Source organism: Vulpes lagopus, chromosome 5 (assembly GCF_018345385.1).
Source record: "Vulpes lagopus strain Blue_001 chromosome 5, ASM1834538v1, whole genome shotgun sequence".
NCBI classification, from domain to species: domain Eukaryota; kingdom Metazoa; phylum Chordata; class Mammalia; order Carnivora; family Canidae; genus Vulpes; species Vulpes lagopus.
The window spans coordinates 11164708-11229869 of record NC_054828.1 but is presented as its reverse complement, the minus strand read 5'-3'; the positions used below and the strand labels follow the sequence as shown (position 1 = coordinate 11229869).

The 65162-nt window shown below is 57.1% G+C and overlaps 3 protein-coding genes across 4 annotated transcripts; all 3 read right to left on the bottom strand.

The window, feature by feature from the left end:
• Positions 1–4484: 4484 nt before the first annotated feature.
• Positions 4485–22238, bottom strand: IL2RB (interleukin 2 receptor subunit beta). Of its 2 annotated transcripts, none has more exons than XM_041754211.1 (10): positions 22116–22238; positions 18936–19056; positions 18362–18479; positions 17485–17563; positions 15448–15553; positions 13850–13998; positions 12554–12719; positions 12031–12151; positions 10521–10605; positions 4485–7465 (listed from the first exon to the last, which is right to left on the bottom strand). In XM_041754211.1, the coding sequence occupies exons 2-10, from the start codon at positions 19024–19026 to the stop codon at positions 6710–6712; spliced, it is 1671 nt and encodes a 556-aa protein (XP_041610145.1). In that variant the 5' UTR covers positions 19027–19056; positions 22116–22238; the 3' UTR covers positions 4485–6709. The 2 variants fall into 2 exon arrangements, with proteins under 2 accessions (XP_041610145.1, XP_041610146.1); XM_041754212.1 differs by having other exon boundaries at positions 18362–18476.
• Positions 22239–45698: 23460 nt separating this feature from the next.
• C1QTNF6 (C1q and TNF related 6) lies at positions 45699–52327 on the bottom strand. The gene is made up of 3 exons (XM_041757245.1): positions 52177–52327; positions 49200–49464; positions 45699–46419 (listed from the first exon to the last, which is right to left on the bottom strand). Exons 2-3 carry the CDS (start codon positions 49456–49458, stop codon positions 45872–45874), a joined length of 807 nt encoding a protein of 268 aa, XP_041613179.1. The 5' UTR covers positions 49459–49464; positions 52177–52327; the 3' UTR covers positions 45699–45871.
• Positions 52328–60464: 8137 nt separating this feature from the next.
• On the bottom strand, positions 60465–63861 carry SSTR3 (somatostatin receptor 3). Its single transcript, XM_041754289.1, has one exon. It carries the CDS (start codon positions 63859–63861, stop codon positions 62584–62586), a length of 1278 nt encoding a protein of 425 aa, XP_041610223.1. The 3' UTR covers positions 60465–62583.
• Between the last annotated feature and the right edge of the window lie 1301 nt (positions 63862–65162).

The following is a 65162-nucleotide window of genomic DNA, read 5'->3' as shown; positions in this document are numbered from 1 at the left end:
AGTTTGGTCCAGCTCCAGGGGCGCACCATCCGAGGCTGAAGCACTGGAGGTTCTACAAGGAGCTGCTTTCTTGCCACCCTTCAGAGGAAGCATCCAGAGCAGCTCAGGCCCCCTGAGTAACTTGTGTCATCAGTCCCTGGTGGGGCTGTGAGAGGTCCCAGTGCCTGCAGGCTCTGTCCCTTCCGCTGGCCACATCAGTTCCAATTCACATACAAGTCCAGGTTCTTGGAACCTCTTTAGCTCTCCTGCCCTCCCCTCCCTTTCTTCTCTCCTTCCTCCCTTCACCTGTTACCAATATGCACATTCACTCAGTGAACATATCCCGTGGCAGGTGCTGGGGTGTGGGGAGGGACCACTGTGAGCATAAGGGCTTGTGAGGGCCATGCTGGAACATTCTCAAGCCATCAGGTCTCTTCAAGAGCTGCATTTATGGAGCACTTAGCACGCATCAGGCTCCATTCAAAACGCATTGTGTTATTAACTCAATTTGATCCTTATAAGAACACCACGAGGGAGAAAGGAGATACCATTCTTACCCCATTTTGCAGAAGAGAGGCACAGAGTAGTTGGGGCTTGACTCGCCCCAAGCCACACAGCTAGAACGCTGTGAAGCAAGGATTTGAACCAGCAGGACTTTGGCCTTAAAAGGGCAGGCTTTCGCTAATTTTAAAGCACAAGCATATCTAGGATCTCACACAATGTCTCAGCGACCCAGTAAAATACGAACGACCAAGATTCTGAGTTCTGTGTCACCAGTGAGGACAAGAGGACAGCGCATGTCCCAGGCCAAATGGGGAGTTCGGTGGGGGGCACGGTACCCTGGGCGCTCACCCCTGCATCCTAATAACTCAAGGCCACTGTTGTTGGGGGCTGTGAGGGAGGTGGTTGGGTTGTTGATGAAACTTAGCTCAGTCCCAGCGTCTGGGCCTGACCACTGTGACAGCCCCGGGACATCCCCTTGGCTGACTTGCTCAGAGACATTTTCCACCACCGCCGTATGACACACTTGACGCTTCTATCACAGGGCCTGGGGGGCGGGGTGGGGGGCTGGGTGGCAAAGGGCTGTGGGAAAGCAAGCCCGGAAGTGCTGAGTGGGGAGAGAGATACAGGTTCGGGGGAGAGGTACCCAGGCTACAATTCCAGGAAGCCAGGACGCAGAGGGAGGGAGGAGCTGGCGGGAGACACATCATCTTCCTCTGTGCACCTCTGTGCACCTGGCCTCATGCCACGCACTGGCCCCAGAGGGGAGGCTGGCCAGGGCCCCGTCTGCAGCATCCTCTGCCCTGGGCAGGGGAGTGACCATGGGGGACATGGACAAGTAAAGGGACAGCCAGAGCCTTTACCAGAAACACCCGGCATGGGAAGGTCCTAAAGGAATCTCCTAAACTGAGGAGGGAGAGTGACGTGCTGCACGGGGCTTTGGCCAGACAGGCTCAGCTACACTTCAGCCAGTTTGGGATACAGCTGGCCGAGGAGGTGCAAGGATCGGAGGGGCAGGTGGCGGGGGCCAGGTGGACCGAGGAGGAGGCTGAATAGGGATCTGAGCTCAACGTGATGTCGCCGGGTCAGAGGGTGGGGATGGTTTCAACTACAATTACAATCTTAGCAAGTGGGCTCCTGCGTTCATTTTTAAATTGGTTACCAGGAAGCTTAGGATGGGATTTTGCTCATTGTTTTCCAAGAATATAATTGTCTCCTGTGCAGCTCTATGTCGGTGAAGGGATAAAAGCTCCGCGGCCAATTGTACAGGAGTTTAAATCCTGGCTCTACCACCCATCAGCTGCATTTTTAAACTCCCTGAGCCTCAGTTTCCTAATCTGCGAAATGGGGAACATAATACCTGCCTTGCTGGGGCTTTTCAGGTAATAAGGATAATGTTGGTTAGTGCCTGGCACAGTGTCTAAACGTGCTTCTTGATCTTTTCTTGGAGTCATCCAGGATGCCAATAATTAAGAGGGCAGAGGTAGGCTATTCATTCTAGGATGGCCAGTTTCCACTATAACTTGCTCAGTGACTGGACGCTGGGAAGTTGCTTGGAGTGAGAGCTAGAACGTGGGGAGAGAGCAGGGACACGGGATAATGGGGGAGATGATGAAACAATACAGTCCAAACTCAAAATCGTCAAGAAATGGGCAGAAGAAAAAAATAAAAAGAAATGGGCAGAAGACATGAATAGACGTTTCTCCAAAGGAAGCCTCCACATGGCCAACAGGCACATGAAAAAATGCTCGACATCGCTCGGCATCAGGGAAATACAAATCAAAACCGCAATGAGATACCACCTCACACCAGTGAGAATGGGGAAAATGAACAAGTCAGGAAACTACAGATGTTGGTGAGGATGCGGAGAAAGGGGAACCCTCTGATGCTGCTGGTGGGAATGCAAGCTGGTGCAGCTGCTCTGGAAAACAGTGTGGAGGTTCCTCAGAAAGTTGAAAATAGAGCTACCCTATGACCCAGCAATTGCACTACGAGGTATTTACCCCAGAGATACAGGTGTAGGGATCCGAAGGGGTACCTGCACCCCAATATTTATAGCAGCAATGTCCACGATAGCCAAACTATGGAAAGAGCACAGATGTCCGTCAACAGATCAGTGGATAAAGATGTGGTATCTACACACAATGGAATACTACTCAGCCATCAGAAAGAATGACATCTTGCCATTTGCAACGACGTGGATGGAACTAGAGGGTATTGTGCTAAGCGAAACAAGTCAATCAGAGAAAGACAATTATCACATGATCTCACTCATCTGTGGAATTTAAGAAAGAAAACATGAACATAGGGGACAGGAAAGAAAAATAAAATAAGGAAAACAGAGAGGGAGACAAACCATGAGAGACTCTTAACTCTGGGAAACAAACTGAGGGTCACTGGAGGGGAGGTGGGTGGGGGGATGTGGTAAGTGGGTGACGGGCATTAAGGAGGGCACATGACACAATGATCCCTGGGTGTTATATGCAACTGATGAATCACTGGGTTCTACCTCTGAAACTAGTACACTATATGTTAATTAAGATGAATTTAAATTAAATATTTAAACGAAATTGGAGATGTGAGAGGCTGGAAGGCCTGCCCTCCTCTCCCTCCTTTTGTCTTATCCCCTGATCTGCCCCGGATGCCTCCTGCTTCCCACTCTGCACCTGACAGATCTCCTGGGGCCCTCGGCTGCCTGGTCCCCAGCTGGTACCGCTCTTCTCCCTGCAATCTGACCCAGGCAGGACTGTCTTTGCTTCACCCTTTCTGCCCCCACCAGCTGCTCCTTCCTTGGCCCCATCTCCCGAGGCATAAACTCTAATCCACCCCGGACTTGTCACGCTGTGGCTTCTGGCCCATCAGTCCACCTGGGGTAAGCAACCCCTCATTCTGCTCACCACCAGCTCAAGTCTCTCGTCTGACATGGTGGGGATGGCTGGGTTCTCTAGATATGCCTGTTCATAGGCCCCACTCAGCTTTCCAGCCTTCAACACTTCAGCCTCAGTTTACCCTGTCTGGAAAATCAGGGTCTGGGAAGAGAAGCCCCTCCACTGTGGAAGGGGGATGAGGGATGATATGGACCAGATATGTTGCCAAGAGTCAGCTATGATCAATCAGGACCTGCCTACAGGGTGTAAAGCTGTACTCAGACTGCAGGAAGGACAGCCGTGATCAGTCTGCAATGTCTGCCATGAGTGGGTTGCGATTGATTAGTGATGTCTGCCACAGGTGCAGTTTTATGAATACCAGATACTGCCATCTATGATCTGGCCCAACTATTCATTTTTTTTTTTTTATGATAGTCACAGAGAGAGAGAGAGAGAGAGGCAGACACACAGGCGGAGGGAGAAGCAGGCTCCATGCACCGGGAGCCCGACGTGGGATTCGATCCCAGGTCTCCAGGATCCCGCCCTGGGCCAAAGGCACGCGCCGAACCGCTGCGCCACCCAGGGATCCCTGGCCCAACTATTCAGAGTCAAAGGCACTGAAGAACTAAAATTTATATATATATACTCATTTTATTTATATTTATTTTATATTCTGTTTATATTATATTAATTTATATTATAGTAAATATACATATCAATTATGTTTTATATATTTTATTTGTATTTTCCCATGAGACCATGTCAGATGGTGCCTAGACACAAAATGAGATAGACCTGACTCTTACTAGTGAAAAAGATATTCCTTTTACAATCTTTTTGCTTTTTCTTTTTTCTCTTTTCTTAAAGATTTTATTTATTTATTCACAAGAGACACACAGAGAGAGGCAGATACACAGGCAGGGGGAGAAGCAGGCTCCCAGCAGGGAGTCCAATGTGGGACTGGATCCCAGGACCCGGGGGATGACAACCACTGAGCCACCCAGGCGCCCCAATCTTTTTGCTTTCTCACTGTTTGGTACTGGCATGTCATGTCTTCAACAGCCTCCCAACACTTGGTAATGCCCCCTGTAAACTAAGAGAGCGGACTTCCAGCAGACAATGAATTGTGACATTGTATTCACTTTTACAGTTTATTGTATTCACTTTTTACAGTTCTCTTTTATTCATAGTGAATATCAGCTTTTCCATTTACAGAAGTAATACAAAGAGTTTTCCTTAAATAAAAGTATTTAAACAAAAAAGTGAATGGATTTGAAGAAAAAATATTAAGTAAACAATAACAGAGATTGCATACACAGGTCATTGACAATATGTCTAACACAAATGACCGAGGCTTGAGAAATGTAACTGCCCCCAAGAACTCTTCAAAGTGGAAACTGACCCGCAGGGAGGTTTCACAGTTTCCCCGGGCACGGAGCTTGGGGTCTGATGCTCAGGCCAGGACTGAGGAGCTTGGTGGCCCAGCACACATGGCATCGAATGGCAGGAGATGGGAAGTGAGATGCCCAGGTAATTAAGCTCTGTGGTGGGAAGGATCCAAGACCCAGACAACCTCAGGAAAGGGGAGTTTATTTCAGACATAAGGAAAACAAGAATCTTGAGTGAACAGTTGGTAGCCCCAGTGGCAGGAGGAGTCTCTGTAGCAGGGCCCAATGCCCCTCTGCTAATGGGGCTGAAGGCCTCCACCCCAGGCTTCTCTGAGCACCTTCTCTTCGAGCACCTGCTCCCAGGGCCTTCCCTCCTTCCCTGAGCTCAGCCCCAAGACTGAGAGCAATCTGATTGGCCACTTCAGGCCGGGCCTCTCTGATTGGGCAGAGCTTCTGTTCTAAGCCGGCCTGTAGGCTGCTTGTCAGCTGATGGGTGGGCTTGCGTTGGTGCCCAACCAGGTAGGAGCAGGGCCTATAAGTATGGGCGCCTCTGGTGCCTGGTCTGGGAGGAGGGTGTGACAGGCCTCGCAGGGGTGATCTGTGCCAGGGACGATGGGAAGGGAAATGGAGAGGTGGTAGGGAGCACCCAGGAGGAAGGGGGCAGCTGCGTTGTCTATGTTTGTCTTGGGGGCAGGATTGCCATGTAAGGGGATGAGCCTCTTGCTGGAATGGCCATGCTGGCACCTAGTGAGCACGGGGCTCGACCTGAGTCTTGCCCTTAGAAGGGGATGCTGTCCCCTGTGTGGAGGCAGCTGTGCACAGGGAGTCCAAGCACCTATGGCTCCAGATAGTTCATTAATTCATCCAGGGAGTAGGATGGGTGCCAAGCACACTGTGTCAAGTGCAGTGAGCAGAGTTGCCCTTCTGGAGGTGGTGTGTCAGCCCCTGAGCTGCTGAAGAGATCCTCCAGTAGAGGGTGCAGAAGAGGTCCCCCCAACAGCAGTCTAGACCCCCTGTGACAGCATCAGACCTGCCACTAGGAGAGGTTTGCTTTCCAGCAGCATGCCTTATGAATCTGTGGAACCGCTATGGAAAGATCCAGAGCCAGTGTCCCACTTTCCTTCCGACATTCGCGTCCATACTTGGGCTGCAGTGGTTAAGGATGCAGTCGCTAAGTATTCTGAGGTCACAAAAGATCCCAAGGGTGAAGTGACAGGGCCTCTTTATCTAGCCATCCCGTGACCCTGAGAACTTGTCCCACCAGCACTGAATCTCGAAGTGGGGACACGTTAATGGAGGCAGTGTTTCCCTCTAAGGGAAGCAGGACACTTGAGATGTAAGGGGAGTGTCACCTAGATGAGAGAGGAGGGGGCACCGCAGGTACAAGGAGCAGCGTGTGCAAAGATTGGGTGCATGAGGGAGCTGCTGGTGGCTCAGTAGGACCATTGGGAGGGTTCCGGAGGAGAATGTCCCAACATGATGCCAGAGGGGCAAGAGCCCAGCCAAGAAGTGGTGCTGAGGGCAGTGGGGAGCCATGGCAGGGTTTTAAACAAGGGGCAGCAGAGCCATAGTTGTGGTTCAGAGAGAGCACTCTGGCTACCATGGATAGGGGTGAAAGGGGATGGGCCTGGGGCAGGAAGCCCCCAGCGAGGAGGACCCCGTGAAGATCCCTGGAGAACCCCAGAGAATGCTCCCTGAAGAGTACTTGCAGGGCTGGAGAGGAGAGATGAGGCCTCAGAGGAAAAGCCGTGGGACTCTATGACTGAAGGGGGAGGGGGAGTCACAGCACCCCCACCTGCTGCAGTTCTTGACTTGGGCCACAGGACCAGTGAGCAGCAATTATGGTTTGGAAGTGAATAGCGGAGTATGAAGGGCTAGGTGGGGGCCCCCTGGGCAGAGACGTCCGGAGTGTGAAGGGCTGGGTGGGGGCCCCCTGGGCAAAGACGTCCGGATGTGACCTGCCTGGTTGTCCCTCTATACCAAGTGAGCTGGGTCCTGATCCTGCAGCTCTTGGAGGGACAGGTAGGCATCGGGGTTCAGAGTCAGGCAGGAGGTAGGGGCCCTGAGCTGGCCCCCACTGGGAAAGGTAGCCCAGGGGAAGCCCACCCCCTCCCTGGGGCCAGGGGCTGGGACCCCCTCTCTTGCTTCTCCCAGTGCGTGCTCCAGGGGTGACTGGATATCCATGGAGTCAGGCACTCCTGGGGTGGGAGGGCTCAGGGGCTGGGGGGCCCAGTCTCTGGGAACTCCCTCCGGCAGAGAGGGGAGTAGCTTCTCTTCCCGAGCCCCAGCGCCCCCCAGGGCAGTGTCTGGGGAGCCCGGGCCACCCAGGAGCCCAGGAGAGAAGAGCAGCAGGTCATCCCCAGGGGGAAAGGTGCAGTAGGCATCGTCCTCCCCTGGCAGAGGCAGCTGGGGTGGGGGCAGAGACCCCTCGGGTGCCCCAGGCCCGCCCTCCTCGAGCTCTTCTGCACAGGGGTCATAGGTGAAGTACACCTGGCAGGCCTCAATCTCCAGAGCATCAGGGAGGTGGAAGAAGAAGTAACCCTGGTTGGTGAAGCAGCTGGTGAGCGAGTGGCCGCTGGTCTCGGTTGAGGCTGAGGGCACCTTCTCCTGCTGTAGCAGAAGCAGCTGTGTGGCCTTGGCATCCCGGTCCAGCACCTCCAGTGGGGAGATCTCGGGTGCCTGGGTGTTGGGGCTGAAGGAGGACGAGGGGAAGGGCGAGGAGAGCCACTTCTGCCGGGAGAAAGAGCAGTCGGAAGGTGAGCGGGATGCGTCCCTCAGACTCTCAGCAACAACTCCTAACTACAGTCTACTCTGGGCGGCTACCTCCAGGCAGGCCTCCCTGACCATACCCCACCCCTCCACCCACTAAGTGGCTTGGGGGACGCTCTGGGTCAGCCCCGGGAGCGTGCAGTTACTGGAGGTGCGGGGAGGTGGGGGGGCCGGGTGTTGTTTCCGGGAGTAACTGTCGGTGGAGCCCCTATTGGGAGCCCCGCACTGCTCTAGGCTCCCGGCAGAGGGGAGAGGCCGAGGGGAGAACCCTCATGCGTCTGGCGGGGGCGGGCACGAGTGTACAAATCAGCACAGAAAGGGCTCTGGGGTACGTTTTGTTCCCTCCGCAGATGCCCAAGGGGGACATGCCGGGGCACTGATCGCACAGCCAAGCTCCGGCCCAGGCTGCCGTGAACAAATCTCCGGTGGGGACCGATGGTCCTGAGAGTCTCCTCTCCCACCCCGTGCCCGTGGCCCCAACCCGCCACGTGCGCCCTTGCCCTCCGAGGAGACAAGAGAGCGCTTGCCAGTTGCTCCGGAATCTGGAGCAGGGAGAACTGGGGCTCCGGCTTTGGCCCCGGCCCTCCCTAACTGTGTGACCCCGGGCAGGCCACTGTGCCTCTCTCGACCTCAATTCCACAACCTCTTTCCTAACTTCCCTACTGTGAGCCAGCAGGAAGATGTCAAGTAAGAGAATGAAGGTGGAATGGGGTACAAATGCAGGCTGTGGGGTGAAACGCAGGCTGTAGGGTGAAACGCAGGCTGCGGGGTGAAACGTGGCTGTGGGGTGAAACGCGGCTGTGGGGTGAAGTGCAGGCTGTGGGGTAAAATGCAGGCTGTGGGGTGAAGTGCAGGCTGTGAGGTGAAATGGGTGAAATACAGGCTGTGGGGTGAAACATAGGTTGTGGGGTGAAATGCAGGCTATGGGGTAAAATGCAGGCTTCGGGTAAAATGCAGGCTGTGGGGTGAAGTGCAGGGTGTGGAGTGAGATGCAGGATATGGGGCAAAGCGCAGGCTGTGGGGTGAAATGCAGGCTACCCAAGGGACAGCAGGCCGTCAGGGTGGTGTGACGGGGGCCGCAGGGGGTGCGTCTGAGAACCCTAACAGCCCTTTGTCCTGGGAGCCCTCAGCACCTAGGCTGCGGGACCCTGAGCACAGGGACCAGGCCCGACGGCTCCTACACTCCGGTGCCCAGTGGGCTGGGAAGAGAGGGACAGGGTGCAGGTCAGGGGTGGGGGCAGCGGGCAGTCTGGCCCTAGAAGGGGCCGTGGCGGAGGGCAGGGCTGGGCAGCAGTGCTGAGACGCAGCCAGGAACAGGGGGAGGCCAGGCCCGTGACCCCCCCTGGTGTGCCAGGGCCTTGCCAGCCCCCCTCTGAGGTGTGTGCGGTCAGCCACTTCCTGGTCCTGGGCCTCTGTCCACAGTGCCCTGAAGTGGGGTGGGAGGGGGGCTCAAGAGGAAACTGACCCCCTTCCCACTCACTCACACACTGGCACGCATACGCCCACGTCCTGGGGCAGGGTGGTGGGCCTGTGGCCTGGTAGCCAGAGGCCCTGGGGTAGGAGAGAGGAGCAGGCCTCCCACTCAGATGCAGAGGAGAGGGTGGGGTCCCCCTTGCCTCCCTGACCCCCAACTGCATTGTGTACCCCCAGGGCTTCTTGGGATAGCCCCTCCCACACCCTCGGTCTGGGGCAAGCATCGAGACCATAGGAACATGGAGTGGTTTGCACCTCTCAGGAAGGAACACACTCCCCTTCAAAATGTCCTAGTCCCATAAAATCAGAAAGACTTCACCCCAGAAGAGGACTAAGGATGCATCTAATGCAGCCTCCAGCCAGGAATCCCTTCTGCTCTGCTTCTGACAGAGAGTCAGCCGAGGCTTGCTTAAATGCCTCTGTTGACAGGGAGCTCACCACCTCTAGGGCCTTAGGAAGAATCTAAGGAGATACATTCCCCCACATCAAGAGAGCTGTAGGAGAGCCATCCCCAATCTTGGGAGCTTTCCAAAGAATTCCAGAAGGAGCCCTGATCAGTCATAGTAGAAGACTCTAAAGCTTGGGCCCAAGTCTGGCTTTCCAGTCCCTCAGCACTCCGCCCGTCCTCCCTCCACCCCTACCTCATCCTCCGCCCCATCTAGAGAGCCTGGGGAGGGGAGGGTGCTAGAAGCAGCCCACCACAACCCCGTTCCCCCTCAACACTTCCTTCCTGAAGCAAGTGTGGGCTCAGGGCGGCGAGACAACTGAGGTTGAAGTGGGGTTCAGAGTGTTACTACTATCTGGGCCGGCGCTTTTCCAGTGAATCTGCTTCGATTGATGAGAAGTGGCTTGGACTTGTTACCATTGGGGAGAAGGTATGGAGCTCGTTTAGACGATTTTTGCAGCAGGACAGGAGACAGCACTGCCCGCGAAGACGGTGGGACGGGGAGAGCTGGCAAGTCCCTCTGGGTCAGCCCAGCCTGGTGACGGCGACTCCTGCTCAGGCCCCTTGAGCACTCACCGTGTGCCGGGTGGTGCACTCAGGCCCACGCCAGTAACGCTATTTCCCTCCGCATTTGACAAGTGAGGACTCAGAACAGAGAGGTTCTACAACGTGCCCAAGGCCACACAGCCAGGAGGCCCAGAGCCGGACGAGAGCCCGGGCAGCCAGGCTCAGCTGGGGGCACCATTCAGCCAGAGAGGGCTGGGGCCAGAGCTGGCAAACGGGCCCACACCCAGCCCAGGGGCCGCTCACTTCAGGATCTGTCTCCTTTTACGAAGCGCAAACCTCAGGGGCCCCTGGGTGGCTCAGGGGTGAGCGTCTGCTTTCAGCTCAGGGCGAGATCCTGGAGACCCGGGATCAAGTCCCACATCGGGCTCCCTGCAGGGACCCTGCTTCTCCCTCTGCCTGTGTCTCTGCCTCTCTCTCTGGGTCTCTCTTGAATAAATAAAACAAATCTTAAAAAAACACAGAAGTGCCAGTGGACTCCTGTGCCACCACCACCCACTCACACCTCTGCCCACCCTCCGTCCCGACTCCTACCTGGAAATCTCCTCCGTGCTCTGACTTCAGCTGGGAAAAGAACTCCGAGGGGTCTGGAATGTGGCACTTCAGAACCTTCTTAAGCCTGAACAGGGGAGGGGGGGAGGGGAGGAGGATGAGTTGGAAGGGGGCCCCGGTGTCCTGCCAGCGCCCCGCAGCCCTGAAGGTAGGGCACAGAGCCAGTCCACAGCCATCTGCTGGATCAGCATCAAGCGGATGCCCCGTAATGGGGGGTACTGGGCTGGGTCCTGGGGACACAAGGATGGCAGACAGAGAAGGTCCCTGATCTCAAGGAGCTGACATTCTAACGAGGAGACCAACATGAACCACCTGTGCAACATGACCATTCATTCTGTGGAAACAAAAAGCAGAGGGCTGTGCTAGAGAAGGATGTGGGGTGGGGGACCACAGCAGCCAGAGTGGTCAGGGGCCACACAGAGCCAGGTGTCTGGGCTAGAGAGAACCAGGAGGAGGGAGATAGGAGACAGGCCAGACTGTGGGTCTCCTAGTCCAGGCTGTCATGGATGGTGGTTCAGGCAGTGCACTGCCCAAGGGCACCTGGTTTTATGGGTGGAGTGAGTGGGGGGCTGCATTCGAGCCCATGCTCCACTTGTCAAGCTGAGTGCCTTGGTCTCTGTATGCACCTGCCTCAAAATGCGGTCCTGGCCTCAAGGCCCCAGAAAGCCTGGCTGCCCCCCTAGATGTTCAGACTCAGGTCAGCCCTCTCCTCACCCCCTTCTGGTCTCCAGCCACACCTCAGCCGCTGTCCTGCTCTTTACTCCTTCCCATGTAGGGCCTTTGCACACCCTGTTTCTTCTGTTGGGGGTGCACTCCCCGTCCCCTCCATCTGCCTGCTTAGTCCTCCAGATTTCCAGGGAATCGTCACTCCCTTGGGCATGCTTCTGCCAGCCACCCCTCAACCAAGGTTCCTCTCCCGTTGTCTGCTTCCAGTCCACTGGTACCTTCCGTTACCATCCTACTATGGTGTGTCATTGTATTTTTGTATGATTAATAGACATCCTCCTTCTCCCACGGGACCGTGAGCTCCATGAAGGTGGAACCACATGCGTGTGGCTTGCCCCCATATTCCCAGCACTCGGCGCCAGGCCTGGCACTGAGCTGGGGCTCAACAAATAAAGGAATAAACGAATGAATGCCGGGACCTAGAGAGATCCATGAGGACACACACACACACACAGCGACAGTTGACACGTGCCCACACGCATACACACACGTGCCCACACACACACATCCTCCATGCCCAAGAGTAATGCTCTGGGCAGGGCCTCCATGGGGCTCTCCTTCCCTGGCTCCCCTCAGGCTGGTTCCATGGGGTTCCATCTTTGAGGATGGGTGACAGGAAAGGCCAGACGTTAGGCAGGGAGGACTTGGGGGAAGGCCGAGGGAGCACTGTGTGTCGGAGCAGGGGGCTGGGCCCAGAGCCTGGCCTGGCAGGGGGTGCGTGCATGTCAGATGAGAGCATGAAGGGGCAGGCAGGGAGGGATCTTACCATGGCCCAATGTACTGGCAGTTGACCAACAAGTAGACCAAGATGATAAAGCCAAAGGCACCGGTGACACCCATGATGATGTGGCCGAACCAAGGAAAGTGCAGAGACTGCTTCCCTCGGGCTGCCCAGGGGTGGGAGGAGAAGCAAGGAGAAGGGTTAGGCCCTGGTGCCCAGGCACAGGCTGACCCCTGACCCAAGCAAGGCCTTCGCAGGTCCCGGCTGACCCAGCAGACCAGCCGTGTGTCAGGCTGACAAGGGGGAATTGCGTGCCTCATCACAGTCACCCTGCCAGGGAGCACAGTACCCACTTTTTACAGATGAGAAAACTGAGGCTTCCAGGTGCGAGCAGCCCCCCCCTCCTTGACCACACTGCTCCCCCTGCAGGGTCACATTGAGTGAGCTAACAATAGCAAGTGAGCCCTGTACCCCCCACCCTCAGGCCTCCCCCACCAGCTGCCCCAGGTCACACCCCAGCCACCCCCTCCCACCTGAGCTCCGTCCCACCCCTTCTGCCCACTGGTACCGGCAGGCCTCGTCCTGAAGGCCAAGGGCTGACTCCAGGGGCTCCAAGTCTTGTGGCTGCCTCTCTGGGCCCTGACCCGCACTTGAAATTCATACATGGTGTCTGGAGTGAGTGTCTCTAGGGAAATCCATTGCTGGTTCTGCCTGAGGGCCATCAGGGAGGCCTCCTGGGGCAGAGACGGGCGGGGGGAGCTGTCAGAGCAGAGGGGTCCCCGTGGCCGCCTCCCTTCCCATGGCAGGGTGACTGGGAGGTGAGCAGTAGTACCTTCCTCCCGCTCCCCTCCCAGCCACCCTCTTCCCCCAGCCAGTCTCCTCGACAATCCTACATAGGCTCCCTGACTACTCAGTGCTGGGGCCCCCAACCACAAGGGCATCCTGAGCCCCTCACTCATCCCCCAGGCACCAAACCCAGCTGCCAACCTGCTGGTTCCACCTGCGGAACCAGTTCTGGACACTTCCCCTTCTCCCCTCTGCCCTTCCCGAGGCTCAGGCTCTGGTCTCTGTGCTCCCAACTCTGCTACGCTCTAACCAGAAAGAGCATTTTCCCAGAGACCTCTCCCACCACTGGGTCACTCTTTTTGCTTTCTTCCCCTCATTCCTCAGACACACAGTGCACGTCTTGTCTCGACAGCATCTGTCTCCTCTGCTTGGGAAACCGTCCCCCAGATCTGTGCAGGGTCGGCTCCTTCTTAAGCCTCAGATCTCACAAGGCTCCCTGGGTCCCAAGCAGCCTGTCCCAGGCCCCCCCAAATGTGCAATCCCATTTCATTTCCTTTGATAGCATGTATCAATGTCCCATAGTCTCCAATCTCCGCCTCTGCAGACCGTCTCCCACTCCCCTCCATGTGGGCTTCCTGAGCACAGGAAGCTCCCAGTTTTGCCTTCCACCCACTTCCCCAGTACCCAGCGCCCAGTCAGCACCCAGCAGGTAGTAAATATTCAGTAAGTATTGAGCGAGCAAATACAGGAGAACAGTGATTGGGGAAGTGGGAGACCCTGGGGGATGTGGACCACACTGGAGAGGTGGCTTCCCAGGGCCCCTGAGATCTCTGAGGCCAATCACCTGCCTCGTGGCTATGTAAAATCCTGCCCCGGGGCCAGCCTGGCACCCCCCACCTCCAGCTAGGACCCCCAGGTTGTGGGGGGGCACATCCCAGGAGAGGAGGCTGGAGATGCCAGTACAGAGGAGTGGCTGGGGCTGCCTGGGGCTGCTGTGGCCTTGCGGAGTGAAGGATGGACAGGGTGACCAGGACAGGAGGGAGGGGCCGGGGCAGGTGGGGCCGGGTGGTGCGCTCACCTCCCAGCTGTGGCCTGGGGACCTCTTCCGAGCCTCGAACTCCAGGTATCTTTTGATGTAGTGGGAGGACTGAGGGACTTTCCAGGTTATGTTACATTTGTGAGTCCCGACGTCGGCGACTTGGAGGCCATTGGGAGCCATCAGGCGAACTGGAGGCAGGAGAGAGGAAGGGACAGCGAGCTTGGGGGACGCTGGGTCACGATGCTAAGGGGATGAAGCTCAGAAGGGCTCCCACCACTACCTTCGCACCTGCTCTTTCTCCCTCCCAGGTGCCCTACCCCCAGGGATCCTCACCTGCTTGCAGAACCCTTCTCCCACCCACCATCCACAGCTCTCTACCTGCCCCCCCAACACACACACCTATTTTATTTTCCTGCCCAGCACTTGTACCACCTGACATGTCAAACATCTATTTGGGGCTCTTTTTTTCATTTTCTGTCTCCCCCACCAGAGCGTGAGCTCGCTGAGGGCAGGGACTGTGTGTTCTTTTGTAACCTTGGTGCCTGGAACACTACCTGACACGTCCTAGATTAAGTATCTGCTGTATTAAAAAAAAAAAACAAACAAACAAAAGATAAGGCAGCTGTTCTCTGCATCCAGAATGGATCTGAGAGCTTTAACATCTCTCAGGATCATCTCATGTAATTTAATTGAATTTCAGTGATCTTATGGGATTATAAGATTTTATGATCCTGACATTAAACAGACCTAAGTTTTTAGAATTCTGGAACTCTGTAGAACTAGACGAATAACACTAAGTAAATGTCTACTGAGCGTGTGCTAAGCAGCTTCTGTGTCTGGCTCACAGACTCCTTACTACAACCCGGGTCTGCAGTTCACCAATTTTCCCCATTCTCGCTGGGCAAAAATGATCTGCTGGGCAGATCCCATTCAGTTAGGGCAGGGCTGCATTGAAAGCCCTGCCTAGGTCTTGCCCTGTCTTCCTGAGAGATGGCCTCCACGGCCTGGGGATGGAGCTGGGCACCCAGTCACTCAGAAAACCCTCCCAGAGCACAGCCCCGTGAAGGCCTGGTGCTGGCTACTTTGAGTAGAGACATAGGGATGACAGACACTCTGCCCTCAGGGATATCACAGCCCAGTAAGGGAAATGTGCTATAGCCATAATCAGGCAGTGAGAACCCTGAAAGAAGATAAATACCCTGAAGAAGGAGGTACAAGGGACTGGGAGAGTCTGGGAAGGCTTCCTGGAGGAGGAGACTCTTCCCTGAGCCTTGAAGGGTGAGTACCAACTTTCCTGGCAGGAGGAGCCTTCCCGGCTGTGGCACCGGCAAGTACAAGGGCTCAGAGGCATGGTTGGGCAAGCTGAATTCAGAGAGCCGGCCTTTGGTTGTGGCAGCAATATAGGCCACGAGAGCAGGAATGCTAGATTGGGAAGCCAGGGCCAGCTCCTGAGCCTTGAATGCCAGGGTAAGGAGCCAGGACTACATTCCGAGGGCAGCGGACAGCCAGAGGTCACACGTGGGTACAGAGAGAGACCAGGACAGGGAGGATCCCAGAGGGCAAGGCAGGGTGGGAGGCTCCCAGCCCGCTCTGGTCCCCCCCAACCCCCCCCCACCCCTGCCCAATTCCTCACTCACGGTTCTCAAAGGGCTTGAAGTCCTGGGTCATCAGTATCCTCCACCTCTCCCCATCATGGCACATCACGCTCATGCCGACAACGTCCGCTGAGGTCAGACTCTGAGCCTGCAAGGGAGGGATGAGGTAGGGATGGAGGGTGGGGAGGCCGGGGGAGGCCAAGACCGAAGCAAATGTGGAGCCCCTCGACCAGCCCCACCCGCCAAGGCGGGGTCGCCCAAGTTTTCCTGTGAGGGGGTGCAGAGAGTAAATATTTCTAGCTTTGCAGGTCAAACGGTCTCGGTCACAAGTCGTTGCCTCCTGTGAAAGCAGCCGGACACAACCCGTGGGAGACTGCGCATGGCTGATGGCCACCTGCCCCTGAGACTTCACTTGCAGAGACAGACAGCTGAATGTTCCGGGGCCTGAGGTGAAGTGAGCTGCCGTGGGAGGGAGGGAGCCCCCCAGCGCAAAGGTGTGCGAGCCAGATGAGCCCCCGAGAAAACTACCTGTGCACCAGCTTTGAGGGTGAAAGCTTCCCCTCCCCCACCACCCCAACCCTGACTTTTGGGGAAGGAAATGGTCATGTGTAGAGCATCCCCTGTGGGCAGGCACGGCTCGGGTGCCCCAGACACTTGTCTGGCTGATTCTTCGAGCCATCCGTCCTCCTACGGCAGGGGAAAAACTCAAAGTTATGCATCCGGTCAGCAGCAGAGTCCGGATTCAAACCCAGGCCTCTGCAGCCACTGCCCTACGGAGACTGCAGGCCGGGGCCGTGACGCCTGACCCAGGGCCCAGGCACAGTCTGTCTGGGCCACCCCAGGGCCCACCATGAGCACACCTTGAACCTGAGCTGGGTGTAGTTCCCATCTCCCCACTGCTGGGGGCCTGCCCCTGCCTCCCTCAGCTGCTGGGGGTGCGGGGGGCTGATGCTTCCAGATAATAATGGTAGGTCTTGCTAAGGTCATAGATCATAGAGGTGCCAGGAATGCTTTGTCCTCCATGCCAGGCACTTCTGCGTGCTGGACACATGTTGTCTCATTTAATTCCCTCAACACCCTACGAGACAGACACCCTGTCTGAGAAGACTGAAGCTCAGAGTGGCAAGGGATGTGCCTGAGGTCACACAGCTAGGAACCGGTGGGGACAGGTTCTGAAGCCAGACCCCCTGCAGACCTTGCAGGGACTGGTTCCAGAGGCTGCGCCTGAATCAGCCCCGCCATGTGAGCCCATCTCCACATCCTCCTGCCACTTACAAATGGGTATGAGCTGATGATGGCTGGAACTTGTGGTGTGGGCATCCCTGCTGCCCGCCGCTGCCAAGCAGGGCGTAACAGATGGTAATGTGCTGCCCACCCGCATGGACACGGCTGCACACCCATCTAGAGGGTTCAATCCCAGCTCTGCCCCTCACTGGCAGCACCTCTCTGGGCCTGTTTCCTCATTGGGAAGAAGAGGATAACGCTGGTGCCCACCCACAAAGTCATAGGGATCCACAGGCCATAAAGTCAAGTGCATGCTCTGTGGTGGGTGGCACGTCAGGTGCTTTAACCCACAGAACACTATGACACAGGTGCCATCGTTATTGCCATTTCGAGAAGGGAAGCCTGGGACTCAGCACTTGCCCAGTGTCACCAAGCTGCTGTGACAATGGAGCCAGGGCTGGCACCCAGGCCAGCTCCAGGATCCACGCTTTTAAGCCCACACTGCCCTGCACTTGCCAAGACCTTGGAAGAGTCGGAGGAGGGTGTTATTGGTGGGCGCTCCCCAACCTGATGAGGAGTGCAGAAGTGTCACAGGACCCAAATAGCATGGGAGAAGATGGGGGAGAAGAGGCCAAATAGCTGAGCCCCTTGCACCACAGATACCCTCCTCCACACCATCAGTCTGAACTCTGGCCTTTGGACACTGCTCTTCTTCCTCCCACCTCTCTTGCCCCCGGGGCAGCCCCCTGTGCTGCAGCCCAGAGCCAAAGCCACTGAGCTCACTGGGCCCCAGCTCTGCCCCTGGAAGGACACCCCTCTGCACCCTGAGCTCTCTTCTTGGCTCCCACTACTCACATCTGGGGATCCGAGGATCAGGTAACAGGCCCAGAATGCCGGTCGCATAGGGAGCAGCTCACAGGATTTGTTCCAAGGCCTGTCAAGGCAAAAGAAACTCCTTAGGACAAAGGGAGGGACCCCCAGAGCTGGCCCTCGGGATGGCCCCCGCAGCAGCAAGACCAGCCTGCGCCGGGCTCTATGCCAACCTCGGGAGAGGCACCCATTCCCCACCTGCTCCACTTCCCATCACCAGCGCCTCTTTCTACCCTGCCCAGCCTGGCCCCGCAGTAGCCACAGTGATCTTCTAGAAACAAGCAGTCCAGGACATGTTGGCCTCCCCATCTAAAGCCCTCCAGTCTTCCCATGAGGCTGGATGAAACCTTTGGAACCCTGTGGAATCACCACCCACCCAAGACCACAGCCAAACTGCAAGCCACCTTTGCTGTTGCCACATTTGGATCACAGCAACCCTATTCCTGAATCCCTCTCAGCCCCCAGGCTCCCAACCATGCCCCAGGCCCCTGTCCCCACAGCTGCCCTAGGAGTCTCTCAAAAAGCTTGGGGAGCCCTCTTTCTTCCCCCTGCGTGCTTCTAATGTCGAGTCTAACTATGGCCCAGGAGTCTCACAGCCCAGTGTCCCCCAAACTACCCCGGCCCCTCCACCAAAGCCTGGACCCCCACTCCTCCCTCCCACCCTGGTTCCAGGAGTCTAAACTTCTAACTCCTGTGTTTTCCAGGCTTCTGTGATACCAGAGTCCGTGGGTCCTATCAATCCAAATTCTCAAGTGCAGCATCTTGGAGTCTATTAGAAAGAATTCTAAGAGTCTAAATGTCAGTGATTAGAGCCCCCCATTGTGAGACACTGCAGCTTTGCTGGTCAACCCCCCACACTTACCGTCTATCTGGCTGAGCGTGGATCTTGCAGGATGTGGCCTGAAGGTCCCCATCCCAGCTCCAGACGCAGGAGATGTTGGCTTTTGAGTTGTAGAAGCATGTGAGCTTGGAAGTGTCTGCTGACAAGACGAGGCATGAGTTGCTGGCTGGGGGGTACCTAGGGACCCCCGGGGCCCGCCCACCACCCAGCTCCCTGCTCCCTGCTCCCTGCACCCTGTGCCTGCCAGATGAGGAGGTGGGCAGCAAAGAACTCAGTGGATCCATTTCAGAGAGGACAACACTGAGCCCAGTGCCTGCAAGGTCCCTCAGGCAGGCCGAGGCAGGGCAGGCATGAAAAGCCAGCGTCTTCCTTTGGCTGGAGGAGACACAGGGGTGCAACAGGGACAGGACAGATGGGCCAAGGGGGAAAGTGGTGCACCTGATCTCTGGTTCCATTGCCCTCGCCTCCTCCCTCCCCAGCCTCCTGCCCCAGCTGATGGGCCTCTGCCCTGAAGCAGGGGTCCTGAAAGGGATCCGACAGGGGTTTGTCCACCTGCCAAGAGAAAGCACAACTGTCCAGGTGCCGGGGTCCTCACCATTCACCACTGAGGATGCCTGAAGGATGGCCAGGGGCAGGAAGAGGACAAGGAGGGGCAGACAGGAGGACAGAGCAGGAGCTGCCATCATATCCACGGGTGGGAGCCGGGGAAGGGAGCCCTAGAGGGGGGAAGAGGGGAAGAAAGCACAAGTGAACACCTGCTCCAGGTCCCTCACTGCTCCGAGGCAGGCTGCACCCTGCCCCTCTCAGGGTGCCCCAGTCTGCTCTCCACCCAGCAGCACCAGCCAGCCTCGGCGCTTTGCACCTGCTGGCCCCTCGGGCCGATGCATACTCCCTCCCTTCGGGGATTCGGGGACCCACACTCTGTCAGACACTGTCACACACTCGCTCTCCCTGAGCGAGCCCAACCCCTTGTTCAAAAGCTGAGGAAACTGAAGCCCAGGGAAAGGAAAGATTTGCTCTAGTCTACGTGGGGAAGTCAGCGCAGAGCCAGGATTAGGGCTTGCCTCCTCTTGGCCCTGCTGCCCCCTAGTCACCCCTGAAACTGGCATCAGGAGGCTCCTAGATGCCAGGCTGTCTTAAACTCTTTAAATGAAGCAAGAAGCACATCCATTGGAGATACTCTTATTATCTGCATTTTCAGATGGGGAAACTGAGGCACAGTGCTGTAACTGGCCAAGGCCACACAGCTGGTAAGAAGCAGATGTGGGATCTGAGCCAGAGCAGACCGCCCAGAGCCCAGGCAGGGGCTCCTGTAGCTTCTCCGACTGTACCTTCCCGCCCACCGAGTCGGTTGACATGGTCAGTCCATGTGTACTGATTACCTCACGGCCATCCCCGTGGGGTGTACGGAGCACTCACACTGTGCCCAGCACTTTACACACACTACATCATCTTCTCTCCCCAGCAGCTTGGGGAGGGGTGGGTGCTTGTATTGTCCCCTTTACACAGATGAGGAAACTGAGGCTCCTAACCCGCCAAGGTCAGGTGCCCAGAAGAGGCAGGGCTAGGATTTCATCTGCTGCTCGCTCACCCCCAGGACACGTTTCCTCACGCCCTCTGGCTCTGCCCAGACCCTGTCCCAGGCACTGGCCTCAGAAGTAAGGCCCATAGCCTCCTTGTCCTGGAGTTGAGGAGTCAGGGCCCAGCAAGGGCGCAGGCCAACTGTCAGGGGTCTGGCTGGGGTTCGAGAAGGAGCCCAGGGAGGTACCTCTCGGCTCTTTGCCTGGCCCACCATCCCCACAGGAGGGTGAGCTCCCCAGCAGGAGTACAGGGTGAGGGGCTGACTGCCTCTTTCCACAGCACAGGGCACAGGGTTGGGACCCCCAAGGGACCCCCCCCCCACTCACTCAGTCATGGCCCTCTAGCATGGGCACCAACAATCTCCTGCAGGGTGTCACCTCGGGTCAGCACCAGTGAGCACCGCAACCCCATGCCCAGGGCGGGACTTGGTATCGAGCCTCAGGATGGGTAGGAGGGTCGGGGCAAAGGCATGCAAGAGCACAGGAAGGTCAAGGCGAAACCACAGCCCCCGCAGACATGAGCCGAGCCGGCTAGAGCAGAAACATGGTCTAGAATGAGTTCCCTGCCGCTCACAGCAGAAAGGGGCCGCGATGTACATCAGGATTGCAGAGGGCGCAGGGAGAGGAGAGCACGGGCTGTGCCAGAGCTGGTCGGGGCAGGGAGGGCCCCCAGCCCACACGGGGCTGCGCCCTCCACCCCAGCAGAGCAAGGAACTGAGGAGGTTCAGGGAGGTTAGGGATCCTGCTCAAGGCCACGGGCCCAGCCTCAGGGAGAAGGAGCAGGACCTCTGGGTACAAGCACGGCGGGGCCCGGGTTCTCACGTACACCCACGCAGCCTGCCCTTTCACAGCTGCAGAGCCGCGCTCACTGACTCATTAGGTCCTCACCGCAACCCTGGAAGGTGGCTGTCGTCACCCCCCTTTCATAGATGCCAAGACTGAGCTCAGCACTGCCCAGAGAGCTGGACTCAAAGCCTGTCATCTGATTTCAAGTGAGGAGATGATAATGACAATGAGGATGACGATGGTGACAGGGGTGATGACGGGGGTGGTGACTAATACTCGCCTCTCACTCTGTGCCTGAGTCCCTAGCGCTCCGCAGAGAGCAGCTCACTTAGTCCCCACAGCGGCCCTGGGAGTAGGTACCATTATGACTCCTTTTCTCAAACGAGGAGGAGCCGAGGCCGGTAAGCCTGTCGCCCAGGCCAGAGTGGGGCAGAGCGGGGGCTGAACTGGGTCAGTACTGCCTGACTTCCCGCCACTGCCGCCGCGGGGCTGATGCTGGGGGCCGTGGGGTGCCCCGGAGGGGTTCAGGGGGACCAGAGGCAGGAGGCCGGCATGCAGACTGCTGGCCTTGATGGGCACCATCTCCCCTCGTCCTCCTGGTCACCCCACACACAGGGGTGGGGGGCTTGTTGTTTACCTCCAGGAGCATCTCCCCAGCTGTGGGGTAAGGAAGGGGACCCCAGGGGGTGGCTCTGCCCCTCAGCCACTCCATCTGTGAGGTGCTCCGAAAGCAGTTCAGGGCGGGAGGCCTCATTCCCCCAGGAGAGAGGAGAGCCCCAGGAATGGAGTCCCATCCCCTCCAGTGGGGCCTGGAGACCCTACAGACCTGCCTGCTCACATGGCTCCCAGAGAGGAGGAAACCCCATTTCAGGGCTAGGTCTCAGAGGACCCCCTCGACCCTCTCCCACCCCACAGCCTCCCAAGGAGCACTTTACACAGGGGTGCTTCCCTGCCATCCACAGCCGCTGGGTGGGGGCTTGCGTGTCTCCCCACCCCTCATCCCACTGCCCTCTGGGGCTTAGCTGGCCTCCCCGCCTCCCCGCCTCCCCATCCTCCTGTCTCTTTCCTCATCGCTTTTGGGTTGGGAGGCCCCCTCATCCCAGAGCAGCCCCCAGCCTCCCCAGGGTTGGGCTGGGAAGGAGGAATAGCCCAGAACTAGGGACCAGCTTTTTTCTCAAGAAGACAAAAGCCATGAGATCAGGACCACTTCATCCTCGAGGGATTTCAAGATAGGGCTGGGGGATGGGAGAGCCGGGAGATGGGGGTTCAGGCCAAACCTCCTGGGGCCTCTAAGTGAGAGCTCAACAGTGTCCCATGACCACTTCCAGCCCAGGGGCTGATGGCAGGGACAAGAGGGAGCACCCAGGTACCCGGAAACCAGACAGGGGCAGGGGTGAGGGCAAAGTCACCTGGCTGAGACATGGGACCGCAGCGCACTCTTTTGGGATCTCTCCACTGCTGGGTCCGCAGCCATCTCCCTGGGGCCCTGCGCCGACTCCTCCACTCCTCCACTCCGGCAGCCCAGGTAGCAGCTGGCTGAGGAGGCCGGCAAACACTAAAACCCCAGGGCCAGCCCACTTCCTGTGCAGAGGATGGAGGGGGCAAGGCCTGGGGTGGGGACAGGGAGAGACAGGCTGGTGAGAAACTCTGAAACTCCTGAAGCACCTAGGGGCCAGATAAAGATCTCCCTCCTCCACTGGGGGAGGTGGGGCACCGTGGGTGTCTTGACAGCACACGCACACACCCGCGCCCACATGCACCCCCCCCCATCACTCTCAAATAGGCACCTTGCTGCATATAGAAGCCTAGGGGGGTTCAGCGCCTTCTTTCCCCTCCTACACCACCCAGCCCATCTCACACAGGCCACTCTAAGCCTCTGACACCTTGATCCAGTCGCGCACACACACACTCACCCACTAACACCCGGGCCCCACACAAACACGACCTTTTAGGTGTCTCCGTGCTGCTCACTCCCATCCCACCCACCTCTCTGAGACCTGCAGAGAGCTCAGCCTTCAGGGAGCCCCTTGCTTAGTTTTGCATTTAGAGGGGGACCATGTTCCAAGGGGTTGCAAATAGTTCAATGGCCATTTTATTGAACGGTCTAGAACCTTCCTTTTCCTTTCAAGTCATGGCTCCCTAATCCTTCCATCCCCACCCACCGCTGCTCAGGACTTTTTTTTCAAATGTTGAGACATTGTGGGTCACTCTTTAGAAAGTGTCATGCACAGTGTCCCAGGCCCAGGGGCCCGGGAGTTTCTATCCAGAAGAAGCAACCAGAAGAAGAAGAAGCTCTGCGTTCTCTTTCTCCTGACTTTAATGACCCTGCTTCGGCGGCGGGGGAGGGGGTGCGGGGGGGCACACAGGTGTTCTCATAAGCTACTCTCTCTTTGGAAGAAGGGGATGGGGCAGGCAGGAGGCGAGTCAGAGCCCAGGTCCAAAGAACCTCCTGTCCACATGGAGTTAAGGGGCAGCGCTGCGGGCCCTGAGAGGAGAGTCAGTGGGCTCCCTTCTGAGTAGAAGCAGAAGCAAGAGGGCTGCATCCCTGAGAAGAGCGAGGCCTTCTTTAGAGCCTGCCTGCAGACTCTCCCTTCCCACCAATGTGCACCCCGCAGTAGGAGGCAGGATGGTTCCGCGGGATGTGTGTCCCTAGGGCTCTAACCGTCCCTGCGCCGAGTGGGCTCGCAATAACCCCACCTCTCCTCTCCCTAGAGCAAGGCTTTCTGGCTGCAGGAGTGGGTAATAAACACAACCACAGCAAAGATGAAAAGAATAGCCAAGATTTATCAAGCCTAAAGTGTTTCTGGGAGCTTCTCAAGAAACTGGGAATGTTGGTTCTCCCAGGAAGGAAAGCCAGGCCAGGAAGGGGTAGGAAGATGTTTTCACTGTAGATCCATCCGTACCACCTGAACATATTTCCTGCCCCCAAAATGACTTCAGTTAAAACTTTTAAAAAGGGGCACCTGGGTGGTTCAATTGGTTGGACACCTGCCTTCAGCTTGGGTCATGATCCTGGGGTCCTGGGATCGAGCCCTGCATCAGGCTCCCTGCTCAGTGGGAAGCCTGCTTCTCCTTCTCCCTCTGCTGCTCCCCCTGCTCATGCTCTTTTTCTCACTAATAAACAAATCTTTTTTTAAAAACTGTATTTAAAAATACATAAAGAAAAAATATATCCCCAGGCAAAGTGAGAAGTCACAGACCCAGCTTGTGATAAGCAGCCACTGCCAGCAGCCTGGCCGTGGGGATGGCCTTGGCCTGCCCTGCACGGCCTTTCTGCCACGGTCCTCCTCCATCCTTCTTCTCTTCTCTCGTTCCCCATCCAATTCGGCAAACATCTACTGAGCAGCCCAGATGTCCCAAGAGCAAGGTGGAGGAGCCTGAGCCCACTGGCCCAGGCCCAGGGGCAGGAGGGGGTTGCTCTCACCAGCCACGGGCCTGGCGGGAAGGGGCGCAGTGCAGCCACGTGTGGCCTCCGCCTGCTGAGGCAGCTTGAAGCAGCCCCCACCCAGGCCCAGGGGGTCGCACTCTTGCCTTGGGACTCAGGCCAGGAACCCTGAAGTGGAGCAGCAGGGGCGGCCACGCGAGAGTGTCAACCCTGTTGTCCGCATCTTCCAGCTGGAATCTGATGGCTGTAGGAGCATGCAGGGGGTGGCGCATGGTGGTAAAGAGAGGTGGGGGCATCCCTGTTACCCATATGGCCCCAACTCCTGGGCATCTGCGGGGTCCACCTCTCAGCCTCCCTGGGAGGCCGGTGGGGCCGCATGACCCACCAGCACGGTATAGTGGGAGGGATTCCGTCCTACTCCCTGGGCCTTTTGTGCCTCCTCTGTGTGGGTGGGTCTGTCTCCTTGCCCTCCTCTCCCCCCTCCCTCTCCCTTTCCCTGTCTCCCTCCTCTCCATCTCCCCATCACCCTCTCCTCCTCCCCCCTCTCTCCCTCCTCCCTCTCCCCCTCTCCTACAAGAATCTACCAGAGGATGTGAAGCCCTAGCTGGCAGCTGAAGGCCCTGCTCCCCATGCCCCAGACAAACCACACTGAACTGTAACAGGAGCAAGAAGGGAAGGGCTGGGGGTTGGAGGTGCTCGCCTCAGCTGTCAGTGGGCTTCACCCCGACTGACAGCAAAGGTGCCCCAGGTGCCCGAGCTAGGTGTCGAAGCCAGGTGAGGGCTGAGTGGACAGGCCGAGCAGGTGGGGGGCAGGTGGCTCTCTTCTGCCCTCACCCCAGTCCCAGCGGCCCTCACCTGCCCCTGAGCCAGGTCCACAGAAGCCACCTGACTGCCTCCCACCCCCGTTTCCACTCCTGACCCCTCCAGCCCATTCTCCACTCAGCAGCTGGGACGATCTTGCCCAAAGCCCAGTCAGGCCACCTCTTGGCAGCTTGCCCTATGAAGCCTCCAGTAGTTCCCAGGGCCTTCCCGATCAGAACTGGACTCTTCATCTTGGCCTCGAAGCCCCGCAGGAGCAGCTCCGCCTCCATCTCTGAACCTTCCCTCAGGCCCTGGTTGGGCAGCTCCCCCACTCAGCCATGCACACAGCCCCTCCTGCTCTCCGCAGAGCCAGCCCCTTCCTCTCCATTTGCAGGCAAGGAAACTAAGGCTCAGGGGTCATGTGACAGAATGTGACAGAGCCAGGAATAGAACTGGGGTGTATCCGATGGAGCATATCCATCAGATTCTCCGAGGTATTCAGAAGAGGAATCCAGAAGCTTCTCTAATGGCCAGGGCCAGACAGAGCCCACGGAGGACTCCTGGGGGTTGGACTAACCTGCTTCCTGAGCTGGCCTCCTCCCTTCCCAGCACCCAAACCGCCAGATGCATCAAACACTGGTCCCTCTAACTGCCTCTCCTTTCCCCGCTCCCACCCCCACCGCCACTCCCAACGCATTTTCACAGCGTTCACTGCAAACCAACCTCCCCGCACCCTCAGTTTGCAGGGCACAGGCTCTGCAGCTCAACTGCCTGGGGGACCCCACTTTTGAAGGCACCACGGGGCAAACACATATGGGGTCTTCTGACTTCCTCTTCCTCAACACCTCCCCCAGCCTCATAAGCTACCACCCTCCCTGATGCTGCTTTGCCACAGTCACTTTGTCGGCCTCCCAGGCTCCAGATCTGATATGCATGTTCTTTCGTGTTCTCCTGTGAGCGGGTGGTTCACCGGCCCCTCCAATACCCAGTACCCCAAGCAGCTCACATCTTGTGCAAACCATGCCTTTCACATAGAAAGTCATTCCTGGGGCGCCAGGGTGGCTCAGTCATTAGGCATCTGCCTGCGGCCCAGGTCATGGTCCTGGGGTCCTGGGATCAAGTTCTGTGAGGGGCTTCCTGCCCTGCGGGGGAGCCTGCTTCCCCCTCTCCCTCTCCCTCTCCCCCTGCTTGTGCTCTCTCTCTCTCTCAAATAAATAGATAAAATCTTCAAAGAAAGAAAGTCATTCTTTATTCTGCTTCCTCGGTCAGGACTGCTCCAGGGGAACTAGCTGTCCCACTCTGTGTGGGCCTGAAGGGGTTTCAGGACATGGACTCTGGTGCTAAGGCTGGGAGAAAGTTGGTCATTCCATTCCCAGCTTACTCATCCTAGACTGACTCAGCTCTCCAATTTAAAGCCAGTCCTTCTCTGCTCCCCCACCTAGCCAGGGCGGCTTCTATGCACACACGGGCAATTGCCTCTTGTGTCATGGCTGTTTACATGTCTACACTAGGACATGGAGGAGCCTCCGGCAACAGGAACTATATGTGACTCATTTGGACAGCTCCAGAGTCTAGAAATCACCTGGCATACAGGATGTGTCAAGATGCAGGGAAGGAAGGAAAAGAAAGTCTCAAAGTTTCCAATTCTTATTAATACAAAGAAGATTCCAGAAGATACAAATTAAAAAGAACACGGGGAGTAACGTGTTTGAAGTTTCCAAAGGTTTGTAATCAGCATGGTCTTGAAGGGAGTGGGTGCTCCAAGTGGCACAGCCTCCCTGAGGGGCGGTTTGATGACATCCAGCAACAGCTCCGGCCCATGACCCAGCAGTGGTATGTCTCAGGCTCGTCCTGCAGAGAGAAGCATGCCCACGTAGGAAACGTGTGTGCCAAGACTGGAAGTGGCTGCAAAACGTGCATCAGCAGAGCACGACTGGTAAGTCAATCAAGGACCATCCACAGGGCGGAATGCAGCGCAGCCAAAGACAAAATGGAAACGGGCAGCTTTCTGCTCCCAACAGGGAATAGTCCCCAAGGCACACGGTGGAGCGAACCAAAGCCAAATTCAGAATGAAGCGTGTGTTGTGCCATGACCCGTGTAGAGGGGGCAAATGTGAGTGTGTGAATGTGAAAAGGGGTGTGCAAGTGTGTGGGGGGTGCCGATGTGCATGAGAGCCAGCCTATGCGAGTGTGTGCATGTATGCGCACGTGTACGTCCATAGGGTGCATGCGAAGGTGTGATGGAGAGTAGGTGTGAGCACACGCGTCGTGAGCATGTGCTGGGTGTGAGGGTACACCTATGTGTGGGAGAAGGGTGTGGGTGTGTGAGTGTATGCATTTGTGAAGATGGTGTGTGTGTGCGTGCATAAGGCTAAGTGTGTGCGTGTGTGCGAGGGTATGTGTGTGGGCAGGTCTGTGAACTAGCGTGTCCATGCACTAAGTTGCTCTAGAAGGGATTTCTAGAGACTGGTAGCAGCGTTTTTCCTTCAGGGAGGGGAGCTGGGAGACCCAGGGTGGGGAGGAAGGGGAGGAATCTTCCTGAATGATTTTTTGGGCACGTTGATCTTCGTTTTCTGGGAACATGATACCTACTTAAGAAAATAAATAAAATTTAGAACAAAATATAAAATAAAAAGTAGGGGACCCTTTGTGGGGGACAGAGCTCCTCTCGGAGCTCCCCGAGTACCAGTCCTCCTCCTACCCCTGATCATTTCTAACGTCTCCCGAGGAACCTGAAAATAAACTCGAGTCTCCAGGCCTATGGGACCAGCTCCCTGTGCTGAAGGAGCCCCGGAGAGAAGCTCTGTGTCCACAGTCATCGCGACTCTTAACCCCCATCTCCGTGACGGGGACCAGTCAGGAGAGCGCTGAAGACCCTCTACCAGTACCTGCAATGGTCTCCCCCTTTCCCGTGGGAAACAGGTAGAAAAGAATCCTTTCGCTTTTTCTTAAGCAGGTTTCACCAAGATCTGTGATCTTTCTCAGAAGACAATCTAGGTGTTGCACGGAGGAAAGAGAATGTGTGAGGTTTGCAATGTCTGTGAGAAGTTCCTCTCAACCTAGAAGTTATGCTTGCTTGCTTTTTTTTTTCTTGGTGTTTTTATTAAGGAATCGGAAAAAAAAAACACAAAGGCCCCTCTATGGAGGCTGTGCCTGGCTGTCACCACTGCCTACGACGTCTGCTAGGAGGAAAGCAGTCAGATGGGGTCAGAAATTGGCCCCAGCTCTGGAATGATGTCCCCCGTCAAGCTGGCTCCAAGGCCAGGAATCCGGAGAACAAGGGACCCCCAGGCAGTGAGGATGCCAGCTTCCGGCTGTGGGCAGGTGCAAGGTGGGCCAGATCTGGCCCTGCGTAGCATTGAGAGGCTGTAAAGTCTTCCCCTGGTCCCTGCCTCTTGGCATCCTGGCATGTCTCTCTCATTGCCACCTCAAGAATCCCAATGAGGCAGCACTAAGAGAAGAGAGGCAACTCTACGTTGGCAGATCCTGACACAGGACATGGAGGGATACAGAAAACCCACGGGTCACATCCCTGGAAGAAAGGGGCTGAGCTGAGCCTGAGGAAGGAAAATTCTGGGCAGGTGCAAAGCCTCTATAGGTGCTGGGCCAGTGACAAGGATTCATGGAGAAGGGCTCCTGTGGGTAGTGCTCAGGGAAGCACGGTGGTGCCAGGGTCCCTGTCGTTCTTCCCATGGCACCCTAACCCTTTCCCACTGTGTAGTCACACAAGCACGCCACCAGGTTGAAAATAGGATCCCCTTGGGACACCTGGGTGGCTCAGTGAGAGAGCATCTGCCTTCAGCTCAGGGTGTGATCCCGGGCTCCCGGGATCAGGTCCCACATTGGGCTCCCCACAGGGAGCCTGCTTCTCTCTCTGCCTGTGTCTCTGCCTCTCCGTGTGTGTGTGTCTCTCATGAATAAATAAATAAAACCTTAAAAAAAAAAAAAAGAAAACAGGATCCTCTGGCATCGTTCCTAGGTAGACAGGCTTGGAGGCACAGGGCAAGGGCGGCCCCAACTCCACTGTGAGGGCATCACGGCCCAGATGGTGGCTCTAGATGATCAGCAATGGACTGAAACACACCCCACCGTGTTGGCCTCTGACCTCGATCACTGGCACCGTCAAGCAAGGTGGGAATCTCCCTCACAGTGGGTTTGGGCAGGAGTCTGCAGGGGAGAGGCCCAGGCAGGAGGCTGGCGGGGAGACCAGTGCAACCCCCGAACTCCATCCCCTGCAGGACATTGGCTCCATTCTGCCCCCAAATGCCCCTTTTCAAGGGACACTCAACACTGGGACTTAAAAACATGTGAAATCCTCTCATTTCAAATACTGGCCATCGATTCTAACAGAAAACACATACCCCACCCACCCCACCCACCCCACCCCCAGGTCTGCCTCAGAAAACAACACAGGAAGGGGCATTTGTGGGCGGGGAGGCTGAGGCCAGAGCTGATGCAGGACCCTCCGTCGGGGGCGTTTCTTCTCGGGTGCTGGCCGGATATTTATCTTCCATCGTGGTCACAGAGCAGCTCTGCAAACCTTTCCTGTGTTGGAGGTGTTTGCTTCTCTGGGAGTCTCACATCCCAAGCAACCAGCCAAAGTATTACTTACCCAGCTTCCCTTGCAGCAGGGGTGGTGAGCACACGAGCAGACTTCTCCAGTGGGGAGTTGCACTGCAGACCTTGTTTAGGGAGCCGGGGCTGCCTGTCAGGAGGCAAAGAACCCCAGGAGGCCGGGGAAGGGGCCTGTCGGCATGGCACATCCCACGTGGGACACCCTCCAAGCCTGATCTGTCTGTCCTTCCAGAGGTCCCCGAGCTTCAGAATATCCTAAATAAATCCCTCTTCTAGTCAAAGGAGGCCAGGCTGGCTTCTGTGGCTTGCAACAGGTGTTTTTGTCACGCGTGAAGGGACAATCCTTTAGCACACAGATTTAAGGTCGGAAGCTGTCCTTCATTGCCACCCTACCCCCTTTGGCAACAGCTGGTCAGCCTGGGAGACAGCAAGGTGGGAATTGGGTGGTAGGACATCAGAAGTAGGGACACCTGGGTGGCTCAGTGGTTGAGCATCTGCCTTCAGCTCAGGGTGTAATCCTGGGGTCCTGGGATCAAGTCCCGCATCGGGCTCCCCACAGGGAGCCTGCTTCTCCCTCTGCCTGTGTCTCTGCCTCTCTCTCTGTGTCTCTCATGAATAAATAAATTAAAATATTTTTTTTAAAAGAAAGGACATGAGAAGTATGCCTGCCCTACAGTTTTCTCTGCTGGGACCATTGGACTGGGGTCTTTGCTGTGACATAGGCCCTGCAGCCAGCTGAGCATCCGGGGTCTCAGGGGATACTTCAGGAGGGCCTGAGACAAAACCTCTTGCTGCCTCATGAAGTCAAGGGGTAGGTGACCCTTAAAAGGGGGTTTACAGCGGGCTACCTCCTGGCTGGCTATGTGGTTGAAGGCCTGCCTGTCAAGGTCTAGTGAGGCCCCTATGCACATCCTAGTTGGCTGGCTGAACTTGAATCTGTCCCACTGACTGGTTTCCACTTTGGGTGCTGGTTAATAAAGAGACAGGCTGCGGAGCTTTCAGAACTAGCAGGGGCCCCCGTATTTGGTGGGTGGCTGGTTTCGCTTTCGCAGTGAGTTAGACATGGCCTCGTTGTGGGTCCTCCCACCACACGGAGTCACTAACCCACCTCGGGCTTGTCTGAACCAGGTCAGCACATGCTCTGTTTACCCAGTGCTTGCTCCCCGGGAGGCCCCACACCCCTCGTCGGCCCCGCGCGGAGCAGCGGCGTCCAGCCACATGCTGGGCACGCGGGGCAGGGCCAGGGCATGTAGTCAGTGCCACGGGGAGCCCCGCCGGGGGACCCCAAGCAGCCCCCCTACCTGTCCAGTTTCCACATGCCTCCTCATGCCTTGCTCAGTGGCCAAGCCACCAACCTCCCCCACCCAACTCCATAGATAAGAATATTCATTTCTTCTTTTGGGTTCCACGTCATTTCGGTCCTGCCGCTCCTCTCGGCCGGAGGCTCCTCCCAGGGGACTTGAAAGCTGGCTGGGAATTTAGACACCTGGGTTCAAGGCCCAACGGTGCCACCAGCTCACTACTCACATGTCCCTCCCAGCAGTAGCCGTTGTTCCCTGGCTCTGGGCCACAGGAACAGGCTGTGGCTGATCCGACCCAAACAGAACTAGCCAGAAGAATCTAGGGTGGTTTACAGGTTCTGGAAACAGTTGATGACCCAGACCTCAGGGAGGTGGTGGTGTCAAACTCCAGAGCAGCTGCAAGAGTGGAGCTGCAAAGACCCTTCAGAGTGCCAACCTCTAGATGTTTCCTGGTTCATTCCACTAGAATTCCTAGTCTCATTGGCTACATGGGGCCAAACACCCACCCCCTGGCTGGAGAGGTTGGGGTACTTTGGTTGACAACTTGACCAGGACCTCATCTAATGTAGGAAGGTAGATTTCCAAAGAGAAATGGGGTGCTCTTCCCCATTTCTTACCCTGGGTGCCGCCGCCCCCCCCCCCCCCCCACAGAGAGATGCTGAGCCAGCAAAAGTCACAAGTGCCAGGGCCTCCTTTCTTTGGGCTCAGCCTTCTCAGCGCTGCAGGGGTGGGATCTGGTCCCATGATCCTGAAGGCTCTTCCAGGAAAGGCATCTTCTAATTGGAGGACTCTGACCCGGGCACCTTGCCTCCCTCAGTGTAAATGGGGCTCTCTTCAGCTCTCAGGCATGAGGGTGCTTTGCAGACTCACCCAGAGGCTTCCCCTGCCATCTAGGAGAGAACCAGGCAGGGTCAGGGTTGCCTGAGTGGAAAGGAGGGAAGCCACCTCCATCCCCGCTGTGAGGCTTGAACCAGTGACCTTGATCTCATGGGCCTCCAGGCACTCATGAGCCAACCTGAAAGCCACAGAGGGTAAGGGGCCCCAGGCCAAGCTGCTCTTTCGCTCTTTCTTTCAGGGCGAGGTCTGGGGAGGGCCCTGACTAGCTCATTCAATTCCTCAGGGCCTCGCCCTGCTCCCCAGAGGCAGCCAGCTGCACCAGCTGGGGGGCCCTCACTCACTCCTAACTGATGAATGATTCGTGTTCCCAGAACACTGTTCACAGGTCATTGAGACAGACGCCCCCTGAGACTGGCTCTGAGGTGGACGATAGAGACCATGAATGAGGCTATGCTGGGAGAGGCAGCTCACGTCGGACACACGGCAGCAGGCCTCCGGACATGACTCTTCCCCTACAACCCCTGCCCCCCCGCCCCTGCAGTCACCCACCCCCAGCCTCCTCCACCAATCCAGAAGGACCTGGAAGCCCAGCTTCACTGGTCCCCAGAGCCAGGGCTCAGGGATCAAACTAGGCCTGGTGGCCACAGGCCAACAGGGTAGGGAGGGGGTTCGGGTCAGGGAGAGGAAAGAGCCTTGGGCCGCTGCAATCAGGAGGATGTGGCCAATGGCTTCAGGCCTGCGGTTCCAGCCCCGAAGAGCTGCTGGCAACCTGGCTGAGGTCCCCTGTGCCTTTCCCGCAGGAAGCAGGGGTGGCAGGCACAGAGGTGGCAGAGAGGTGCGGCAGGGCGGGGGAAGCTGTGAGGTGTGTGGTTTAGGCTGTGAAGTTCACACCAGAGAAAGCCCGGACACTCCGGTGAGTGAGCCAAGAGAGCCCCTACTCTATGCCAGCTCCCTTTCCTGTTTCTCTTCTCTAGTGTCTCCTAAGATCATCCTCTGCCTGGCCGCCAACACCTGTCCCTCCTCAAGGCCCAGAGCACAGACCCCCGAGGAGGTTCAGAGTAGCCTGCTCAAAGGTGAGCTACAGCCTCACCGACCAGAGAATAGAGCAGCATGAAAGATGGAAAGGGCAGAAACTTCTAGAAGCTATATGCTTCCCTGAGCAGAGTCAGGTAACATCACCCGGAACATTTCTCCCAGCCCTTGCTATGGGCCAGGCCCTGTTCTCAGCACTTCAGGCATTAATCCCCAAATAAGCCAAGTTTGGTTTGAGTTCCAACAGCAGGGGCATCCCCAGGAGCTTGTTGGAAATGCGGGACCCCAGGCCCCACCCCAGACCTGCTGAGTCAGAATCTGCATTTTAGTCAGATCCCCAGGAGATTCGAATGAAGAAGGAAGTTTGAGAGGCATCATGTTAATCATTCAGTCCTGATGACAACCCTTTCAGAGAGGGACCCTGAGGGGTCCTGTTTTATGGAAGAGGAAACCAAGGTACAGAAGCTGAAGTATCTTGCCCAAGGCCATGGGGTGGTAAGTGCCAGAGCTGGGGCTTGAACTCAGGCCGTCAGGCTCCAGAGGACATGCTCCCATTTGCCAGGCTGCCACTGCCTTTGCCAGGAGAGAGCCCTGGGAACTCAAGGCCCTGCTGACTGTGCTGTGCTTACCCTGCGTGCACTACTCTGGCTTTCCAGCACCCCCTCTAGCCTTGTCACTATTTCTCCGACCCAGACCTCTCTAGGGAGAGTCTGAATTGTGCTTTTCCAGGCATAGCAGGTAAGAACGCCGTGCAGCCGGCATGGAGGATTTGTCAAGCTCCTGTATCAGCCCAGCTCTGGGCTGGGACTTATGGTGGCTGCCAAAGGTGCTCAACACAGCCTGGCCTCCAGGAGTCCTGGGTCTGGTTGAGGAGCCGGGAAACGGGCAAATGCGTGAAGGCAGTAACAACAACCAGAGTCTGCATGAGATGTTCACCCACTCCCTGGGCAGCTGCTTCTTCAGGGCAAGCCTCAGGAAGGAGGTAGCTTTGAGCCAAGCCTTGAAGGCAGAAAAATGGCTAACACAGAGCAAGGATCAGAGATCAGCCTGAGCTAAGGGGATGGACACGGACGTAAAGAGGCCTGTGTGGGCGAAGCAGACACCTGGAGCTTTATGCGCATCCCCGAGTCCAAGTCTCATCTGGGGCCCAACTCCCCACCACAGCATCTCACCTGGAGTGCCCAGGCTCCCTTGAATCCCCCCTGTGATGAAGAGAGCACTCCTATCCAGAGGAGCAAGCCCATTCCAGCTCTGGTGTGCACGGGGGTGGGGGAGTCATGGAGGGGGGAGGTTCCAGCCAGCACTCCTGGGTACAGGTGAGCCTCCTTCAAGCAAACCTGAGACAGGCAGAGCCAGCCAGCCCAGCTGCTACCTGGGGAGCAAGAGATGCCTCACAGGCCCAAGGTCTCTACTGCCCTGATGCCCCCCCCGCTCCAGCCTTAGGCCCTTGAAATCTTGCCTCCTCAGAAATGCCACTGTCACTCTGTGGTGTACCTGCACAACCTGTCTTCCTGCCTGGAGCACTGCAGGGCCAGCATTAGGAAGGGGGGCCTCTGCATCTGAATGCCACCTTGCCTGGAGAAACCCCAAGGCCGGTGTGTCCACACACAGTAGTGTACCCCTCTGGAGGGTGCCTCCTTTAAAAGCACCAAGCACACGTGTGTTCTAAGTGCAGCCTGGGCCAGGAGCGAGGCTGCCACGCTCTCCATGCATGATGCTGTTTAGTCCCTGGTACAACCACAGGCACTGCCTCTACCGTGATGCCCACGGTAGAGAGGACACCAGGGACCCAGGAGGAATAAGAAGCTCACTCATAGCACAAGTAGGCTGAATTCTAGAGCACCACATACAGAATTCCTTCCCTCTTTAACCTCACTGCCGTTCCTACGTGCCTGGCTCAGGACGCTGCACACAGGAGGCACTCAATAATTGCTTCAAGCGCACTGGAGTTCAAATGCAGTCGGGCCCAGTGACGTGCGAGCCCAGAAGCTGCCGCCAGAGGGCGATGCTTGCTGCTCTCCAGCCTCCAGGGCTAGGCGGTAAACGCAGGTTGTGGCCCTAGCTGGACAGTCCCAGCGTCCTTCCTTCCGGGGAGTTCCGGAGTTCCGGGGACCCCCCTCCTCCCATACAAGACGGAATGGGGAAGCACCAGGGGCCCTGGATTCCAGTAAGACAGTGTGAAGGGAGCCCAAGGAAGGAGAGAGCCAAATCAGTGACCTACACGGGATCTGGAGGCTCTGGGGTCCATCCCCTTCCTGTACTGATGAGTCTGAGCTCAGAGAGGACAGTGTTTGCCTTAGGACACACAGCAGAGGGAGGCTTGAACTCTGGTCTGCAGCCTCACAGGTCCCCTCATCCCACTCAATCCCCAGATGGAGCAGGGAACTTAACCCAGAAAATTCATCATCTTTTTTTACTTCTTTTACTTAGATCAGAAACAGATTCACCCCCTCCTCTAGGCCCTGACTGTTAGGGTCCCTGAGACAGCCCTCCACTCCTCTTGCATCGCTTTTTCTTAGCCCTGGTGATGGAAACACCCCCACCTCTGGCCCTGACTGCCCCTGAGTGCCAAGGACTCACCAGCCCTGCCCAGCAGCCCTCTTCCTCCCTCCCTCCCTCCAAGTACTACTGCCTGGCCCTCAGCCCCACCAGGGGACTCGGAAGACAAAAATCAGATAATGTCGAGTCCCTCCCTGCTTAAAACCTGTCAAAGGCTTCCTGCCGAGCTCCTGACAACCTGGCCTCCTTGCCCTGAGACACCCAGGCCTGCAGCCCCTCTGACTCCTTCTCATCCTTGCTGCCCCACCCCTGGTTGCCTGTCAGTTCCAGGAAGGCTTGAGCTCATCTCTATCTTGGGCTCCAACCAGTGGTCGTTCTCCGGGGGAGACCTTCCCTGGCCAGCCCCACTGCATCGACCACAGATGCCAGCCTGTTGTGTCCGGGTCCTCACTTTTCCCCCAGTACTTGCTCTTGTTTGTAGTTGGTTGGGCATGGGTGGAGCATTTGCTTGGTGTGTCTTCCTGGCTGGACCATCATTCCTCAAAGTCCTGTGGCTTCTCTAGCACCTAAAGCCGTCTGTGGCTCAGATAGACACTCATACCATATTTGTTGGAAGAATGGATGGATGGATGGATGGATGGATGGATGGATGGATGGATGGATGGATGGATGGATGGATGGATGGAAGGATGGATGGATGGATAGGTGGATGGATGGATGGATGGATGGATGGATGGATGGATGGATAGATGAAAGGAAGGTCTTGGTATCAGATTGAAGAGGCATTTGTTCATGCTTTCTTTAATTCAACAGGGATTTACTGGGTTTCTGCTGGCAGCCCCAGGCTGGGCACCATGGGACTTATCACCTGCATAATCTGAAGCCCCTTCTCTCAGTATGGGGACAGGACAATCCACAAATAGTTGCAACTAAGAAACCACTGGCTTGAAATTTCAGGACAGTCCCAGTATCAAGCGATAAGAGTAAGTTCATGTGATTTGATTTTAAACCTTAGAAGGCTTCATCTAAATAAATCAACAAGACAGAAAAAAAAAGAATTGTTCGGTCTATATAGGCAATCTCATCTTTAGAAAAAGTGGTCATAAGGACTATAAGAAGCATAGAGTGTGCCAGTTCAAAGAAAACACAGGCAGAAGACAAAACCCAGAGCCTTGCTTGCCTGGGGCAAACAGGAGAGCGTCTCCCCAACCACCCTTAACCTCCCCAAGTTCTAGAACTCACATTCATCCAGGAAACAAATATTCATTGAGAGCCTGCTATGTGCCAACCTCTATTCTAGACTCTTGGAACGTAACAGTGGACAAAACAAAGATTCCTGTTTACTCCAAACAATAAATAAGACAACTAAGTAAATACCATAGGAATGAGAAGAAGACAAACACCACGAGAAAGGAAAGGGTGGGACACGGCAGGGACAGGAACACAATTTTAAATAAAGCAGTTGGAAAAAAAAAAAAGCAGTTGGAGTAGACCTTGTGAGGAGGTGACGTGAAAATCTGAAGAAGAAAAAAAAAAGAAAAAGAGAAAGAAAGGAGGGGAGCCAGGCAGCACTGGAGGAGGGATGAAGAGTACGGCCTGTCTTCTGAATTCGCACGACAACTGCTATCCTCCCTGACATGTGCCCCAGGACCGCCAGTCCCAGCCCTTGCCCACACCAGCCAGTAAGCTCCATGTGAGACAAGGTGGCTTGACTTGCTTACAAAAAGTGCTTATAGGATTTACGGGTTGGATTGCACAGGATGGAATGCTACCTGCAAGCTTCTTCTCCGCCTTCCTCCTAGCAAACTCCCACTCATCCTTCAGGACCCGAGCACATAGGAACAGAGCCGGTCGCTCTCTCCTTTGAACTGCCCACTCTTACACAATGGCTTGCATCTTACACAGATTTATGTGGTAGCCCTCAATGAACCGCATTTCCCTTCTTTTTCTGAGGGCCTTGTCCTTCCTCACGCTGGGATCCCTCAAGGGGATCTGACCTCTGGATTCCTAGAACCACCTGGAGAGGCCCGGGTAACGGTGGCAGGATTGAGATGCCCTCTTCCTGAATGTGCCCAGTTACATCAGCTCTGGCTGAGGCTCTGCTTCCCTGATCCCAGGAGCAGGACTCAGGCTGGTCCTGCTGGGCTGGGGCCTCCCTTGGAGCCATCCACCACCCTGGCCACCAGAGGGCAGGGGTAAAGCAGACAGCACAGGCCAGGGCGGGGTGGGGGCTGGTGGGGTGGTGAGGGGTCCCCGGTAAAGAGGAGGTCACTGAGCCCGGGCAGCAACACCTGGGCAGCCTCCTTCATGCAGCCCCATCCCATCTGCCGTGCCCACACCCTTCCAGCCTTATTCGAAGAATAGGTGTGAGTGAGATCACACCTCACCGGGGAACATGCTTTCCAGGCAGCTGCATTTTTTAGAAAAGATTTTATTTATTTATTTTAGAGAGCAAGAGAGCATGAGGGCGAGTGCAAGTTGGGGGGGGGGGGCAGAGAGAGAGAGAGAGAGACAATCCCAAGCAGACATGCTCCCCACCCCACTGAGCACGGAGCCCAACACGGGGCTCCATCCCAGGACCCAGAATCATGACCTGAGCCAAAACCAAGAGTCTGATGCCTAAGCGATCGAGCCACCCAGGCACTCCAAGGCAGCTGCATTTTTTAATGAAGGCTTTGTTTTGTAAAAATTAAAACTAACATTTGCCAATTTCTATAGCAAAAGAACCACCACTGAGGCCAATTTCCAATTGACATCGTGACACCCCTGACCTCAGAACTGGGAACAGATGCACAGGGTCGAACCTCAGCAGCGGGTGCAGCGGGCTCCAGCACCCCACTGGTCGTGCCTGTCGGGGTTCGAGGGCCTGGGCTCCTCCTAGACGCCTGCAAGGAGTCCTCTCCTATCACAAGCCCGCTGCACCCCCTGAGCCTAGCCGGGTGCAAAGCCTGGACTCAGTGGCCGCTCCGTAATCGCTGAAGGAACGCACACCTGGCACCTGGAGACATTTATCCAGTCTCGGCACCTGACGGTTTCTTCTCCTATAAACAGAGTTTGGCGCCGTGTTTACCTCATTATCTATGAACACCTCAGTGAGCCTACTGTGGGCCAGGCTTCTACACACACTTCACGCCTTACATCCTCACACCGCTCTCTGGGGTGGATGTCGTTATCATCGTCCCATTTTCTGGGGGAGGAAACCGAGGCACAGAGTGGTCGGTTGAGTGCCCTCATGTCCAGGTTAGGTTTGGGCCCAGGCAATGTCCCCAGCAGCCCCGGTTGTGCTCAGGGAAGCTCATCTCTGCCTGGGAGGGTTGGGGAGAGCTCCGGGCCAGGGTGACATCAGTGCCCAGGCCAATAGGCAGGGCTGTAACCAGGGGACACTCAGGGTTCCAAGGCTGTCCCCCCAAGTCTGGGAAGGGTCCCTAGAACAAGTCACCCTGGCTGAGTCAGGTGCACACATCTGGTAACGTGGCCAGAGAGCCACGATCCTGCTTGGGGGTTCAGCCCAGACCCTCAGGGTTCAAGGGTAAATCTTGCGTGCCACAGTCCTCTCTTACTAGAGGTTGGGTGAGGTGTGGTTATGTGACTGGCTGTGGCCAATGGGAAGTAGGGAGGGTCTGCAGAGGAAAGACTCTGATTCTTCTTTCACCCGCCCAACCCGGGGTGACACCCCCCTGGAACAGCAGTCTTGTGGCCATCATCTTGTGCCTGTGGCCCAAGGGAAGCTGGCCCAGGAACAGAGCTGTGGCACTAACGGTGACGAGTGGAATTATGGGACAAACCACAGTGCTCAGTGATGCTGAGTTAACCAGCCCTGGAGTTGCGCTATCTTGGGATTTAGGGTTATTTTTCCTTTTTGATGCTTTATGTTCAATAAGCATTCCTTGCACCCAAAAGCACCCTAACAGATACAGAAGGGATGCTCAGCAAACAGGAGGACAGAGCCTGTCTGCCCAGTCCAAGGGCTTTGGAGAGGAGGCACTGGGTCCGTACACTGTCCCCCTCCCCCAGTACCCAGGATACCCCTGGGAGGGGGGAAGGCGGGAAGTCGGGGAGGCGGGCAGAGAGGAAGCAAGGAGTGCTTCAGTCTTGGGGTTCTGGGTGAAGGGGACCCTACCCCTCCTCTCCAGCCAAGCCTGGGAGCGGCACACAGAGAAGATCCCCAGCAAGTGTGGGGCATCCGAGATTCAGAGGTGCCATCCCTCCCTCCCAGCCGAACCCCGGGAGGTGGCTGTGAACCCAGGGAAGAAATGGTCACGCAGTGTGTTTGGGCAGAGGGGCTGGGCTCAGACAGCCCTCCGAGGGACCTAGAATTTGCAAGGAAAGCACCTGTGCAGGGCACACCTGGACGTCCAAGGGAATTGAGGACCCCGGGGGCTCTGAGCATGATTCAGCAGAAATGTGGGGAGACAGGAGCCCAGAGCAGAGGGCACATCCATGAACTCAACTCGGAAGATGTCATGTGGCTGCAGTGCCTGCTGACCTCTCCCCGCTGCCGGGGTGGCCCCCTGGGACATGAGGTGACAGGGGGGCCCTGGCTGGCCAAAGGCGTGTTTCTTCGACTTCAGCAGAATGGAAGTGCCTGATAGAAATTGAGTTACGTGGTGAGGAAATAAAGCAAGTTCTGGTTCGCGAATATCTGGGTTTGTGGCATCAGTTCATTCCCCCCAGTGGTGAGTAGCAGTCAGCCAGGACGAAGTCGGCCACCCACAGCCTCACACCCTCACTCTCACTCCGCTGCTGCCCTGCAGCGGGTCCCGTTTCCTCTGGTGCCCAGATCTCACTTAGTACTTCCTCCCACCCACACCACCACCTCCAGGCAGTGACTTCACACGCCAGCCTGACCCTGCTCGGCCCTGGGCCTGGTTCTGGCCCCCACTCCCCCCACCCCAGGGCCTGGTTCTGGCCCCCACCCCACCCCAAGGCCTGGTTCTGGCCCCCCGCCCCACCCTCTGCTCCCCAGCCTGGTTCTGGCCCCGCTACCCCACTCCCCACCCCAGAGCCTGGTTCTGCCCCCCCATCCTAGGGCCTGGTTCTGGCCCCCACCCCACCCCCCGCCCCAGGGCCTGGTCCTGGCCCCCTACCCCACCGCCTGCCCCCCAGCCTCCCCAGCCTCCCTTCCTCCAGGAGCACGGACCAGCTGCTCCCAGGCACGGGCTAAGCCGTGCACTCTTGACTCCTGTCCTGGAAATCCCTCCTTCCTCTCTGGCTCCCGAAGCACCCGCTGGCCCCAGTGCTCCCCTTTCGGGGCCCCACCCATAATGTTCTTGACATCTGTTTCTGGTCGTGTCGAGTTTCTGCCCGGTTTCCCTTTCTCCAGATGTACACGTGGCAGAGTGAGGCTACTGGGCTCCGGGCGCCCGCGGGCTGGCAGGAGGCGGAGGGAACGGCAGAGGGAGCGGCAGGATTTCACCCCGGCCAAGGACTCGGGTTCTGGCCTCCCGCGGCTCCTCTCCGCTCCTGCTCAGTGGAAGTCATTCATCCCACAAACGCCCTTGGAGCACCTGTTCTGTGCCAGCACCGCCGTGCACAAAACACCATCACATTCTGTCCTCATTTGAAATAAAACTGACACTCAGCGGGACGAGGTGACAAGCCCAGCTCACACATATAGGAAAATAAGTGTCTGCTCTGAGCCAGAAATCCAGACCCAGGATCAGAAGGCCCCGGCCAGGCTCAAAGCCCACACCCCCTGGCATTTGAATACTTAGTGCTTTTCTGAAATTTTTGTTTTAAGATTTTATTTATTTATTCATTTATTCATGAGAGACACAGGCAGAGGGAGAAGCAGGCTCCCTGCAGGGAGCCTGATGTGGGACTCAATCCTAGGACCCCAGGATCACACCCTGAGCCTAAGGCAGATGCTCAACCGCTGAGCCCCCCCAAGTGCCTTTTCTCTGAAATTGCCTTAGCCCTGTCACTTGGCACGTTATATTTTCTGGGACAATCAGCACTAATTTCACATTCTCCTCCATCATTAATTAGCCCATGGGTCCTGATCCAGGGTTCTGAAAATAGTCACTCCATATAGCCTTGGATAACCCCAGAGGCCTCCGTGGGGCAAGAGAAGAGGGACTTCGAATCCAAGGTGACAGAAAGGGCAATGAGGGGTTCGAGAGAGGCCAGACAAGTTCCCCAGCCACCCTCCAGTCCTTGGGTCACTCAGGGACTCCCCAGGGCAGAGCTGGCCCCACGGCCCACCTCCTGGCACCCAGGCCTGCTCTCTTCTCACTGTCATAGAAAAGTCTGGTAGGGGGACACCTGGGTGGCTCAGTGGTTGAGCGTCTGCCTTCAGCATAGGGTGTGATCCCAGGGTACTGGGATTAAGTCCCACATCGGGCTCCCTGCATGGAGCCTGCTTCTCCCTCTGCCTGTGCCTCTGTCTCTCGATCTTGTGTCCCTCATGAATAAATAAATACATCTTTAAAAATAAAAAAAAGAAAGAAAGAAAAGTCTGGTAGGAGCAGCAGAGCCTGGGAGACCCTTTGCTCAAGATGGATGCCCAGCTCCCCCGACCCTGCCCCCTGCTGCCCTCCTCCTGCCCCTCTGCTTTAAACCCTGTGCAATCCATGCTCCACCTGACCGCCAGAGCAGTTTCCCTCTTAGGTTAGCTCTAACCAGTGGCCACACTGCTCAGAACCCTCCAGCAGCCCCCCAGCATCTAGGACGTCAAGTCCCGACTTAGCCAGACATTGGAGGCCTTTTATGGTCCCTCCCTACCTGTCCAGCCTGGAATCCCACCCTGCTCTGTCTCTGCCACCTTCCCAAATATGCACCTAGCATACTGGCCTCTCTCACTGCCCAGAACATAGGCTGCACTGTCCCACCTCCACCCCTTTCATCCTGCTGTCCCTTTCCCCCATATCATGTGTCTTTGGAACTCTATTCGTCCTCCCAGGCCCTGCTCAAATGTCCCCTCCACTTTATGAAGCTTCCCTAGATGACCCTCTCTAGAACTCTCCTCTTTCTCCCCCATACTCCCTGCAACAGAGGAAAGGATCTTCTGTGTAGATCCTCTTCCTGGGAAGGCTGAGGACTCCCAGATAGACCCTACCTGAGCCCACGGGATGGATCCAGCCCACCCACCCAGATAGCAGGGTTCCAGGGACACAGCCAGGCTCAGCTGCCTGCACCAGCTCAGTCTGGTCACCCTTCCCCCTCCATGTTCCCTGCATCCCACCCTCATCCCACCACCACCCCCATCCCACCCTCCACAACCCCAGACCAAACAATGGCAAAGCGGAGGCGAGGTCCCCTGGCTCCCAGTCTAGGCTGCTTCCCATTTCCTGGACTGCATCTCCTCCTGGCCCAGTTCTCTCTCCCCTTCCTTGTTTGCTAACATTTCAGAGGGAAATACTATTTTCAAAATATGTAACTGAAAGGGATTGCCCCCCAGGGTGCAGAGGTAGAGACAGGGGCTTGCTGGAGTCACCAGGACTAAGCATCACAGATCTCCTGGGAGACATTTGTCACCACAGACCTGGCTGCAGGCTTGGGGGTCCCCAGTTTTCCAGGGTCCTTGCCCAGCAGCCACCAAGACACAGCCTTCTGGAAGAATTCCCATCACAAAGACCCAGAGGCTCTTAACACCCACTGAAGCTATGCCACCAACCCGGAAACCGGGCTCCTGTGCAAAAACTGGCCCAGGGGGACATCAGAGGCTGCTCTGAACCACGGATAGAAGCGTCTGCCACAGGTCAGCTGACACAGCAGAGGAGCTGCGTTCTGGGAGCCCTGACCTAATGTGGCCTGGAAATGCCTGGGACCTTTGGCTTTAGCTTCCAAGGGACAAACTTCAATCCTCCTGCAGGTGCTTGGCAAGAAGTTTCAAAAGCTTTGCTGCCAAAAATTTTTTTTTAAAAAAAGCTTTGCTGCCTTAGTGATTGGCAAACCACTTCTTGTCACGATATTCAGGACAAAAGGCTCCTGGCACCGGGGCAACCTTTTCCACCCAGGGGCAGAGCGGGAGTGTGGGGTAGGCCGATGACGTGTGAACAGAGCCTGGGCCAAAAGCATGCTGCGGGGTCGCTCCCCTGAGTAGCCCCTGACCTGTAAGGAGCGCTCAGGTATAGGGGGAAGCCTCTTGCCATGACCATATAGGTTCCAGAGAAATGGAGACTATGTCTCCCCTGCCAGGGCCGGGCCACTGGGCTGAGCTGAGTCCTGGGGTGGTCATGGTAGGGTCATTTGTTATAGCTTCTCTTGCACAAGGTGCCCGGAAAGCCTTCCAGCACACCAATAGTGATGCGCAGAGGTGCAGGATGCTCCCTCAACACACACACCGCTAAGTGTGTCAGGAGGGCCCACAGGGGTCACTTCAAATGTAAATATATTTATGTGACTAGCCACCATGCTAGCTTAGAAAGTCAGACCCTGGGGATCCCTGGGTGGCTCAGCGGTTTAGCACAGCCTTCAGCCCAGGGTGTGATCCTGGAGACCGGGGATCGGGTCCCGCGTCGGGCTCCCTGCATGGAGCCTGCTTCTGCCTGTGTCTCTGCCTCTGTGTGTGTGTGTGTGTGTGTGTGTGTGTGTGTGTGTGTCTCATGAAAAACTAAATTTAAAAACTTAAAAAAAAAAAAAGTCAGACCCTGTCAAGCCAGTCCACTGCAGAGCAAAGTTGTGTGTTTCCCTCCAGAGAATAGCCAACAGTTCTCTTGTAAATATTAAACACAAAATAAGAGACACATTCCCCAGTAGGGGCCATGGTGCTGGGCACTTGCAAGTGATTCACCTGGACGTAAACTTCATGGTGTTCTCCAATGCAAGGTGATGGATTGTGTTCTCCTGGCAGCCTCCGCACCTAGTGGGGCTCCCAGCACACAGTAGGTGCCCAGCAGGTGCGGCTCAAAGGATGAACGCAGTGCTCAGCAGGCAACCTCTCTTCTGATCCTGATGGCCACCCCATGAGGTAGATCACCTTCATCCATCCCCATTTCACAGACCAGGAAACTGAGGCTTGAGTGTGTGGGGTTTGCAGCGGGGCCCCAGCAGAACCAGGACGGGCTGCACTCCCAAGGTGGGCCATGGGAGCCGAGCAGAAAAAACAGCCTGAATTGCCAAAAAGACACACAAACTTTAATTGCTCTGGACAAGCAGGGCAGGGGCGAAGTCAGGCTAGGGGTGGCTGTGTAGCACCAGCCTTCACGGCACTTGGTCAGGTCCTGCTGCCAGCCCCCAGCCGCTTAGCCATGGATCTGTCAGCTATGAGTGAGCACCAGAGACCACCGCCAGGGCCACCTCTGCCCTGGAGTCTGCATAAGCACCAATGGGTGGAGGCCATCTCCCTCTGGAGAGAGGTTCAGGCCGCCTGGGATTGGGGAGAGGAAGGCTAGAGACCACCAGGCTGCCCCAGCCTGCAAGAGGGAGAAAGGACAAGAAAGCCTATGTCCCTGATTGGGGGCCCTGGTCTCTCCCCATGCCTGTCTTGGCATCACGGTTCAGAGGAAGTTCCCCCCAACTGACCTGAGATGGTGCCTGCTTCAGTTCCCTAGACCTGCTGAGGGGTCCAAAGCTTGGCCCATCACCCAGTGGCATGTAAAGGCAGCATTGGGCTCCCTGGTGGGAGCTGCCAACTGGGGCCTCAGCCACTGAGCCAAGCCTGGGAAGCCAGGGACGTTGGGCTGGCGAGAGGGGCCAAGGAGGGTCAGACAGCACCTGGGGGACAAACGCCAATATCTGATGGTGGCTGGCAGCCTGGGAGAACTGAGGCCCAGGTGCCTTGGACGGGGAGGGGCTAACGGGACAGGGAAGGGGATGTGTGAGGAGAATGGGGTCCTTGCACGTTACTGTACCAGGTGTGTGGGGAGCTATGGGTCTGGGCTCCCTTCCCCAAGGGCCTCTTTACTCCCAACTGCCCCAAGCCCCTGGATCCTCCCTTCATAGCACCTTTGCCCTGACCAAGGCTCCTCTGGGGTTTGCTTTAATGAAGGGCATTTGGTCAGGAAGGAAAGGAATGGGCAAGGGTAAGAATACCCACCGAGGGGACTCTATCCCACCTTGGGGGGCTGTGGGCAACAAGGAGCCACGGTGCCTGAAGGCCCAGACACAGACTTGTGTGATAAGAGCCCCATGCATTTATCTGGGTCTGGTTGCCCAATCCTGTGTCTCCCCACCCTGGCTGGCCTGGGCGCTCACCAAGGCCAGGGCCTGTGTCTGAGTCACCTTGGCTTTCCCAGAGCCTGACACAGAGTGAGCACTCGGTGAGCATTTGATGAATGAATGAGTGAACAGCAGCTGCGCGGGTGGGGTGCACAGAGTGACAGAGAAGGTGGAAGGAGCAGGAGAACAGGGGAGGGGGAGTCCTGGACGGATGAGAGAGAACTGAAGGATGTTGGGAAGAGTCTAGAATGTTGGGAGGACTCCAGAATGTTTAGAAAGTATAAGAATGTTGTGGAAGTTCTCAAATCTGGTCACTCAGGTGGGGACCAGCAGCATGAGCATCACCCAGGAACAGACTGGACGTGCAGAACCCCGGGCCCACTCCAGAATCAGAATCAGAATCTGCAAGGGATTCAAACACAAGAAGTTCTGGTCTAAAAGGCTGGGAAAACTCTAGAATATTCAGGTTAGAGAGCTTCTTAAAATATGTTCAAGAGAGGACAGAGAGGTGAGGGAGGGAAGGAGAGAAGCAGAAGACCACGTGGAGTGCCAGGCCCTGGGCCCCCTTTCCAGAGGTGCGGAGGCCCTGACCACACACCCCCAACCCGGGGCCTGGGCCGCCCTGCGGGGGCCACTAGTCATCCTCGGGCTTGATGAGGTGGCCACTGAAGGTGATGTAGGTGTCCACATCGTCGCTGTAGACGGCGTTCTCCCGCTCGCGCTTGAAGAGGCGCGCCCAGACGCGGTCCCCGGGCGCCAGCGCCAGCATCACGCTCTGGCTCTGCATGATGCTGCGGTCGCTGGGCTGCGCGTACAGGATGACGGCCGCCTCCTCGTTGTGCATCACATGGACATACGTCTCCTTGAAGTTCCAGCTGTGGACGTTGAGGCTGAAGAAGTAGAGGCCGCGCAGGGGGGCGACGAAGTGGCCGGCGGCCAGGTCGAAGTGCCCGTCGGGGTTCACGAAGACGGTGTCGAAGAGCAGCGGCTGGAAGCCCTCGCTGCTGTGCAGAGCCGTCTTGCGGCCCACCGAGAAGGCCGAGAAGCGCGTCTGGCACGGGCCGCCGGGGCTGCCCGCCTGCCCCTTGGCGCCCTTGCCACCCTGTGGGCCGCGCTCCCCCCGGGGCCCCTCCCTGCCCAACTTCCCCGGCGTGCCCAGCAGGCCTCGGTCCCCTTTGTCACCTGTGGAGGCAAGAAGGGCAAGGTCAGGGCAGGCACCCAGGCTGGTCCCCAGGTTGCATCTGCCTGAGCCCGCGGAGGGCTCCACCCAGGTCCTGCCCAGAGAAGGAGCTAGCATGTACCGTGCACCTGCTGCATGCCGGACATCGCTTCCCTGAATGCCCCTCTAAAGAAGATTCCCTGACCGGGACGCCTGGGTGGCTCAGTAGTTGAGCGTCTGCCTTTGGCTCAGGGCGTGATCCCGGGGCCCTGGAATCGAGTCCGACATCGGGGTCCCTGCAGGGAGCCTGCTTCTCCCTCTGCCTGTGTCTCTGCCTCTCTCTCTGTGTGTATCTCATGAATAAATACATAAAATCTTAAACAAAAAAGAAAGAAAAGGGCGGGGGAAGATACCCTGACCATCTCCACTCACCTGAAGGTTAAGTGACTCACCCAGGGTCATACAGCTCAGGAGAAGCAGGAGGGGCAAGTCTCAGGACAGTCTGTCTCCCACCTGCCCATTCCCCTCCCTCTACAATGAAGGGTGACCGTGCTCCCCGGGGAGCCAGGCCCAAACCCTGGAGGTCTTCACACCCAGCCAGACTCCTGTGGAGATGAGGGCTATGCTTGTCGCATTTTGCATTTCTTTTCTTTTTAAAAAAATTTTTTTTAATTTAAATTCAATTTAGTTAGCATATAGTGCATTGTGTAGTGCATAGCAGGGTTAGTTTCATGACTCATCAGTGGCATATAATACGCGGTGCTCATCCCATCACGTGCCCTCCTTAATGCCCATCACCCAGTTCCCCCCAACAACCCCCAGCGACCCTCAGTTTGTTTCCCAGAGTTAAGAGCCTTTTATGATTTGTTTCCCTCTCTGATTTCATCTTATTTTATTTTTCCTTCCCTTCCCCTATGCTCCTGTTTCGTTCCCTAAATTCCACACAGGAGTGAAATCCTACAGCATTTATTTGTCTTTCTCTGATGTGCTTATTTTGCTCAGCATAATACTCTCCAGTTCCATCCACATCATTGCAAATGGCAAGATCTCATTCTTTTTGACGGCTGAGTCGCACTCTGCATTTCTGGCCCACAGAAGGAGCCAAGAAAAATACCTCTGCCTAACCTGAAGGGAAAAGCCCTGGTTAGGAGCCAGGCCCCCCTTGGTTGGTGTTACGTCTCACTGGGGCATTTTACGGTCAGGGTCTGGGTTATTTTGTCTCTGTCTTGAAGAGGATCATGTTCACCTCACAGGGGTGCTCCTGTGCCCTCAACAAAATGTCCTACGGGAGAGTGCTCTACAGACTGCAAATATGAGGCAGGGTGGTCCACCCAGCAAAGCTCAGCCTGTCCCTGACTTCCCCGGGGGTTCCAGCAGTGGGTCCCAGTCCCCAGGCACACACGCCTCAGCCCAGCATTTGTTTCAAGTTGACCTTGCACGCAGGAGAAGCAGGTGACCCCCTAGGTCTTGAGGTACCTCATCCCAAATGTTTCCCTGCCACCTGTCACAGTGCCTCAACTCGCACTATTAGCCACTCCCCTTGGAGAGAACCCCGTGGCCCTGTGTTTTCCCAAGGTCTCCTGTGACCACGGCAATATTGCTGGACGGAGCAGAAGGAAGGCCTGGGCCCCCGGAGGACAGCATGGGGAGAAGCAAGGAGGAGGGGGTCCACCCTTAGCAGAGAACTCCCAACTCACCCACACGGCACTTTACAGGTTACAGGGCACCTCTCTGCCCCAGCCCCTGGGAGGAGGGTAAAGGGGATCATGGGAGGGGGTTACCTTCTCCTTTTTACTATTGAGGCAGCAAGCCAGGGAGGGAGAGACCAGCCTGCCCCACACAGCAAGGGAGCTGAACAGCCAGGTGCCTCCTGCCGCAGCAAAGTGTCCACCCGCCCTGGCAGGCGATGAAGGCTGGCCCAGGGGTGTCCTCCATCCCGGCCTTGGGGTTGTTGGAGACACAGATGGAGGTGAAGGGTGTCTAGGCCCTGGCCCCAGCCCTAGCTGTTCTAATCCCTGGCAGCAGAAGTCTCTTCCTGATTTTAGAGGACGGGAAGCCAGCTGTCTCCTGGACAGCCCTAGTGGCTACCCATGGGTCTCTCTGCTTCCACCCTTGTCCCAGGCCGGCTCTGCTCCATGGACATTAGAGGGATCCATATGAAACCCAAGTGGGATCAGGTCCCTCTGCTCAAACCTCCCCCTGCTCCCCATTCCCACACAGGGAAACCCAAGTCTGACCCGGCCCCTGTTTCATCGTCAACCTCAGCTCCTCCTCTTGCCCCCTGCTCCTGAAACACACCAGGCCCACTTCTGACCCAGGGCCTTTGCACCTGCTGCTCATCCTCCTTGGACTACTCTGCTCCTGATAGCCACATGGCTTCTCCCTCACATTCTCAATGAACCCACACTGACCACCCCATTTAACATGCAAACTATCCCCCCGGCCCCTGCTCTCCTGAAGCTCCTTACCTGCTCTACCTGGCACTGCCATCGCATTTCTCACCATAGAACATTCACTAACTTAGATAATATATTTATGGCCCACTGTCTGCCTCTCCCACGAGAATGGCAGTAGGCATCTCTGTCTGGCTTATTCGTTCTCTGTCCTCAAAAGTCAGAACAGTCCTGGCACGCAGGTAGTAGCCGCTCAATAAATGTATGGATGACAGGAAGGGTATGGGATCATTTTCTGCCCAGGTTTTTCCTCCTCCCTCCACCCCACTGACTCCAGCCCAAGGAGAGGGTCCCCTGCCCTCCCCGCCCCCAGACAGGCCAGCACAGCCTGAGCTGGGGCAAGTACTCACCCTTCAGGATGGTGATGTTTATGTACGGCCTGACCTCAGGCAGCACGTATGGGAGGCCAGGTGGAGAGGCGGAGGACACATCTGCGGCATCGGCGGGGGCCAGGGGGTCCTCAGACTCAGAGTCACAGCACCGTTGACAGTACCCATGGGGACCGGATGCCACGGCCTCCCTAGAGGAGGGCTCCTCGGTGGGGACCCCAAACCCCAGGAGAGGAAGCAGGAGCACCACGCAGAGGAGGCCCAGGGTGGCTATCCCCATGGCGACCTGGAGCGAGGAAGGAGGGGCGGAGATTCTATTTAATGTCACATCTACACCTGCAGACGGCCAAGAACAGACGTGGCCACCCCAGCCTCTGTGCACCTGACCTAACTCAGGGAAAGAGCAGGCGTCAGTGCCCTCAGGTAACAGATGAGAAGACCGACCTACATGGAGAAGCAACTTCTTCAAGGTCACGGAAGAGACTGGTGGCAACGCAGGGCCCGTAGGCTGAGTCCCCTGGAAGCCAGCCCACGGGGATGTCTGGCACACATGGGCCTGGGGGGAAATCCCTCTAAAGAGAGCCACAGCTGGGCACAGACCAGGGTCCCGGGAAGCCTTTGCTGGGGTGGCCGAGGAAGATGCTCCAGCCACCCACGTGTCATACGCAGTAAGACTGTGCAACGTTCTCCCTCCCCCACCTCCCCGGCTTCTTTTCTTGCCACGGATTCTCCCATCTCCAGCAAGCACATGCTCTGGTACAGCACGAGGAAGGTTAGTGGGCCCTTGGGACAAACACAAAGGATTCTCCAGAATTCTGCAGGTTCTCCAGGAGAGGGTACGCGTGGCTGAGCCCCACGGTCTGGCACCTGAGCGCCGTGGTCCTGACGAAGATCTAGGAAAGTTCGTTTATCCTAGCAGTCAGGAAGCAACACCCATCAGAGCAAATGCACGGCTTATGCACAGTTACTGTTACTGTATCTCTGGGAGTTGAGAGTAGGTCTGCGGAATTGCAGACTGCCGGCCACCGCTGGCCTCCCATGCAGTTGTCTGTGTGCAACGTAGAAGATGGTACCTCTTTGGATGGACAAATTAGAAACGACAAAAAAAAAAAAGTCATTTTTGGAGCAGGGCATGTAGCTTTGCAAGTGCTGTTGTCAACCCACCTCCCCCTCAGCACCTTTGTGCAGTCAACAACCCACACAACTCAACCTTACACAGAAACCCTGTCGGGGCAGGTTCTGGAGTTAACTCATTGGAAGATGGTTGTGTCAATCACCATAGACCTACCAATCAGCTGTCAAGGGGGTAAATTGGAATTAAAAAGCAGGATTAGAAGGTCTGGAAAATTCAAAAGGATGGGAGAAGTCCAAGGGTTTAGGAGGATGAGTCTTTGGCCCTGGCCAAGAGAGGTTCCAGGGTGCCAGGAGAGGGGCAGGAAGTAGCCGGGACAGCAGACACTGGGGACAGGCTGGGGCTGGGTGGGCAGGAAGCGGGGCAAAGAGCCTTTGAGGTGGTAGCTGTGTTTGGGGGCTGGCATGTTATCGCAGGATCAGAAAAAACTCGGCTCTTGAAACCAGACTGGTTTTTACACTTCTGGCGTTTCTCTGTTTATTTCCTTTTTGTTCCTTTAACATTTAGTACAATTCAAAAATATTTTTTCTGTGGTTAATACATGTAAAGAAGGTAAAATTATTTTTTTTTAAATGCTATTCTATCTCCACTGAGCACCGAGGTAAGGGACAGATTTTAAAGGGCTCCAATGCACTGGGGGTTGGGCAGTAGCAGGAGGGGGTGATGGGCAGGCCGTCGTCCCCAGGGACAGCACCCCTCTCCTAGAGGTGACCGTTCCTCAGCTCCACCTTCGTCTGTTTGCCTGGTTCTGCTCCATAAGGCAGATCAACTTCTCAGAGATCAACATTCTCTCTGTCCGAGGTTATCGCCCTCAGCCTGTGCTTGTAAACGACGCATCTCTGTGATTTTTGAGAAGTGCAAAAATCCCCCTTTTCCTGGTCATAGATGTGACTTTATGGGAAAGGGTGAGGCCTGAGGGTTGACCTAAGATCCCAGGAGGGTTTACAAGTTGTGTGACCTCAGGCTAGTAGCTTAACCTCCCGGGGCTTCCCGCTGCTCCTCAGCATTTCTGAGAAGTTGAAACCCCCACCGTCTCCCAGGTTATTTGGGAGGATCAGGGAAAGTGCCTGACTTGTAAAAGACTCTTAATAAGGATGGCAGAGGAAGAGTCAATAGCATCATCGCCGGGTGACTACATTCATGGGGGTGAGCGCTGAGTAACGTATAGAATCGCCGAATGACTATACGTTGCACACCTGAAACGAATATAACGCTGCATGTCAATCACACTTCAATAATAAACAAATACAATTTAAGATCCTGCAACAGGCAAGACCTCTTCCCGGCCTGGGGATGGGAAGAGCAGAATTGCGCCCAGAGGACTGGCATGGCTGGGGACGGCCCTGTTGGCAGAGGCCCGATGGGAGTCAGAAGCTCGGAGACCCAGAACTGTGACCTGGGGAGGGCAGGAGGCAGGAAGCAAGGCAGCCTGGAGGGGTAATCACAACCACAGCCCTGGGGGAGGGTGCCAGGCAGGGATCAAGGGTGAGAGGCCGTGCCATCTGGAGTGATCTGGGGTGATCTGGGGTGATCTGGGGTGATCCGGGGTCCCTGCCACCTCCACGCAGGAGGCAGGAGCGGGGAGCTCTCTGGGGAGGGAGGGGCTGGGCCTGCTGCGCTGAGCTGGTGAGAGTGCAGGCAGGGGCGGGCACAGCCAAGCAGCGCTGGAGGGGGGGGGGGGGCGGCGGCTAGGGTCTCAGTCAGCAGGAGGGAAGGTGGAAGGAGAGCGAGAGCAGCTGGCCAGGGTCCCAGGGAGAGAGCAGAACCCAAGATGTGGAAGGAAGACAGGGGGGAGGAAGGGAATTCTGGGCTCCCACCCCAGCCCCGGCCCCGCTGGAGGAAGTTACAGGACCTTTCAGCACTCACCCTGTGTCCCCGGCCTCCGCAGCGCTCACGGACCCCCGGCCTCTGGGCAGCCTCTGGCTCCTTGGCCCATGTCTGCTGGTTGCTGGCCCGGACCCCCAGGCCCAGCCGAAGAGGGAGGGAGGAAGGGAGGGAGAAAGGGAGGGAGAGGGGCGGAGGGAGGGCGGAGGGAGCGGGCTGAGCTGGCTTCCCACTTCCCCTCCTCCCTGCTCCCTCCTCTCCAGCCTCTGGGATCTGCGGGGAGATGAAGGGAGCCGCCAGGGAGCTGGGGACTTCCTTTGCTTAACTCTTTGGTGATCCAGTGGGGTCTGGTTTGATTCTGAGGCCCAACAGAGTCAGAGCAGGAAGGGGGCCCCCTGAGGTGTAGGCTGGAAAATTGAGGCCAGAGAAAGGAAGGGGCAGGAGCCCCCCAAGTGGCTCAGGAAGGGGGACGCAGCACTGGAATCAGGGTGAGGTGTGGGGGTGAGGGGTTGGCTTGACCTATTTGCTCTGCAGTCACCTCACGGGACTGGATGCAGAGTGGAGAGGGCAGGGGCACCAGCCGGCAGCCTCAGGGTCAAATCCTGGCACTGCCACCCCCTTGGGCACGGAACAGGACGTGGGCCGATCCATGACCTCGGTCCCTATTAGCACTCTAGTCCCCAGCCCCCTGGTGCCAGACACAGGGGAGGCTCAGCACATGTCCAGTGAGTCTGTGAGCGGGTGAACCCCCTCAGGTATCAGGGAAGGCAGCAACCAGGTCAACAGCCCCCTCCGCAGGGACCCTGAAGTCCCCCTCCTCTGCCTAGAAATCTCCCCTGATGGGTCCATCCCCCAGGTCTTCTGGAGCCAACCCCCTTGTGAAAACGACCCCCCACAAGGGTCCTGTTCACAGGGGGGCAGCCTCTGGTATTCTCCTGGGCCTGTGGAGATTTTCCCAAGGCTGCAGCCCTGGGACTCTGGGCTTGGAGACCCCTGGGCACAGACAGTCTCAAATGTCCCTCCCCCTCCAGCACCCTCTCATTCAGCTTTGGTTGAGTATTTGCTGCCTGGGCCGGGCCCCATCTTTGCAGGCGCTTTTGGTGCCTGAAGGGTGTTCCCATCCACTATTTCAACGAAACCCAACCCAGCCTTGCACTTTCCCAGGTTCACGTGGCTAGTGAGGAGGAGCCACAATCCCACAGAAAGGAAGGGGTCCCCACCCCACTGGAGTCCTGTGAACAAGCCTGGGCATGGCGAGCTGGGTGGTGGTGGCGCAAAGGCTGTACTTCCCGGTTTGTCCCCTGGGAAGAGGACGTCACTGCCCTCCATACAGACATGTGCCCCTTGGGGATGGATTTCAGTCTGGGGCTCTGGGCACTGAACCCTAGTCCCCACTTAACTGGGCAAGTGTGGAGGATAGAATGGCCTCCAGGCTGTGTGTCTCTGACCAGGTCTCATCTGTGGGCCTCAGTTTTTCTAGCAGCTGTGGGAATAATCCAACAGTAGAATATCAGGCCTGGAAGAACCCCGAGAGATGACCTAACCCAACTATTTATTGTGACCAGTAGAGACTGTGACCCAGGAAAGACCCCATTCTTTGACTCAAGGTCACAGCAGACCAGAGTCCAGGCTGGGATGAGGGCAGACTCTCACAGCTTGGAGCTTTGTGTTGGCTTTCACCTCCCAAGCCCACTTGGAGCCCCCCCCCCCCCCCCGCACTGGCCCAGGCCTATTTAGGGGTCCCAGGGGGCCCCAAAGAAAGCAACCTGAAGAACATGGAGAAAACACCAGGGCCACACTGGCCATGCCCTCTACGTGGCCCTGCCCCAGGCAGCATTCCCAGGGCGCTGAGCCAGGGCTGCAGAGGGTGGGAACCACCCTCCCCATCCTCCCCATCTGTTGCCACCAGGAAAAAGGCTGAGTCAGCAGCACCAGAGGGGGAGACAGCTCCTGGCTGTCTCTGAGCAGTTTGGCTTAGAAAGCCTAGAGGCAGAGGAGAGGGAGAAGGGAAGACAGCCCGGGTTGGGGAGAGCAGCTTGGGGAGACAGGAAGTTTAACCCCTGGTGTGCCTGGTGTGCCCGCACCGTGCTACAGGCGGCGCCCAACGGCCCCTCTACCAAAGGCCGCTCATCCCATTTAGCAACTGAGGAGCCTGAGACCAGGGAAGGGACTTGACTTGTCAGGTTCAAGCGCCGGCTCCTTTGGCTCCCAGGCAGGCCGATGCCCCAGAAAAGGGCCCCTTGTCCTCTTTGTCCAGAACAGCTGGCTGGAGGCAGGGCAGATCAGAGAGTGAGAATGGGATATACTACACTTCAATGGTTTTCCTCTCACTCTTCCTAAATATCCTTCAGTTGTGCAGCAGCCCTTGGTCTTCCAGCCATCCGGAGGCTCTCCCCAGCTGCCAGATAGCTTGGAGACAGAGCCCCAGGCCTGGGGCAGACAGCACTGGGTTATACCCGGCTCCTTCGAGCTGTACGACCTTGCGCATGCTTCCCTACTTCCGAGCCTTGGTGTCCTTGGGCCAGAGGGACATGAGGAGGCCAAGAGCATCTGCGCAGTCTGGTGTCTGGTGGGATACCCAAGAGGGGTAGCGTCTACTGGCCACCCATCGGTGTTTCTCCATGTAGGTGGGCGTGTGAGCCCATTGTCTCCACGCACACTGGAGCCGGAAAAACCCCAATGCACAGAGCCAAAACCCTCACCACCAAGGCCAGAAATCCAGGGCAGAGCTGTGTGTGCCCCCGCCCCCGCCCCCTGCTTGTTCCCAAACACAGCTTTTACTCCCTACCAGGATCCCTTCTGAGGTTTTTACAGGCATTAACTCATCTAATCCCTCAACAATCCTCTGAGGTAGGCACAGGTATTATCCTCATCTCACAGATGAGGAAAATGAGGCACAGACACTCAGAACCAAGCTCCTAGCCGCATCTAGGTTACAACCCAGGATTTGGGAGAAGCTATAAAGAGTGAGTTAGTCAGTGCTTACAAAGTGCCAGGTACCCTCATGTATTAAAAAAAAAAATGATAAAATGTGTGCCTGTCCAAAAAATGAGGTAGAAGAGAAAACATGATGCCCGGACTCAGCAGTGCAAGTTGTGAACAGATCTGATAGCTCAAGGCCGCTGGAAGGTAAATAAAAACTTAAACAGAGGGAAGCGCGAGCGCCCCCTGCTGGGGAGAGCCCCGGCGCGCCCGGCCTGGGTGACCCGCACCGCCGCATCCCACCCGCTCCATCCCGTCCTCAGAGGGAGGAGGGCCCACGCGCGACGGGGGCTAGCTGGGGCGCGCTGCCCTCCCCACAGCGTGACCAGGGGCCCAAGGGGACCCTCCCTCTGCAGGGCGGGGAACCCCAGCCTTGGTCCTACGGAGCCCTTACTTCCACCTCTGGACTCAGTTTCTCCGTCCTAGACTTTCAACAACCCACGTCTGATCCCAAGAGTGTTAATCCGAGTTGGGCCAGTGTAACCCCGTTTTACAGAAGGAGAAACTGAATCCTCCAAGAGGTCCAGGGAAAGAAAGTGCCAGTAGGCCTCGGGGCGTCTGCCGCCCCAGAAGAGCCCCGTTAACTGTCAGAAGGGGGAAACTGAGGAACAGGTGCAGCCACTGGCTCCCTCCGCAGGCCGACTAGCGGCAGACCCGGATGACGAGGCCGCCAGGGCGCGGAAGGCAGAAACGTCGGCCGAAACGCCGGCCCAGGGCTCAGCCAAACCGGCCCCGGAGCCACAGCCCGCGAAGCCCGAGCCCAGGCAGCCGAGAGCGGCCTCCGCGGCGCCAGGGCGGGGCCTCTGCGCTTCCAGCTCCGAGCCCGGCCGGACTTGGCCGAGCACAGCCGGGCCCTGCCGAGTGCTGCCGGGGACAACCGAGCAGAGCCGAGTCTGGCCGAACCTGGCCGGGTCTGACCGAGTGGAGCCGAGATTGGCCGAAGAAAGCCGAGGCCGGCCGAGCGGAGCCGCGACTGGGCGCCGAGGTCCTGCGGCGCCCCCTACCGGACACGGAGCGCAGCGCGGGCTTCGGCCGGAGCCAGCCCCGCTGCCTTTGGGTCGGGAGAGGGTAGGAAGCCCATTTTACGGATGAGGAAACTGAGGCTGCGGTTCCGGTTCCAGGACTAGCCCGGAGGCCCACAGAGCTAAGAAGAGGTGGCGTTGGGGTTGGAGGCTGATCGTGTGGCTGACAGCTCAGCCGACTGCCACCCACGTATGCAGGCATCGTGTGTTTGCTCTGTTCCCCGCCCCCCCGTAATCGATATTTTAGGGCCAGAGAGCAGGAGGGCCCTGCGCGGTCTGATGAGCAGAGGGAAGCCGGGGCCCAGAGACAACCCCTGGTTACCCATGGAGAAACTAAGCAGGCCCTGGGCCGTGTTGACCGAGTGCAGCCGCGGGCCTGACCGCCCAGTGTGCTAATATTGACATCGTCCCTGGTCATTAAAGCAGAGAGCAGGACCGGGAGGCCACGTCCCGCCCCTGGCCTCCTGGTCTCCTCTTCCCCACCTGTAAGGAGCTGACCAGAGGGGCCCTGGGCTCCTGGCTGCCTCCAGAGGATGTCCCTGGGGCCCCTGACCCAGGCCCTGAGGGGTCTGGGACCCCAGAGATGCCAAGTGCAGCCCAGGCGTTTTCCTTGAGCCTGGAAAAAGTGAAGGCTGGCTTTGCCCCCGCTCGCACACATGCACAGGTGTGTGCTCTTCATTCACCCTGTGTGCGCAGCACACCGTGACCTGACAGCCAGGCCTGTGCTGGGCTGCAGGGCTCACTGGAGGGTGGCTGAGCCTCTAGGGGGTGGCCGAGTCGCCGAGGGCATCATCTGCTACTACCCAGTGGCCACCAAGGAGCTGGCACCAGTGGCCTCAGAGCTCTCTCCACTCCCAGCATTGCTCCTGCTACCTAGTTCCTCATTTTCATAGTTTTCCTTTTTTTTTTTTTTTTAAATATTTTATTTATTTATTTGTGAGAGACAGAAGCAGAGACACAGGCAGAGGGAGAAGCAGGCTCCCTGTGGGGAGCCCGATGTAGGACTCCATCCCAGTACCTCGGGATCACGCCCTGAGCCGAAGGCAGACGCTCAACCACTGAGCCACCCAGGCGTCCCTCATTTACAAAGTTTTTTAAAAAAAACTATAGACGCTGGGCTGAGGGCTGGGAAAACAGTTTTCTTGGTTGTGATTCCAGCGCCGTGACCGTGGGCCGGGTCCTAGAGCACCCGTGGCCTCACCATCCCCTGCCATTCGTGGGTATCAGAGCTGTCCTCAGCTCCTGGAACGTCTTGTATGCTTCCTTCCCTGGGCACTCAGCGGGGGATCACGCCTCCTGGGGAGACTTCCACCCCCACCCGTGGAGGGATCCTGGCTCCTGTAAAAGCACTTCTCACGTTCCTTGAACACAGCACCTAACACACTGTGCTAAACTGTTTAGATATATTCACTCATTTAAACCTCCTAACAAAAGAGACATCTGCTCTCATCCTCATCTGGGAAAGGAGATGGGGGCACAGAAGGGTTAATTAACTGGCTCAAGGTCAAACAGCCAGTGAATGGATGAGTCAGTCGGGATTCAAACCCAGGCAGTTCCGGGCTCCATCTAGAGAACTGGTTAGTGTATCTCTTCATTGTGACTTCCTTTTGCTCCTAAACGATGGGCCTTGTACTCCTCTGCCTTCAGCCTTCTGCAATTGGCACCTGCCCAGAAAACACTTGCTGAATGAAAGAGTGAAGGGGCCAGTCCCTCGCACTCCCTGGAGGTCCTGGAGAGGAGGGACCATCATCCCTCTTTTGCAGGAGGGGAACTGTGTAGGTTCGCTGGTGCTGCCAGAACCGAGTACCACAAACTCGGTGGCTTCCAACAGAAATTCATTCGCTCCTGGTTCTGGAGGCTGGACGTCTGAGATCAAAAGAGTCAGCACGGTTGTTCCTTCCGAGGGCTCTGAGGACCTGCCGTCCAGCTTTGGGTGGTTGGCCAGCAACCTCTGGTGTTCGGGGCTTGCAGAAGCATCACCCGGCACCCTCCCTGTGCCCACCAGCCCTCCCCTTTACTTAAGCACATCAATCCCATGGGATCAGTGGCCCATCCAGCCCCACCAGGACCTCATCTTAGCTCCTTTCCTCTGAAAGGACCATCCTTCCAAATAAGGTCTCATCCAGAGCCACTGGGGATTAGGGCTTCAGTGTGAACCTGGCAACTCCACCCTCAACAGGGATTAACCCCCTAGGAGGCCCTGTCTGACACCACTTCTGCCCCTTAGCCCTCATGCCTCCAGCCTCAAGGCCCCTTCCCCATCACGCCTCCCTCCTAACTAGATAGTGATACGTTTACCTATGAGGCTGCCCAGAAGCAACCAGGGTGCAGAGACCGGGTCTCTCTCCCTCTCCCATGCCTTCAGTCGAGGGCAGAGCCTGGCATACTGTCAGTGCTCATGAAAGTCTTCATTAACTTAATGACCTGTGCCAGAGAGGTGAAGTAAATGGCCCAAAGCTGCACAGTAGGTTCATGACAGAGTGGGCCTAGGTCCCAGGCCTCCTAACTCAGGTCCCATAACTTTCATTTTATTTTATTTTTAAAGATTTTATTTATTTATTCATGAGAGACACAGAGAGAGGCAGAGACACAGGCAGAGGGAGAAGCAGGCTCCATGCAGGGAGCCCGATGTAGGACTCGATCCCGGGCCCCCAGGATCATGCCCTGAGCTGAAGGCAGACGCTCAACCACTGAGCCACCCGGGCATCCCAGGTCCCGTAAGTTTTAGGGGATGCATCCCAGGTCCTGTAAGTTTTAGGGGATGTATTACCACCACCACCACTGCCCACAGCCATCCAGGGGTCTCACCAAGAATGTCACCAGGGCCAGCCAGTGACAGGGGGCACTGCAAGGCCGTGGCAAGGTCATGGCTTTGCACTACTCCTAGGAATGTCCCTCCCCTTCCAGCCTGGGATTCTTGCCACCTTTAGAGTGTTTGCTTCGGTGTTTGGAGTCCTGGGGAGCCCAGCTGTCACCTCCGCATGGGGCTGTGGCCTCTGTCTCCTCCACCCCTTGTAGGTGAGGAGCACCTGAAGCCCTGGGGGCTTGGCTTCCCCTCCCCCAGGCCCTGCAGACTCCCAGCTCGTCCCCACTGATGCTGATGCTGATGCTGATGCTGACGCATGAAGTCCTGGTCCGGAGCCTGGTGGCCATGGGCTGTTGCCTGGCAACCGCCTCTGAGAGACAAGTTCAAGGTAAGGCCTTGGGTGTGAGCAACTTAAATATCTGGAGAGGGGGAATCAGACAGGGAGGGTCATTGCCACCCCTTCCTGCCTGCCCAGGCCCTGACCCCAGGCTTCTCCTCAGCCTACGGCCCCTGCGTTTCCAATAACCCACAGATTCCAGGCCCAAACCCCTATACAAGTTCCTTCCATCCCCTCCCCCAGCTGTCCCCCCATTTATTCAGGGTAACTGCGTGGCACACACCCAAAGGAGGCTAGAGTCACAGTGTGAAAATTGCCCCCTGGACTTTGCGAAACGGCATTCCTCGATTCATTCATTTGTTCCAAGTCTTCATAGTTGCTGAGCCTGGGAACACAGTCCTTGCATAAAGAGACGAGGCCGGCGGGACCTCCACACGCATGACTGTGAGTGGGCACAGGCAGTGAGGCATCGTGTGGCGGGAAGCTCACGGGATCCAGAGGGGACCCTAGCCAGGAAACCACTCCCATGGGACACTCAGCCCCTAGCAGTCCCTTTGCTCCCACCTCATGCACACCTGCCTCAGGCACAGTAGGCCCTTGGCTTTAACACTGCAATGTGCCTTCACTTGTGGATGTGGCTGAGGTGCGCGAGCCCCTACTATGCACCCTGCACTGTGCTCACAAATGCACACAGTCTTTTGTTGCTGCCTGGCCTGCACCCCTGTCTTTGGCAGCGGGTCCCAATTCACCCCCTACCCCATGGGTCAGGCCAGACTGTCTGTCATAGTGTTCCACGTCCTCCCTGGTGGAAGGATAGGCACATGACCCCCACCAGGCCAATCATGGCACTCCATCACCTTGTCTTTGGTGACTGGCCCAAGGAGTTATCACATGACCCAGCCAAGCCAATCAGCTTTCTGCCCTGAGATTTGCTATTTGGGCATCAGAAAAGAATGCATCTACCACTTTGTGATCAAGATCTATAAGGATGTAGGCTGAGGCTTATCGGGTCATCTTCCATATGCCCTGGAGGACTGGGATTCTGGAAGGCCATGCACACAGACCTGGGCTCGCAGAGCTGAGAGATGAACAGAGGGAGAGATGCCCCACACACACCCATCTAGGCACACCAAGTGATACATGCAGCACCTAGCAGAGGAACTGCCCCAGATCACAGCTGTGGTCAATGTGTCACTGTCTTTATTGTGTTTACTTATTTAGGGGCAGGAGCAGCAAAGGGTTTCCCTCTGGGGCTTTCCAGCCACCCCAGTCGACCAGGCTCACCTGCCCCAGGAATCAGGATGGCTGGGTGGGCCAGGGAATGCTGAGATGTGGGGGATCCTTCTTCACTCAGACCCCTAGATCCTCCTCAGGGGAACCCCAGACTGAGGGCTGGGCCTCCTGCTCCAATATCCACACGAGGTCCGCTTTTGTGAACTTCTGGGTGGGCCGCACCCCCTAAGTCCCCTCTCTCTCTTTGGCCTCTGCCTCTCGCTGCCACTGATCCTGGGACCTGCAGTATCCTTACCCCCAAGGGCCAGAGACAGAGAGGCCACTTGATGAAGAAGTAGGTATGGGCCAAGCCCAACATGGGGGCTGCTTCCATTTTATAACCTGATACACTCACCCCTGCCCATTGTAGTGGGGGGGGGCAGTTGGCCCAACATGACTCATTTTCCCCCCAGATCCAAGTGGTAGGCAGACAGGGACAACCTCCATTGTATGATGGGAAAACGGAGCCCCAAAGAGGTCAAGGCTGGCCAGGATCCTGAGATGGGTTGAAGATGTAGGTCTCCCAACTTGTGCTTTCCCTGAGGACCGCCCTGCCCTCTGAGGGGTGGGGGATGGAGGGGTCTAGCCTGAGGTGCCCCCTTCTCCCCAGGGCCAATCCCACCATGGCTTTAAGGGGTTATCTCTGGGAGAGAGTCCTTATATGGTGGCCTCTCCTGTGGTCCCTCTCCAGCTCCCCTTCTCTTGTCTTCCCTGGGCCGCCTCAAACTGTGGCCCCAGACAATCCAGAGAATGGAGAAGCCTGCTTGCTGACCCACAGGGTCCCGAGTCTCAGCTCTGTCCCCAGGCCACCGTAAAGGCACAGCCCCTCCTAGCAGTGCAGACAGGCCCTCAAGGGGGCCAGCGCCGTACCTTGCAGAACATTTGCTTTCCCATCCCGAATGCATCCTTTCCTTGAGGCCGATCAGACCAGGCATCCACAACCTGCTCTCAGCCAGGCTGCGGCAGAGCTCAGCCCAGAGGGGCCAAGGATGGCTGCAGATCTGTCCTCCACCCTCCTCCCTGTCCCTCTTCCTCCTCTCCTTCCTCACTGTGCTGTTTAGACACTGCATTTCCCTGACAGCCTGCCTGACCCGGGTCCTGCCTTGGTCTCTGGGAGTGAGGAACGCCCATGGGTGCTGCTCTGAGGAGGCTCCCGGAGCCCTCAGACACCCAGAGGACACACTCCTCACCCCCCACCCCTGCAGCCACAGGACACAAAGTGAGCTGCTTTGGGAATTGGTCAGCTGTCCTCAACAGAAGCTGGGCTTTGGGTGGCCTAAACTTACGCAGTTTGGAGACCCTCTTTATGAAAAAGAATATAAAATTACAAGTACAAAATTAGATAAGAGGGCCTTGGGCGGGCCCAAGTGGTAAGGGGCCCTGGAGCTGGCCTGAGGGGCTTCCCTGGAAGATCCACCTCCTCTCAGGGCCAGGAACTCAGAGCCCCAGCACTGACCAAATGGGCCACAAGGGCCAGGAGGTTATTGGGTTGTTCAGCAGTTGAGGCCTGAGGCCCAGAGGGGAGGAAGAGCTGGCCAAGGCCTTGCAGCAGGTGGGGGAGAGCTGCTGTGGGGCCCCAGAAGCTTGCACCCCTCCCCACACGGGAAGACTTTCTTCTTCTTGGGGCCTCAGCCTCTCTCCTGTGAACCTGACTCTGTCTCTCCAAGGACCAAAGTTCAGGCCAGTCTGCCAGGATGCTCTGTCCTGGAGGGGGAAGGCCAGTCAGCACCTGTCCCCTGAACCTGGACCCCGTTCAGGAAGGTCAGCCAGCAGCGATGCCCCTCCAGACTTCTCATCCAATAGAGCTTGTCCTGGCTGATTCCTCCCATCCCTGAGTCACAGAAGAGAATGCAAAGTCCAGAGAAGGAAAGGGGCCCAGGCCAGGCCACACAGCGAGCCTCGGCAGCTATGGGATCAGAGCCCCGGCCTCCAAATATCGGGGGGCCTCTGACACCATGGGCGGCATGCCCCAGGCACACCCACAGCTTCTGCCCCTCCGTGGGCCACGCTGGACCTCCCTCTGCAGGCCCCTACAGATAGCTGATGTGCAGCGCGCCCGGCTTGTCTGCAGCGGAGGCCTCTAGGGGTAGGGGCTGCTTGTCCTTGCTGGCCTTCCCGCTGGGCGGCCGCTCCTGCCCGCTGGTGCCAGGCTGGGTGATGAGGCTGACCCGGCCGTTCATCCCCTTCCCCTCCCCCTGCTTCCCGGCCCCGTCCTCCCCCTCCCGGTCCTCCCCCTCCCGGTCCTCCCCCTGCTCCTCCACCGTCTTCTCTGGAGGTCCTCCGGCGGGCTCCTGGCTGCGCACGCGGCGGGAGGGCCGTAGCAGGACCCGGCGGAAGCCCTGCTTGAAGCGGTAGGAGAGGAAGCCGTAGAGGATGGGGTTGGCACAGCTGTTGGCGTAGGGCAGTGCCACCACCAGGAAGTAGAGGCCGAAGAAGGCCGGCTCCTCGGGCAGCGGGCACACCACGTTGACGATGTTGAGCACGTAGAAGGGCATCCAGCAGAGGACGAAGAGCGCCACCACGGCCACCACCATGCGCGTGACCTTGCGCTCCGAGTGCCGCCGCCGCTGGCACGAGGGCGCCCACACCCGCCGCCCTGCCGAGCGCACCTTGACCACGATGAGCAGGTAGCAGAGGCAGATGACCAGCAGCGGCCCGAAGAAGCCCAGCGCGGCCGTGTAGATGATGAAGCCCGCCCGCCAGGCTGCCGCCGGCTCGGGCCACTGCATGTGGCAGGTGCTCATGCCGTGGGGCACCCCCGAGAAGACCACCACGGGCAGCACCACCACGGCCGAGGCCACCCACACAGCCACGCTCACCGTTCGGGCCACGGGCGCCGTGCGCCAGCGGGCCGAACGGGTGGGATGCACCACTGCCAGGTAGCGGTCCACGCTCATGACTGTGAGGCAGAAGATGCTGGTGAACTGGTTGATGCCATCCACAGCCATGACCAGGCGGCACATGAGGGAGCCAAAGGGCCAGTAGGACAGGGCATTCTGGGCAGCCAGGAAGGGCAGCCCCAGCATGAAGAGCTCATCAGCCAGTGCCAGGTTGAGGATGTAGACGTTGGTGACCGACGGACTGGCCGTGTGCCGCAGGACCACGTAGATGACCAGTGAGTTGCCCAGCAGGCCCACAACACACACCACCAGGTAGACCAGGGGGATCAGAACACCGCTGACGGCCAGCCCTGCCACACTCGGGGCTGCCGACACATTTCCCATGGTGGCATCCAGGGGCCAGGCCGAGGAGGTGTTCCCGGGCTCCAGGGTTGTGGGCACCGATGCAGGATAGCCTAGGGTGTCCATGGCCGAGGGGAGAGTGGTCAGCAGTCAGCTATTGGCCTGGAGGAGGAAGGACACAGCCACGTCATGGTGGATGATGGCTTTCTCCGCACTGCTCTCCCCATCACACTGACCTTGGAGACTTAGAGCATGCCCGGCCAGCGTTTGACACACACCAGCTCTTTTACTCTGCCTAGGCTGGCAAGGTAGGCCAGCAAGGTATGCCCACTTCTCAGATGAGGAGGCTGAGTCTCGGAGAGGTGAAGCGTGTCATGTAGCTAGGGTGTGGCGTGGGACACAGGCCTGCCTGGCTCCCAAGGGCAGCGACCTTCACTGGCTTGTGCACCTCAGCATCTCCTTCACCTGTGCACCTGTGAGCACTCCACAAATGTCTACTAAAGGAGTGAATGGGTCATTCAATCGGCCCATGGCAACATAGGCCCTTCCTGTTCTTTTTCAAATGTCTTTGACACCAGTGCGTTTTACGTCGCAAGTCAATGAAATCATATTGTTTCACAGAGCGATACCTGCCTTTTTGCATAGGATGCCCCCCTCTGGCAGGACCCCAAGTGGATCACCCACTCTGAGAGACTGAATGTGTTCCTCTCTCTGCTCCGAAATTCATACATTAAAATCCTAACCCTTAGAGAAGATATTCGGAGGTTGGGGGGGGGGGCCCTTTGGACGGTGCTTAGGTCTTCAGGGTGGAGCCCTCCTGAATGGGATCAGGCTTCTTATAAAAGACCCCGGAGAGCTACCTCACTCCTGCCATGTGAGGACACAGCAAGATGACTATGAACGAGGAAGCAGGTATCACCAGACTCTGAATCTGCCAGCACCCTGACCTTGGACATCCAGCCTCCAGAACTTGGAGAAATAAATGTTGTTTATAAGCCCCCTCCTCTGGTTGCAGTATTCTGTTACAGCAGCCCCGAACCGACTAAGGCAGCCACCAGCAGCCCTCACGTTGGGAAACCAGCAGCTGCATATCATAGGTCTTTAACCTTGAATCTGAGTCTCCAGATGAACTGCACAGGATCCATGAACACCCAAAACTGGTGCACATTAATGCATCCTTGCCTTTTTCTGGGTAAAGCCCAGAGGTTTTATCAGGTTCCTCAGATTCTGAATGCAGTTAAGAGCCACAGGCACATCAATGTCCCCTCTCCTGGGAGTCAGAGTGCTTGGGCACCTGCTAAGCCTAGCCCATCCCCTGGGGCCCCCAAAGAGGCCCTGCCTGGGATGGCCAGCTGTGAAGCTGGGGGTGGGCGCGTGGGGCCCCTTCTCACCCCGTGGTGAGGAACTCACAGCACACTGGGGTAAGT

Excerpts from the sequence above, each read along its gene's own strand:
- IL2RB (XM_041754211.1), bottom strand. The coding sequence starts at position 19,026 with ATGATGGCAGCTCCTGCTCTGTCCTCCTGTCTGCCCCTCCTTGTCCTC. Across the intron at positions 15,554-17,484 it reads TGATCCTCGGATCCCCAGAT|GCTCAGAGTCTGACCTCAGC; the intron begins GTGAGTAGTGGG and ends CCTCCCTTGCAG. Across the intron at positions 12,720-13,849 it reads CCCCAGGCCACAGCTGGGAG|GAGGCCTCCCTGATGGCCCT; the intron begins GTGAGCGCACCA and ends TCTCTGCCCCAG.
- C1QTNF6 (XM_041757245.1), bottom strand. The coding sequence starts at position 49,458 with ATGGGGATAGCCACCCTGGGCCTCCTCTGCGTGGTGCTCCTGCTTCCT. Across the intron at positions 46,420-49,199 it reads AAACATCACCATCCTGAAGG|GTGACAAAGGGGACCGAGGC; the intron begins GTGAGTACTTGC and ends TTGCCTCCACAG.
- SSTR3 (XM_041754289.1), bottom strand. The coding sequence starts at position 63,861 with ATGGACACCCTAGGCTATCCTGCATCGGTGCCCACAACCCTGGAGCCC.